This window comes from Adiantum capillus-veneris, chromosome 7 (genome assembly GCF_014529385.1).
Source record: "Adiantum capillus-veneris isolate H3 chromosome 7, ASM1452938v2, whole genome shotgun sequence".
In the NCBI taxonomy this organism is placed as follows: domain Eukaryota; kingdom Viridiplantae; phylum Streptophyta; class Polypodiopsida; order Polypodiales; family Pteridaceae; genus Adiantum; species Adiantum capillus-veneris.
In genome coordinates, this window is record NC_140937.1 from 131,214,382 (window position 1) to 131,286,470 (window position 72,089).

Below are 72,089 nucleotides of genomic sequence, written 5' to 3' on the forward strand. Positions count from 1 at the left end.
AGATAGACTATATACAGTGATGCGAACGACAAAGACGTTTCCGAGTATGAAGGAGGTGCAGCAGACAGTTCAGAGTTGTCAGATTAGCCCGAAGGATGTGGATTTTTCAGTACCAACACTGTCATTGGAATTTAATAACCGCAAAATTTTAGATGTACTATTGGATGGTGGATCAGGGGTCAACATCTTTTCGGAATCGGAAATTTTAAGGATGCAAGATGTCAGGTTGGAACCAGCTCCATTTCAAGTGCGTATGGATGATCAGAGAAGAGTTCAACCAGTGGGGATGTGAAGGGAGCAAGGAATTATTATTCATGGATTGCAATTTATGGTAAACTTTGTAGTTATCAAGATGAAGGATTCAAAAAATACCTATTCTATGTTGTTGGGGAGGCCATGGTTTCACACGGCTAAGCTGAAAGAGGATTGGGGAAAGAATGAAGTGATGGTTAAGAAAGGAAAGAGAGAAGTCACATTACCAATGGGGCCGAAGAAGGAATTGTAAGAAGAGACGAAGCCAATGTTGGCACAAGCAATTAACATGTCTGAAGGATTGGAGGATGATGAAGAAGCATATTTCCTAGCAGCCAATCCAACAATTGTTCCCGTATTTGAGGAATCTGTGAGAAAAAACTCTAAGAGGAATCTGTGATTGAGGATTCAGAATTGGAGCGAAAGGAGGCAATTTAGAGAGCGAAATCTCTTTATGATAAGATGATACAAAAAGTTTCTAGAGTAAAGGAGGATGATTTATAGGATTTGAATTTGGGAACGAAGGATCATCCGAAGATGGTAAGAGTTAGTGTTCATTTGGAAGAAGGCTTCAAGGAGGATTTGAAGGAATTACTGTTGGAATATATTGATGTCTTTGCATAGGATTATTCTGATTTGAAAGGCATGGATCCTCAAGTGTATAAGCATCATATAAATTTGAAAATGGATGCTGTTCTAGTGATTCAACAAAGATACAAGATGAATCCAAATTGCCAAGCAGGTGAAGGAGGAATTGGATAAATTGCTGAATGGAGGGTTTATAGTATGAGTGGATCAGGCGGAATGGTTGTCACCAATTGTAGTGGTACCCAAGAAGTCGGGGAAGTTAAGGGTTTGTGTGGATTACAGAAAATTGAATGCAGCAACAGTTGCAGATCCATTTCCATTGCCTTTTATTGATTTAGTTCTGGATGATGTAGCGGGACATGAGATGTACACTTTCCTTGACGGATTTTCAGGGTACAATCAAATACCAATGGTTGAGGAGGATATTGAAAAAACTGCTTTTATCATAGAATGGGGAGCTTTTGCATATACAGTGATGAGCTTTGGATTGAAGAATGGACCACCCTCATTTTTGAAGGCAGCTTTTAAAACCTTTGAGCCACATTTGACAGACTTCATGAGGATTTTTATGGATGATTTTTCAGTTTTGGGGAAAAAATTCAGGCATCTGGAATAATTGAGGAAGTGTTTTGAAAGATGTAGGATGTTTTGGATGTCACTTAATCCTCAGAAGTGTGCAATAGCAGTACAAAAGGGAAAATTATTGGGACATATCATCTCTCAAGAGGGAATGTCGATTGATGGGGACAAAACTAGCGCCATTCAGAAAGCTGTAGCTCCGGAAAATATGAAGGTAGTGATGCGGTTTGTTGGACAGATCAAATGGCATGGAAGGTATTTACGGTATTTGGCAGATGCGAGTGCACCACTTAGTCCTTTGACTAAGAAGGAAGTGGAATTTGTTTGGGGAGAAGCTCAAGAGAAGGCTTTTCAGATTATCAGAAGATGTTGGTAGTGACGGGACCAAAGCGAACCCCGAACCCCGACGGCCTCTAAAACACCGGGGACCGAATGGCGCGCCTCGAGCCTGTCATGGTAAAGCAAACAGGGGGCACCACCTAGCTTCAGTGGCTAGGACGCAAACAACACACCACCATAACAAAGTTTTCATCCAAGAGAGATGGATGCTTGGGAGTAATGATGAAGAGGAAAGGGAATGAGATCAAGTGAGAGAGAGAGAGGCAGAGAGAGAGAGTGAGGGAGGGGGTATAGCGGCTTAGTACTTAGGCACCACAAAAGGATGGCGAATCCGCACACCCTTCACACATACACAAGCTCACTCCAAAACACATGACTAGGTGGCGATTCCGCACACCTCACATGGGCAAAACATTGCAAGAAAACATACTCACAAAACCTCAAGCTTTATTTAGAGAATAAGGCGATGAAATGGGGAGCATAGGGTAGGGGAATGAGAAGGGAGAGAGTGGTAGAGCACATGGTGGATAGGTGGGAGTTGATGGCGAAGACTCGCATGAGGATTATGGCCATCATCCTTCATTTAGTTGCCCTTCATCTTCCATAGCCAAGGGTGTAGAGGTCATGCTCAAGACAAGCATGGTGATTGCGGTGATGGTGATGGTGTGTGTGTGTGTGTGTGCACTAGGCACACACAGTGCATAGTGTGTTCTTTGGTGATGTTGTGTGTGTGTTTAGTGTGATGGTGACCCCTCTTTATATAGGGGAGGAGGGGGGAGAAATTCTAGAATTTAGAAATGAAGAATCATTATATATATAGGCCATGTGACTGTGGGCCCCACTTGTCTGGCTGTGTGTATATGTGTCAGAACAGCAGTCTCATGAGAGAGAGACTAAGAGAGAGAGATGGGTTGATGAAAAAAAGTGAGAGGTGACATGGAGAATAAACTAATTACAAGAGGGGAGTGTGTTCAGAGGTGAATCTGTGTGCAGATGTGTGTGAACACAAGAAAAATTAGGTAACCACCGGGTGGGGATGGGTCTGTGGGGAGGTTATTTAGCTACAAGACAAGAGACATGGTGCCCTTTAGAGAGAGAGGGGGGTATTTGGGTCATGGGATATGATAGGAGAGAGAAAGAGGGGGTGGGGTATACTATTTTGGAAGATAGGGTAAGTTGCATGTGAGTTAGGGTGCATTATTGGTGAGTTATAATGCATTATTGGTGAGAGGTGGGGTAGCTTGAGGGGAGAGAGAAAGGAGAAAGGACAAGGGGAAGAGAGAGGGGGTTGACCTTTTGAGTGGAGGAGAGGAAAAGGGACACCCGGCGGGGCAACAGTGAAGAAAAAGGAGGCAAGGTGGGGATGGGCTACCCCGCAGGCATGAGGTGGCCTATTTTACCTTTCTTATATATTTACATAATCATACTTTATTTTTTTCTTACTTTTTCCAATGCCTTTTATCACTCCCTCCATAAGAGGGGGTTTTCATGGGGTGGGGACGAGAGAAGAGGGGTATGGGAGCTTGGCTTGTGAAAAGCCCCCATCAGTAGTTTCACCTATACTTCAACCACCAAATTGGGAATTTCCTTTTCATGTGTATGTTGATGCTTCCGACATGGCAGTAGGAGCTGTTTTAATGCAGGAGAAGATTAAGGGATGGTTCAGATCAGTTTATTATGCTAGTAGAATGTTGAGAGCACCGAAGAAGAATTACACAGTTACGAAAAGGGAAGCTTTGGGAATGATTTTGGCTTTGGAAAAGTTCCGACATTATCTGTTAGGGAACAAAGTGGTTTTTCATGTGGATCATCAGGCTTTATTGTTTCTGGTGAAGAAGCCAAAATTGGAAGGCAGATTAGCAAGGTGGATGCTCATGTTGCAAGAATTTGATTATATAGTTGTTCATACTCCAGGAACTCAACATGCAGTGGTGGATTACCCCAGCAGATTGGAACATAAGGAGGAATTACCAAGAGTATCGGATAAATTTCCTGATGCGGATTTGTTCCTGATGCTGATTTCATAGCCTAGTAGAATGACTTTACTCTCCCCAATGTGGCATTTATCCACATTTAATTACCCACCTAGGCTCTGCAACCTGGCCAAACCTTCAGTTACCTTTTCTAAATGTGAAATACGGGAGCTATATATACAAAAATCATCAATGAACACTCTTATGGATGTTCCAAGGAACGGTTGAAAAACATATGGACATATCTTTGGAATGTGGCAGGTGCATTTGTGAGACCAAATGGCATAACCCTGTATGCAAAACAACCCCATGGCATGATAAAAGTGAGTTATCGCACCCTATCAAATCACTCAAACACTGTGGTTACCCTCACCCTTTCACTGTATATAGGTGCGTGTGAGTTAGGGGACTTTTCCCATATCTCCTTACTGAAATAAAAAACCCTCAATTAGCTAGTCATTGGGCTAGTTGAGCCAAATATATATATATATATATATATATATATAATATAAGTATATTATGGCCCATGCGTATGTAAATATTTCTTTGTATATAGGGCCTAAAATAAAGATTTTTTCATAATTATTTTGGTATTTATTTAAATATTTCTACCTAGGTCTGTGTTATTTATGCTCTGTACATTGCCTCACCATTACCACAATTTTTCTTACCATTTTTCACACTCTTTATTCCATATAGAAATATTTTTATGTAAGATTCTCTTATATTTGGTGTAACTCCACCCCAAAAAAAATCCAAAAAAACTAGTTTTATTTATGTGTATATTTTTTCACTATTGTGATTTTTCCCTTCCTACATCTATTTTGTTTTTTTTCTAAAAAATTAGAACACCAAAAATATTTATCTTTTTATGGTAGCCTCATAATGAGAGAGATTTCTTTTGACCCCTTTATATTTTTTCCACTTATATTATTTATATTTGACATGTACATATTTTTTAGACCCCTCAATATTTGATTTTCTTAGTTGTACTATTCACTTATATCATGATCTCAACAATATCTTCAATTATAGACCTACCAAATAAGGTCAAGGGTAGGTGACATGCATACATGCACTATGGAGGGCTCACTCTTGGAGGTATTCAAAAGAATCATCCAAAGAAGGACCCCACAAGGACTTTGTGCAGTGGAAAAAAACAGTCGGTTTTGCTGAATTTTTAAAGTTCACTTGCTCTCCGAATTTGAAAAGGTGATACCAACAAAAGTTGTAGCTCGTGGGCTGAACTTTTGCCTCAAATTTTTTCATATTTTTTTGAGCTACGAGCTATGATTTTATTAGTGGACCCCAATTTTCCCATGCTATGCAGCCACACTCTCTCTTCCACTTTATCATTTTTCTCTTTCACACACACACTTCTCCACTCATCATCCCCACCTCTCTCACCACTCCTCTCTGCACCCTACTCACCTTCTCCTCAACCTTGAAGAATAAGAGAAACCATGGTGAACTCATACCTCTCACACACAATTCCATTCCAAAATTGACCACCTAGTTTCATTTTTCCTCTTCCAAATTACCCATATTTATCAAAAAAACCACAAAATTCATCCTCTTCTCTTAAAAGACAGCATCATGGTGGTTGATTACTCAGCTTCAATTACCTTGTCTCTCAAGGAAGGTCAAGAGTGGAGAAAAAATGTACCGTCAAAGCTAGTGGACCGTCAACAAGCGTCAAAATTGGCCCTACTCAAGACACTTGGAGCATCAACCTTGTAAGAAATCCACCTTTTCTTACCTCTTAAGAGTTTTTCTTCCTTATTTGTATCCTACATGGATACTCCCATTGTAAATATCCAATTCCATTTGTAAATTAATACTAACTCTACTAACACTAACCCACTATGAAAAGTCCTATCACCTCCATTTCTCTCCTCTCTCTTTCCCCACCAACTTCTTGATAATTCCAAGCAAAAGAAATTAGGTAAATTGCTGAAAATCTAACCCAACCATGGTTAGAGGAGTAACCCTAGCCTTCAAAATTGCTATAAAAGGAGGGTGTAGCTAGCACAAAAAAGGGAGAAGAAAGAGCACTATGCTATAGCTTGAGAAGCCAAGCTCAACCTCTTGAGAAGGAGCTCTTGAGTGGAATCTCATTGGCATTAGGCATATGTATGTGTTGTATTAGGGGTGATTAGCAAGGGAACTCTATGCCATTGTAAGAGAGAGTGATCATTAAATTGAGAGTAGGAAATCTATCATTCTCCTACTAGTGTAAGCCCAACATTTGCTCAATCAAGGAGGGTGAATTTGGACTAAGCATGGATACCTTGTCTTCCTTCCAACGTGAAGTCATGGACAATAATGATGTGTAAGTGTCTTGGTGTTTTATTTAAGTTCTTGATAGCTTGTCTCCGGGTATTGTTATCAATTTAGCCATAAATCCCACATGCTGTAAGAGGGCGACATGGTGGAGAGGACTCCCCTGGCCTTAAGACAGTGATTGGGGTGGATTTTTTCTTGTGATGTGTTGTGGTGTAATTTACTCAGGCTATGTTGAACAAATACTAATCTCACTTTGATTGGTCATGACAGATTTGTAAGAAGGCATTAGTGCAACAAGAACCCCCTTCCTCCTTCTCTCTCTTTCTTACATATATATATTTATGTTTGCTTGATCATTAACGATACACTTCAAAGCAGCCCGAGCACCATCTCTCTCTCTCTCTCGTGTTTTAGTGTGTGAGAGTGTTCCATTGGTGTTAGGGTTAGTGTAAATTCCTTGCTTGTTTGTGGGTTGCTCTAACGATTCTCCTCTTTTGCGTCCTAGTTCGCTCTTAAACTAGGTGGTGCCCCTTGTGTAGTTGGGATTTGGCTGGGGATTTGTTGTTTTGGTTTGTGTTGTGTTGTGCCCCAGCCCCATTCAGCAGCACGGGAGCCTTGAAGGGTGTCTAGAGGTTGCTCTTCTTTTTGCCCGCCCCGGACCGCTTCAATATCCCATGACCAAAATATCCACCTCTCTCTCTAAAGGGCGCCATGTCTCTTGTCTTGTAGCTAAATAACCTCCCCCACACTCACACACACACTCAGTTTCACTGAAAAAGGTGCCCACAGACCCATCCCCACCCGGTGGTTAGCTGATTTTTCTTGTGTTCACACACACCTTCACACAGATTCACCTCTGAACACACTCCCCTCTCTCCCCTCTTGTAATTACTTTATTCTCCATGTCACCTCTCACTTTTTTCCATTCACCCATCTCTCTCTCTTAGTCTCTCTCATGAGACTGCTATTCTGGCACATATACACACAGCCAGATAAGTGGGGTACACAGTCACATGGCCTATGTAGATAATGATTTCTTCATTTCTAAATTCTAGAATTTCTCCCCCCTCCTCCCCTATATAAAGAGGGGTCACCATCACACTAAACACACACACAACATCACCAAAGAATACACTATGCACTGTGTGTGCCTAGTGCAGACACACACATCCACACCATCACCATCACCGCAATCACCATGCTCGTCTTGAGCATGACCTCTACACCCTTGGGCTATGGAAGATGAAGGGTAGCTAAATGAAGGATGATGGCCATAACCCTCGTGCGAGTCTTCGCCATCAACTTCCACCTATCCGCCATGTGCTCTACCACTCTCTCCCTTCTCATTCCCCTACCCTATGCTCCCCATTTCATCGTCTTATTCTCTAAATAAAGCTTGAGGTTTTGTGAGTATGTTTTCTTGCAATGTTTTGCCCATGTGAGGTGTGCGGAATCGCCACCTAGTCTTGTTTTTGGAGTGAGATTGTGTATGTGTGAAGGGTGTGTGGATTCTCCATCCTTCTGTGGTGCCTAAGTACTAAGCCGCTATACCCCCTCCCTCACTCTCTCTCTCTCTCTCTCTCTCTCTCTCTCTCACTTGATCTCATTTCCCTTCCTCTTCATCATTACTCCCAAGCATCCATCTCTCTTGGATGAAAAATTTGTTATGGTGGTGTGTTGTTTGCGTCCTAGCCGCTGAAGCTATGTGGTGCCCCCTGTTTGCTTTACCATGACAGGCTCGAGGCGCTCCATTTGGTCCCCGGTGTTTTAGAGGCCGTCGGGGGTGCGGGGTTTGCTTTGCTACCCGTCATTTGGTGCCCCCACTGAGGATCAAACTCAAGACCTTCACTTTACAAGACTGAAACCCCTAAACTATTGTGAATGGATGAATGGCTAGCAGGATTTGCTAACTGGACGACAGAAGAAGAAGATCTCCAAGAACAACTAGACGAACTCCGCATCTCCATTGAAGCTCGAGTGCCAGGCGTAACAGTAATCGATCTGGAGTGGGAGAGTCAACCAACACGCCAAACCCAGTGGATATACATAGGCCGAGTGCCAAGAAGAAGAAGGAGAAGGTCGAAACCATGTCCGCAACCTACAACCAACCCACAACAACAAAATGGAAGGAGATCTGCACAATAGAGAATTTACACTATTCTACTTTGAGAATCGGGTAACTCAAGTCACCGAGGTAATTATCACAGTCAGTTTTCAAGTCGCACATGATGCTGCAGCACAGATAACGGAAGCATTGGCTCACACTCTCACTAGAGAAACTAGGGATCTACTGAGTTTGTTTCAGGAAAGAACACCACCCTCTCCCACAAGCTTGGACAGTGACTAAGCACCTCTAAGCTTCACATGAATCAGTACAACCTACCTCAAGACAGATCACACGTACCAACACGTGTACGCTCAATCAAGGTAATACTGGACTTGAAGGCTCACTACCAGCACGTCATTGACACCATGCTGGGTGGGGAGCGGTTTTTTGAGGTTCTTGCATCAGATCAACCATTTGTCTTACCTTTGGTACAAGGCAATGTACCGTTTGGAGTTTTAATTTATGTCCTAGTATAAGAGGGTATACACGCCTCCTTGTAAAGAAGAAAAAACTTTTGCAAGTTAAGCAGTGTGTCTTTCTAGCTCTCTCTCAGTAATCATGGCAAGTGTAGCATTTCCAACATTTAAAGGAAAGAAGGGGGAGGATTTGGTAACAGACTTCCTAGACGACTTTGAAGTAGCATGTGTAGTGAGCAACAAAGATATGGATGAATCTCGGGTTAGAATCTTTAAGCATCTTATGAGGCTAGAAGCTAGATCATGGTACAATGCACTTCCACAAGCAACCAAGGATGACTGGGAACCCGTAAAAACCGCTTTTAAGAGGTGCTTTGGGGGAGGTACCACTTCAGAAAAGTTGTGGGACAAGTTGAGAGACTTGAAGCAGGAGGGTCTTTTAGAATATGCCACCTATGAGTCCAAATTTGTGGATTTGTTGGAACGGTGGGTTGAGTCACTGGCAAGGGGGGAAGTTGCACCCGATTTCCTAAAAAAATATTGGTTCACTCATGGCTTATGGCTGCTTCTCAAGGAGAAGGTAAAAGGTAGAATCCCGGCTACGTACGAGTTAGCCGTTGAGATTGCTCGCCTTAAGGACAAGAAGCTGTGAATGAAAGCCAAAGAAACCGAGTCAACAGAAGCAGGAACATCGCGTCGACCAGCAACTACGACAACCACCAGCTCTTGGGGTAAGAGATGACCAACAAGATATGTTGGCCCATATTACTGACCATCTGCAGAATTTTTCTATCCACTTAATACAGCAGGGGAGGAGTCAAGAAAGAGATCAAGACCCTGGAAGAGCACGACAAAAAAACAGGGAGTATCATTTCTACAACTGCGGAGAAGACGGTCACGGTACGTACTACTGTCCCAAACCACGACAAAACTATAATAGAGAAGGTAGGAGGAACCATTTGTCACCCCTTAGAGAAAGAACACCCCCACCTCGAGCACCAGCCCCACCAACACAAATTCTACGTCCAGCCCAGACACCACTACAAGCATCCATTCCACCTCTTCCACCAGCCCCACCACCTGATCACCCTGTAAACATCATAAGGCTAGAAGAGAAAGGAAAAGCCGTAGTAGTGGATCCACCCAGAGCTAAGGAGAGTGACAAGGGTAAGGAGAAGGTAACCTTTTTAGAACCACTTGAAGCCATGACTGTGAAAAGATCTAGGAGGGAGAACGCTACACAATCAGATGATGAGAGAAGCATGAGAGGAGAAACTAGCAAGAGGCCATCAAGGCCACGACGGAAATTGGGCATCACTGACTTCCAGCTAGGGGAAAGTTCTAAGCCCTATGATCTAACATTGGATGTGGCAAAACAAGGACCGAAGATTACATGGCCATAGCTGCTACATCTTGTACCTAAAGTAAGGCAACAATGGTCTAAAATGGTAAGTACAAGACGCTCCAAAACAAAGGTAGTCGGAGCAATTTCGGGACAACATGGATGACATCCTTCCAATTGTTGACGTAAACATAAAAGGAAAGAGGGTTGGAAACACCTACATTGATGGAGGTTCACAAATCTGTGTAATGAGCGAAGCTATGATGCTTCGATTAGGGCTCGAGGTTGACAGGCCTTCTCCATGCAAGGCAAAGATGGCAAACAACGCAAAAGTAAAGTGTGTGGGTGTGGTAAGTGCTGTGAAAATAAAAGCTTTCAACACGGAGGTAGAGGTAGATGTTTTTGTAATGCCTACTAAGGGGGAGGGCTATCCACTAATCTTGGGAAGGCCATGGTTGATGACCATGAAGGCAAAACAGGACTGGGGTACTGGCCTTCTACGCATGACCGGTAAGAAAGGGGAGACAATCTACTACGACATGAGGATTGGCAAGCAGAAGCAAATGAATCTGGAAACATCGGCAGATGAAACCACTAGCGAATCTTCCAGTTCTGAGGGGGAGACCACATCCACCGACGAAAGTGACAGTTCCATTGATGTGATGGGTTTCATTATGAAGGATCCACAAAGCGTAAGCACAACTGATCCATCACCAAAAGGGCAACCCAATGAAGAGGAGAGAAAATCACTTGGTCTAGGAGGAAGTAGGTTGAAGGGTATGTTGTCTACGGAATTAACACTTGAGGAGAAAGATAGTTTTTTGCAAATGTTGATGGGATTTCCTAACGTGTTCATTGACAACTATGAAAGAATCACATGCATTACAGTGGTGGAACATCATATTAAGCTGAAGGAAGGGGTAAAACCAGTTGTGCAAAAGCTACGACGATTGGGGGTCATACAAGAAAAGGCACTCTTGGCCGAGGTAAGGAAACTGCTGGAGGCGGGATTCATCTATCCTGTAGAAAACTTAGAATGGGTGTCACCCGTAGTGGTGATGCCTAAAAAGAATGGTAAGTGGAGGGTCTGTGTTGACTACAAACCGCTAAATGCAGCTACAAAGAGAGACCGCTTTCCTCTCCCTTTCTTGGATGAAATTCTGAATGAAGTAGCGGGTTTTGAATGCTATAGCGTCTGTGATGGTTATTCTGGATACTTTCAAATACGCATAGCCTTGGAAGATCAGCTAAAAACCACTTTTATCACGCCATGGGGTTGTTTTGCATACAGGGTTATGCCATTTGGTCTCACAAATGCACCTGCCACATTCCAAAGATATGTCACATATGTTTTTCAACCGTTCTTTGGAACATCCATAAGAGTGTTCATTGATGATTTTTGTATATATAGCTCCCGTATTTCACATTTAGAAAAGGTAACTGAAGGTTTGGCCAGGTTGCAGAGCCTAGGTGGGCAATTAAATGTGGATAAATGCCACATTGGGGAGAGTAAAGTCATTCTACTAGGCTATTAAATTTCAGCATCAGGAACAAATCCGCATCAAGAAATTTATCCGATACTCCTGGTAATTCCTCCTTATGTTCCAATCTGCTGGGGTAATCCACCACTGCATGCTGAGTTCCTGGAGTATGAACAACTATATAATCAAATTCTTGCAACATGAGCGTCCACCTTGCTAATCCGCCTTCCAATTTTGGCTTCTTCACCAGAAACAATAAAGCCTGATGATCCACATGAAAAACCACTTTGTTCCCTAACAGATAATGTCGGAATTTTTCCAAAGCAAAAATCATTCCCAAAGCTTCCCTTTTCGTAACTGTGTAATTCTTCTTCGGTGCTCTCAACATTCTACTAGCATAATAAACTGGTCTGAACCATCCCTTAATCTTCTCCTGCATTAAAACAGCTCCTACTGCCATGTCGGAAGCATCAACATACACATGAAAAGGAAATTCCCAATTTGGTGGTTGAAGTATAGGTGAAACTACTGATGGGGGCTTTTCACAAGCCAAGCTCCCATACCCCTCTTCTCTCGTCCCCACCCCATGAAAACCCCCTCTTATGGGGGGAGTGATAAAAGGCATTGGAAAAAGTAAGAAAAAAATAAAGTATGATTATGTAAATATATAAGAAAGGTAAAATAGGCCACCTCATGCCTGCGGGGTAGCCCATCCCCACCTTGCCTCCTTTTTCTTCACTGTTGCCCCGCCGGGTGTCCCTTTTCCTCTCCTCCACTCAGAAGGTCAACCCCCTCTCTCTTCCCCTTGTCCTTTCTCCTTTCTCTCTCCCCTCAAGCTACCCCACCTCTCACCAATAATTCATTATAACTCACCAATTATGCACCCTAACTCACATGCAACTTACCCTATCTTCCAAAATAGTATACCCCACCCCCTCTTTCTCTCTCCTATCATATCCCATGACCCAAATACCCCCCTCTCTCTCTAAAGTGCGCCATGTCTCTTGTCTTGTAGCTAAATAACCTCCCCCACACTCACACACACTCAGTTTCAATGAAAAAGGTACCCACAGACCCATCCCCACCCGGTGGTTACCTGATTTTTCTTGTGTTCACACACATCTGCACACAGATTCACCTCTGAACACACTCCCCTCTTGTAATTAGTTTATTCTCCATGTCACCTCTCACTTTTTTTCATCAACCCATCTCTCTCTCCTAGTCTCTCTCTCATGAGACTGCTGTTCTGGCACATATACACACAGCCAGACAAGTGGGGCCCACAGTCACATGGCCTATGTAAATAATGATTTCTTCATTTCTAAATTCTAGAATTTCTCCCCCCTCCTCCCCTATATAAAGAGGGGTCACCATCACACTAAACACACACACAACATCACCAAAGAACACACTATGCACTGTGTGTGCCTAGTGCGCACACACACACACACACACACACACACCATCACCATCACCGCAATCACCATGCTTGTCTTGAGCATGACCTCTACACCCTTGGCTATGGAAGATGAAGGGCAACTAAATGAAGGATGATGGCCATAATCCTCGTGCGAGTCTTCGCCATCAACTCCCACCTATCCGCCATGTGCTCTACCACTCTCTCCCTTCTCATTCCCCTACCCTATGCTCCCCATTTCATCGCCTTATTCTCTAAATAAAGCTTGAGGTTTTGTGAGTATGTTTTCTTGCAATGTTTTGTCCATGTGAGGTGTGCGGAATCGCCACCTAGTCGTGTGTTTTGGAGTGAGCTTGTGTATGTGTGAAGGGTGTGCGGATTCGCCATCCTTTTGTGGTGCCTTAGTACTAAGCCGCTATACCCCCTCCCTCACTCTCTCTCTCTCTCTCTCTCTCTCTCACTTGATCTCATTCCCTTTCCTCTTCATCATTACTCCCAAGCATCCATCTCTCTTGAATGAAAACTTTGTTATGGTGGTGTGTTGTTTCCGTCCTAGCCGCTGAATCTAGGTGGTGCCCCCTGTTTGCTTTACCATGACAGGCTCGAGGCGCGCCATTCGGTCCCCGGTGTTTTAGAGGCCGTCGGGGTTCGGGGTTCGCTTTGGTCCCGTCATTTGGTGCCCCCACTGAGGATCTTTTCATGAAACCCTTCAGTTTACAAGACTAAAACCCCTAAACTATTGTGAATGGATAAATGGCTAGCAGGATTTGCTAATTGGACGACAGAAGAAGAATAGCTCCAAGCACAACTAGACGAACTCCGCATCTCCATCGAAGCTCAAGTGCCAGGCGTAACGGTAATCGATTTGCAGTGGGAGAGGCAACCAACACGCCAAACCCAGTGGATATACATAGGCCAAGTGCCAAGAAGAAGAAGGAGAAGGTCGAAACCATGTCCGCAACCTACAACCAACCCACAACAACAAAATGGAAGGAGCTCTACACAATAGAGAATCAACACTATTCTACTTTAAGAATCGGGTAACTCAAGTCACCGAGGTAATTATCACAGTCAATTTTCAAGTCGCACCTGATGCTGCAGCATAGATAATGGAATCATTGGCTCACACTCTCACTAGAGAAACTAGGGATCTACTGAGTTTGTTTCAGGAAAGAACACCACCCTCTCCCACAAGCTTGGACAGTGACTAAGCACCTCTAAGCTTCACATGAATCAGTACAACCTACCTCAAGACAGATCACACATACCAACACGTGTACGCTCAATCAAGGTAATACTGGATTTGAAGGCTCACTACCAGCACGTCATTGACACCATGCTGGGGGGGGAGCGATTTTTTGAGGTTCTGGCATCAGATCAACCATCTGTCCTACCTTTGGTACAAGGCAATGTACCGTTTGAAGTTCTAATCTATGTCCTAGTATAAGATGGTATACATGCCTCCTTGTAAAGAAGAAAAAAACTTTTGCAAGTTAAGCAGTGTGTCTTTCTAGCTCTCTCTCAGTAATCATGGCAAGTGTAGCATTTCCAACATTTAAAGGAAAGAAGGGGGAGGATTTGGTAACAGACTTCCTAGATGACTTTGAAGTAGCATGTGTAGTGAGCAACAAAGATACGGATGAATCCCGGGTTAGAATCTTTAAGCATCTCATGAAGCTAGAAGCTAGATCATGGTACAATGCACTTCCACAAGCAACCAAGGATGACTGGGAACCCTTAAAAACCGCTTTTAAAAGGCGCTTTGGGGGAGGTACCACTTCAGAAAAGTTATGGGACAAGTTGAGAGACTTGAAGCAGGAGGGTCTTTTAGAATATGCCACCTATGAGTCCAAATTTTTTGATTTGTGGGAACGGTGGGTTGAGTCACTTGCTAGGGGGGAAGCTGCACCCCATTTCCTAAAAAAAGATCGGTTCACGCATGGCTTATGGCCGCTTCTCAAGAAGAAGGTGAAAGGTAGATTCTCGGCTACGTACGAGTTAGCTGTTGAGATTGCTCGCCTTAAAGACAAGAAGCTGCGAATGAAAGCCAAAGAAACCGAGTCAAGAGAATCAGGAACATCGCGTCGACCAGCAACTATGACAACCACCATTCCACCACCACCACCGGCTCTTGGGGTAAGAGATGACCAACAAGATATGTTGGCCCATATTACTGACCAACTGCAAAATTTTTCTGTCCACTTAATACAACAAGGGAGGAGTCAAGAAAGAGATCAAGACCCTGGAAGAGCACGACGACTAAACAGGGAGTATCAACTGCGGAGAAGACGGTCACGGTATGTACTACTGTCCCAAACCACGACAAAACTATAATAGAGGAGGTAGGAGGAACCAATTGTCACCCCCTAGAGAAAGAACACCCCCACCCCGAGCACCACCCCCACCAACACAAATTCTACGTCCACCCCAGACACCACTACAAGCATCCATCCCACCTCTTCCACCAGCCCCACCACCTGATCGCCCTGTAAACATCATAAGGCTAGAAGAGAAAGGAAAAGCCGTAGTAGTGGATCCACCCAGAGCAAAGGAGAGGGACAAGGGTAAGGAGAAGGTAACCTTTATAGAACCACTTGAAGCCATGACTGTGAAAAGAGCTAGGAGGGAGAAAGCTACACAATCAGATGATGAGAGAAGCATGAGAGGAGAAACTAGCAAGAGGCCATCCAGGCCACGACGGAAATTGGGCATCACCGAATTCCAGCTAGGGGAAAGTTCTAAGCCCTATGATCTAACATTGGATGTGACAGAGCAAGGACCGAAGATTACATGGCCACAGCTGCTACATCTTGCACCAAAAGTAAGGTGACAATGGTCTAAAATGGTAAGTACAAGACGCTCCAAAACAAAGGTAGCCGGAGCAATTTCGGGATGCAACATGGATGACATCCTTCCGATTGTCGACGTAAACATAGAAGGAAAGAGGGTTGGAAACACCTACATTGATGGAGGTGCACAAATCTGTGTAATGAGTGAAGCTATGATGCTTCGATTAGGGCTCGAGGTTGACATGCCTTCTCCATGCAAGGCAAAGATGGCAAACAACGCAAAAGTAAAGTGTGTGGGTGTGGTAAGTGCCGTGAAAATAAAAGCTTTCAACACTGAGGTAGAGGTAGATGTTATTGTAATGCCTACTAAGGGGGAGGGCTATCCACTAATTTTGGGAAGGACATGGTTGATGGCCATGAAAGCAAAACAGGACTGGGGTACTGGCCTTCTACGCATGACCGGTAAGAAAGGGGAGACAATCTACTACGACATGAGGATTGGCAAGCAGAAGCAAATGAATCTGGAAACATCGGCAGATGAAACCACTAGCGAATCTTCCAGTTCTGAGGAGGAGACCACACCCACCAACGAAAGTGACAGTTCCATTGATGTGATGGGTATCATTATGAAGGATCCACAAAGGGTAAGCACAACTGGTGATCCATCACCAAAAGGGCAACCCAATGAAGAGGAGAGCAAATCACCTGGCCTAGGAGGAAGTAGGTTGAAGGGTATGTTGTCTACGGAATTAACACTTGAGGAGAAAGATAGTTTTTTGCAAAAGTTGATGGGATTTCCTAACCTATTCATTGACAACTATGAAAGAATCACAGGCATTACAGTGGTGGAACATCATATTAAGCTGAAGGAAGGGGTAAAACCAGTTGTGCAAAAGCTACGACGATTGGGGGTCATACAAGAAAAGGCACTCTTGGCCGAGGTAAGGAAACTGCTGGAGGCGGGATTCATCTATCCTGTAGAAAACTCAGAATGGGTGTCACCCGTAGTGGTGACGCCTAAAAAGAATGGTAAGTGGAGGGTCTGTGTTGACTACAAACCACTAAATGCAGCTACAAAGAGAGACCGCTTTCCTCTCCCTTTCTTGGATGAAATTCTGAATGAAGTAGCGGGTTTTGAATGCTATAGCGTCTGTGATGGTTATTCTGGATACTTTCAAATACGCATAGCCTTGGAAGATCAGCTAAAAACCACTTTTATCACGCCATGGGGTTGTTTTGCATACAGGGTTATGCCATTTGGTCTCACAAATGCACCTGCCACATTCCAAAGATATGTCACATATGTTTTTCAACCGTTCTTTGGAACATCCATAAGAGTGTTCATTGATGATTTTTGTATATATAGCTCCCGTATTTCACATTTAGAAAAGGTAACTGAAGGTTTGGCCAGGTTGCAGAGCCTAGGTGGGCAATTAAATGTGGATAAATGCCACATTGGGGAGAGTAAAGTCATTCTACTAGGCTATGAAATTTCAGCAAAAGGTATCAACGCCGACCCAAGTAAGGTGTCTGCACTCATAGCCCTACCTTCACCAACGACCGCACTTCAACTGGTCTCTTTTCTACAGAAGGTGAGGTACTTAAGTAGATTCATACATCTACTATCACAACTTGTTCTACCACTGCAACAACTCACTCAAAGATCAACTTTCACTTGGGACGAGGAAAGCGAACATCACTACAACAAGGTAAAGGAGGTCTTAGCCACTCTGCCAACTATCTCACCACCTAAGTGGGATGAAAAATTCTATGTCACCTCAAGTGTTGGTGATGACTCATTGGGGGCTGTGCTACTCCAAAAGGATACGACGACATCTTTCATGAGGCCAATCTACTTCTCTAGTCAAATGATGACAGCAGGAGAGAAAGGTTTCACCCATGTGGAACACTTAGTCCTAGCTCTTAGATTTGCAACTACAAAGTTTAGGTCATATTTGCTGCCTAAGCAATTTGTGATTCTAACCACAGATGAAATATTTCCCTATGTTGTACAACACATGGATGTGTCTGCTAGAATTACTAAATGGCTAGTTCGTCTGCAAGAGTTTGACTACACGGTACAGGTAGAAAGCACGACAAGGGCAAGTTTGGGGGGACTCATGACCTACCAAGTCTTTGAAAGGAAGGAGAAGCAATCTAAGGAAGGAGAAGTCCGATTACCTCCAGTACCACCTATGGTAGAAGGAGCATACTCTCTCTACTTTGATGGAGCCTACAAGCGAGCGTCCGACAAAGCAGCTGCAGGCATAGTGGTCTTTGATGACAAAGGGACAAAGGTATTTTCGTTGGGCCAATTGTTAGATTCACATTCTAACAATGAAGCTGAGTATGCAGCACTAACCAAGGGTCTACAATGGTGCGTCTCGCAAGGTGTACAACACCTTAATGTATTTGGGGATGCTCTACTTCTGGTAAGGCAAGTAAATGGAGCATGGACATGCAAGAATTCTAGTTTAAGGACTCACTTAAGTGGTGTAAAAACCTTGTTGGGTAAGTTTGAAGAAGTTCAAATACACCATATCCCAAGGGCTCAAAACCAAGAAGCAGATGCCCTAGCAAGTGAAAGACTACAGGAAGTGGTGGTTGGAGCAATAAAACTAAAGCTCCCTCTATTTCAAGGCAGTGATGCCTTGCCTGACATCATGCATTTTTTGGAAACAGGGGAATGCCCATCAGATTTAACAAAGGGACAGAAGCAATGGCTGACGCGGAAGGCCACAAGGTATCAACTCATCAATGATGGTTTGTACTGTAAGGGTAAGGACCAAATACTCAGGAAGGTCCCTCTCTCTCACGAAATCACGGGAGTAATTGCTAGTTGTCATGACGGGGTTTGTGGTGGTCACTTTGCCCTAGACATAACAAGTAGGAAAATCTTGCAGGCAGGCTTCATATGGCCTAGCCTCAACCGTGATGTACACCACTGGTGCAAAACATGTAAGTTGTGTCAAAAGGCCGGCACTAGGTCACTTATGCCTGAACCACAGACACCTATTCTCTCATATGGCCCATTTGAAAAATGGGGTATCGATGCCATTGGGCCATTACCTAGGGCCAACTCAGGAAAATTCTACATTATCATGGGGGTCGACTACATGACTAGATGGGCAGAGGCTACAGCCACCACTAGAATCACAGCGGTAGAGGTAGCTAAATTTATCTACGAGCACATATGCTGTAGGTTTGGCACACCTTTAGAGATCATCTCTGATAGAGGGCCAGGTTTCAGAGCAGACTTGGTAGGAGAATTAATGCAGAAACTGGGCATTACAAGGAGGCACTCTTCACCATATTACCCTCAATGTAATGGCCTAGTTGAAAAGGTAAATGGAATGGTTTCTAAAATTATTACCAAGCAGGTAAAAAATCATCCCGGAGTCTGGGATAAGTATCTACTACCAGCTTTATGGGCCTACAGAACTTCATTTCGTACATCCTTGGGATTCACACCGTATCATCTAGTATTTGGTAAGGAAGCAATCTTGCCCATTGAAGTGCAACTACAAAGTCTCAGAGTAATGGCAAGCCAACTTCAACAGCCCAACATGCATTTGAGAGATCACATCATCAACTTGGAAAGACTGAAGCTAGACAGAGAAGAAGCAATAAATTATTATGCAGCACAAGCAGAGCATAGACGGCTTAGCTTTAACGAGCATCTCCGGAAAAAAGAATTGAAGAAAGGAATGTTGGTGCTCCGCTACGACAATCGCTTCGACACGCGCAAGGATAAGAAACTCTTGCTCCGATGGGAAGGCCCTTTCATCATCAGGAAAAAGTATGCCAATGGAAGCTACCAGCTTATGGAGGTTGATGGAAAACTTCATAAAACCAGGGTAAATGATTGGCGACTTAAACCTTATTTTCTTCGATTTGACCAGGCTCCACCAATTGACATTCCAGATGAGGACACACCATCAGCCGCCACCTCCGACGATAATGATCAAACAGATGAGCTAGAGACATGAATGCCTCTAGCCAAAAGGGGAGGGCTAATGATGGGGGCTTTTCACAAGCCAAGCTCCCATACCCCTCTTCTCTCGTCCCCACCCCATGAAAACCCCCTCTTATGGAGGGAGTGATAAAAGGCATTGGAAAAAGTAAGAAAAAAATAAAGTATGATTATGTAAATATATAAGAAAGGTAAAATAGGCCACCTCATGCCTGCGGGGTAGCCCATCCCCACCTTGCCTCCTTTTTCTTCACTGTTGCCCGGCCGGGTGTCCCTTTTCCTCTCCTCCACTCAAAAGGTCAACCCCCTCTCTCTTCCCCTTGTCCTTTCTCCTTTCTCTCTCCCCTCAAGCTACCCCACCTCTCACCAATAATGCATTATAACTCACCAATAATGCACCCTAACTCACATGCAACTTACCCTATCTTCCAAAATAGTATACCCCACCCCCTCTTTCTCTCTCCTATCATATCCCATGACCCAAATACCCCCCCCTCTCTCTAAAGGGCACCATGTCTCTTGTCTTGTAGCTAAATAATCTCCCCCACACTCACACACACTCAGTTTCACTGAAAAAGGTACCCACAGACCCATCCTCACCCGGTGGTTACCTGATTTTTCTTGTGTTCACACACATCTGCACACAGATTCACCTCTGAACACACTCCCCTCTTGTAATTAGTTTATTCTCCATGTCACCTCTCACTTTTTTTCATCAACCCATCTCTCTCTCCTAGTCTCTCTCTCATGAGACTGCTGTTCTGGCACATATACACACAGCCAGACAAGTGGGGCCCACAGTCACATGGCCTATGTAAATAATGATTTCTTCATTTCTAAATTCTAGAATTTCTCCCCCCTCCTCCTCTATATAAAGAGGGGTCACCATCACACTAAACACACACACAACATCACCAAAGAACACACTATGCACTGTGTGTGCCTAGTGCACACACACACACACACACACCATCACCATCACCGCAATCACCATGCTTGTCTTGAGCATGACCTCTACACCCTTGGCTATGGAAGATGAAGGGCAACTAAATGAAGGATGATGGCCATAATCCTCGTGCGAGTCTTTGCCATCAACTCCCACCTATCCGCCATGTGCTCTACCACTCTCTCCCTTCTCATTCCCCTACCCTATGCTCCCCATTTCATCGCCTTATTCTCTAAATAAAGCTTGAGGTTTTGTGAGTATGTTTTCTTGCAATGTTTTGCCCATGTGAGGTGTGCGGAATCGCCACCTAGTCGTGTGTTTTGGAGTGAGCTTGTGTATGTGTGAAGGGTGTGCGGATTCGCCATCGTTTTGTGGTGCCTAAGTACTAAGCCGCTATACCCCCTCCCTCACTCTCTCTCTCTCCCTCTCTCTCTCTCTCTCTCTCTCTCTCTCACTTGATCTCATTCCCTTTCCTCTTAATCATTACTCCCAAGCATCCATCTCTCTTGGATGAAAACTTTGTTATGGTGGTGTGTTGTTTGCGTCCTAGCCGCTGAAGCTAGGTGGTGCCCCCTGTTTGCTTTACCATGACAGGCTCGAGGCGCGCCATTCGGTCCCCGGTGTTTTAGAGGCCGTCGGGGTTCGGGGTTCGCTTTGGTCCCGTCACTACCAACATCTTCTTGATAATATGAAAAGTCTTCTCTTGAGCTTCTCCCCAAACAAATTCCACTTCCTTCTTAGTCAAAGGACTAAGTGGTGCACTCGCATCTGCCAAATACCGTAAATACCTTCCATGCCATTTGATCTGTCCAACAAACCGCATCACTGCCTTCATATTTTCTGGAGCTACAGCTTTCTGAATGGCGCTAATTTTGTCCCCAATCAATTGACATTCCCTTTTGAGAGATGATATGTCCCAATAGTTTTCCCTTTTGTACTGCTATTGCACACTTCTGAGGATTAAGTGACATCCAAAACATCCTACATCTTTCAAAACACTTCCTCAATTATTCCAGATGCCTGACTTTTTTCCGCAAAACTGAAAAATTATCCATAAAAATCCTCATGAAATCTGTCAAATGTGGCTCAAAGGTTTTAAAAGCTGCCTTCAAAAATGAGGGTGGTCCATTCTTCAATCCAAAGCTCATCACTGTATATGCAAAAGCTCCCCATTCTGTGATAAAAGTAATTTTTTCAATATCCTCCTCAACCATTGGTATTTGATTGTACCCTGAAAATCCGTCAAGGAAAGTGTACATCTCATGTCCCGCTACATCATCCAGAACTAAATCAATAAAAGGCAATGGAAATGGATCTGCAACTGTTGCTGCATTCAATTTTCTGTAATCCACACAAACCCTTAACTTCCCCGACTTCTTGGGTACCACTACAATTGGTGACAACCATTCCGCCTGATCCACTCATACTATAAACCCTCCATTTAGCAATTTATCCAATTCCTCCTTCACCTGCTTGGCAATTTGGATTCATCTTGTATCTTTGTTGAATCACTAGAACAACATCCATTTTCAAATTTATATGATGCTTATACACTTGAGGATCCATGCCTTTCAAATCAGAATAATCCTATGCAAAGACATCAATATATTCCAACAGTAATTCCTTCAAATCCTCCTTGAAGCCTTCTTCCAAATGAACACTAACTCTTACCATCTTCGGATGATCCTTCGTTCCCAAATTCAAATCCTATAAATCATCCTCCTTTACTCTAGAAACTTTCTGTATCATCTTATCATACAGAGCTTTCGCTCTCTAAATTGCCTCCTTTCGCTCCAATTCTGAATCCTCAATCACAGATTCCTCTTAGAGTTTTTTCTCTTCTAAATTTTCCTGTTCCACAACATCTGTATTCCCCTGCAACTGATCAATTCCCAAACTGTTCTCTTTTTCTACATATTTGTCAATGATCCGCTCCACATCTACCTCAAATACGGGAACAATTGTTGGATTGGCTGCTGGGAAATATGCTTCTTCATCATCCTCCAATCCTTCAGACATGTTAATTGCTTGTGCCAACATTGGCTTCGTCTCTTCTTACAATTCCTTCTTCGGCCCCATTGGTAATGTGACTTCTCTCTTTCCTTTCTTAACCATCACTTCATTCTTTCCCCAATCCTCTTTCAGCTTAGCCGTGCGAAACCATGGCCTCCCCAACAACATAGAATAGGTATTTTTTGAATCCTTCATCTTGATAACTACAAAGTTTACCATAAATTGCAATCCATGAATAATAATTCCTTCCTCCCTTCACATCCCCACTGGTTGAACTCTGCTCTGATCATCCATACGCACTTGAAATGGAGCTGGTTCCAACCTGACATCTTGCATCCTTAAAATTTCCGATTCCGAAAGGATGTTGACCCCTGATCCACCATCCAATAGTACATCTAAAATTTTGCGGTTATTAAATTCTAATGACAGTGTTGGTACTGAAAAATCCACATCCTTCGGGCTAATCTGACAACTCTGAACTGTCTGCTGCACCTCCTTCATACTCGGAAACGTCTTTGTCCTTCGCATCACTGTATATAGTCTATCTCTGAAAATTGGAACTAATGACAATAACTGATCCAAGGTAAAGTGTATGGAGGAATTAGTTAACTCTTCAAACAAAGCATCCATCCTATCTCTTTCCTTCTCCTCCTTTTTTACTCCTTTCTCTTTCGATTTAAGCTTGCTCTGCTATTGATCGTTTTCCATCAAATCCTCAGCTACTTCATCCCGAATCTCCTTCTGCTCCTCCCAATCCAGTGGAGGTTTCAACCTTGCTTTGGACCTTGTTGTCACCAATACATCCACCTCCTCTTGTAAACATTTAGAAAAATCACATTCCCGCTGACATCCATAGCGACTTCATTCACCCCTTGATCCTGAAATGATTCTACTACTATCAAACTACTTCCAGGCTCTTTCTTTGCTTCAGCTGACTGTACTGGTGGTGCTGGCAACTGTGGCACTGACCCTCTTGGCTGTTGCTGATTCCCCCCTTCATAATTCCAAACCGGCTGATTCCATCCTTGTGGTTGTGGCTGCGGTCGGGGGTTCGGAATTCGCTTTGCTACCCGTCACTGGAATGACACCTTTCAAATTGGTCTTTGGGATTGAAGCTGTGGTGCCAATGGAATATGTAATTCCAAGTTTGAGATTGTTAGCTCAGCATAATTTAAGTCCGAAGGAATCAATTCCTTATAGACAAAAAGAACTGCTTAAATTGGAAGAGGATAGAATTCAGAGTGCCTATTTGGTGGAAATTGGGCAGAAGAGGAGACAAGCATGGATGTCTAGGCAGGTGAAATTCAAAATTTTTCAGAAAGGGGATTGGGTGATGTTATACAATTCTAAATTGGGACCGCATCCAGGTAAGCTGAAGTTGAGATATTTGGCCTTATCAGATTGAATCAGAACAGGGTGAAGGAACATTTTTGTTGAAAGATGTCTTTGGAACAAAGATTGTGAAACCAGTGAATGGATTCAGATTGAATAAATTTTATGGGAAAGTGCCCGAGGTTCCCAAGTGGATGGTCAATAGGGCTGAGGATATTGGCAGTAAACTGTTGACAGTTGGTGTTCTGGGAGTTGCAGTGGAATGTTTAGAGGTAGAATTGCCAATTTGTTCTAGCAATTCAAAATTTGTCAAGGGTTTTGGGATTCGGAATTCGGATTGCGGAACGAAAATCGGAAATCCGATTATCAGATTTGAAGTCTTGAAAGTGGAAAGTTGCAGGAATGGAATTGGAAAAGTAGGTACAGAGGTACTAATAAGTGGGGGTACTCATTTTAAGGCGAGAAATTTGCTTAGTGCTAATGTGACTCACTTAAGGAAGAATAATTTTTTAGCGAATCCTGCATGGCGTGCCCAAATCGAGGAGAATTTTTATCATCATAAGAGTAAGGTGGTGAGAGGAGGTGAGGATCACATCCAAGTGTGTGAGGGTTGCAGTTTAGTGAGTGTTAAGTCGGGTGAGAAGGGCGATATGTTTTCTCAGAATATTTAGGGAAAACTCATGGCGGGTATGCAAGAGGATGCAACAGAAGTGATGCCGCATACCAGGTCCATGAAGACGGTGATGTAGGAGTTGTTTAAAGCGAGGCAACAGGAAGAGCCAATCGAGGTGGAAAGCGATGAGGCAAAATCTTTAAGTGATAAGGGTAGCGTGGAGATGGCGGTGGCAACGTTTGACCCTGATGAAGCGGAAACCCAGGTATGGCTCAAGCGTATCGGTCTGTATAAATTTGCATGTCTACCATGGGATACATGGGCAGAAAATGAATTTGCCAAGCAGCAGTGGAGTATGATAAAGGAAAGTGATGGAATGATTACTGCGGATGTGCATTTGACACCAAAGTTGGTGTCCAAAGTCTTCAAGGTTCCCTGTCTAGCTGATGGATTCTCAGATGAAAGGGCAATTCAAAAATCCGGTAGGGACAAATGCATATTACATGGTGAAGAATGCGGGTGGAAACAGAGCGTCAAATTTGTTTTGGTATTTGGAAAAAGTGTGTATCCTCCAGAAGACTGCCTACATGTCCAAGGAGGCTTTTGCTCCTTTGTTTCAGGCGGAGAGAGGCATTAAGGTGGATTGGGAATCAGTTCTATATGATCGGATGCAGTTAACTGGAAAAAGAGATCGACGTCGGACACCAGCAGTGGGTAGAGTAGCACCTTATTTGGCTGCAATTTTTGAGTATGTTCTGAAGGTTCCAACAGTAGCAACAGGTTTGAAGAAACTAGTGGTAGATGTGGTTAAAGAAGAGGGAATATCATATGGAAGTAAGAGAAGGAAATTGTGTTGGGTTCTCCAACAGTTGAGAAAGGTAAATCACCTTTCAAAGTGTCTTGGAAGGGTTTGGAAGAATTGGAATCAAAGCCGAACATTTTCACAATGGAATCAGAATCAAAGAAACCAGAGTCCAAGGGCAAGAAAATAACGCTGTTCATGAAAGGAATGGGTGGACCTGTGGAGAAGACTGCTATGGAAAGTTTCAAAGTAAAAGTCGGGAGCAGTGACAGTTATTTGCATAAGGGAATTTTTTCTGTGGAAGAAGCAGCTAGCAGTTTGACTCAACTGAATGAGTTTATGAAGAATCAAGATGCAGCTTTGAGGGTGATGGAAACTGAGAAAATGGAGCATAAATGCAGTGCTATCCCAGAGTGGGAAATGCAAAAAGTTCGGATGCAGTTGTTTCAGGAAAGATCGGACAAGGAAAGACTGCAGGAGGAAGTGAGACGGATTACAACAGCAGCTATGATGAGAAATGCTGAAGTTCTAAGTGTACCTGAAGAATTTACTAAGTGGGCAGACGGATTAAAAGCTGCAGTGGATGACCAATTCAAAGAAATGGAAGATAAAGTGGCTGAAGTGACCACTGAGAATATTTTTCTCATCAATAGATTGACTCCGTTGATAGATATGGAGAAAGCCGCATTGCAGAACCAGGGAATGACAGGTATTTGGTTGTAGATTCGGATGCGGATGTTCTTAAGCAAGAAGTGCTGGAGTATACCCAAGAGATGTGGAATAAAGCTACAAGGCTTTGGAGGGAACAGATGGAGGTGTCGACGGGGACAGATTCAAAAAATGGTTTCAATTGGCAGGAAAAGAAAGTGTAAGGAGGGAGAATGAGGAATTGAAGGTGGAAAATGAGAAATTAATGGCAGAGATTCAGGAGTTGAAGGAAAAGGGTAAAGAGATTGAAGTGAATGCAGAGGCAGTGAGTAAGTGGACAGCAGAGCTGAGCAATGATGTTATGGGACCAGATCGGATTGTAGCAGCAGGAGTGGAATTTGAGGTGGAAAAGGAAGTGGAAGCTGAGGCGGAAAAGAAGGTGGATTCGGATGTTGCAGCAGAAAAGGAAGATACAGAAGGAGATGCTGGGGAGCAGATTGTTTGATCAAGGGATTGTGGGTCCAGGTCAGCAGCCTGTGGCTCTAGCCACCGGGCTGTGCCAGGTGTTAAGCCTAGGAATTTTGGGATGTTTTACTTAATGAAACTTGGAATGTGAACCTTTGTACTTTTGGGATTCCAAAGGTGTCTTGGGAAAGGGCGTTGCCCATTTAGTCTTATCAAACTATGTAACTGATGTTCAGTATCTTCTTGGGAATGTGAAGACGAAAGTCATGGCGGATTTTATCTAATGTCAGTTTTTGTGTTATATTCCAGTTCTAGTTCCATTATGATTTCTGTGCTTTGTCTATTCTGAATGTCTGTACCTTAAACAAGCTTGATCAACAGGGTCGAGCCTTCGACTTTCATAGGCTATGGCGTGCCCTTCTTGGAGCAAAACAACTCCAAGGCAATCACCACAAGCGTAAAATTGGACCTCACATGGCTTTGAGAGATTCAATAGTGTAAGCACATGTTGAGAGATAAGCTTTTATTTAAGCTTTTCGAAAGCATTGTTCTCCTTGGTAGACCATGTATACCTAATGTTTTTCTTTGTTAGGTCATGTAATGGTCCCGCGATTTGTGAGAACTTTTCTATGAAGCGTCTAGAGTATGCACACATACCTATATTAGTTCATGAAGATTCCTTGGTTTAGGCCATCCTTTTATTAGCTCTAACTTTGATGGCTTCATTTGGATGCCATCTTGAGAGATAATGTGACCTAAATACTGAATCTCTTGTAAGAAAAACTCACTTTTCTTTTGATTAACATAAAGTTTATTCTCTTTTAAGACTTTAAATATTACTTGGAGGGGTTGCTTGTGTTCGTGTAATGAATTAGAGTAGATGATGTTATCATCAAAGAACACTCCATTTTAGGTTCGTGAGGCCTGAATAGCTTCTCCATCAAGCGGCTGAATGTGGCTGGTGCATTGGTCAATCCAAAAGGCATGACAATATATTTGTAAAGACCAAACATAGTAGGAAATGCGGTCTTTACAATGTCTTGAGTATTCTTATTTGATGATAGCCACTTTTTAGGTCAATCCTACTGAAGTAGGTCAATCCTTGTAGCTTATCAAATAGGTCTTCTACCCGTGGAACGGGAAACCTATTCTTGATAGTGATCCTATTTAGTGCTCTATAGTTAACACACATACAATATGTGCCGTCTTTCTTTTGCACTAATAACATGGGTGAGCAAAATGGAGATGAGCTAGGCCTAACCATGCCCTTCTCAACTAACTCATGCACTTGCCGCATAATCTCCTCTTGTTGAGCTTGAGAAACTATATAAGGAGGTTTATTAGGTGGTGAACTTCCATGAAGAAGTTCAATTGCATGGTCATCATTGCCTTGTTTAGGAGGTAGTTCAAAAGGGATGTCGTCAAAGACATTTTGAAACCCCTTGAGAAAATTGGATAACTCTAATTCCTTGTGATTGTTTATATTTTCTTTTGCTAAAGCATTAGGTTCATTTTGAGAATCTTTAACGAAAATCACTAAATTAGATCTCTTTATTGACTTATTGAAAGCTTGCGAGTGTACAATGGGTATGGTGTTACCCATGTCCTTAGCATCTATGTACATATCTTTTTCCCTGTACTTAAAGTAGATTTTCCTTTCAAGGAATTTAACATTGGCAGCCATGCGATCAAACCATGGTGCCCCTAGAATCACATCCTCATGCTTGAGAGGAGAGATAAAGAAGTCCTCTTTGTGCACATAGTGATAGCCGACTTTCAGAAATCAAAGAAAAAAAAAAAGAAAAAAAACTCATTTCACCCCCCCCCACTCTCAGTACCTCCCCACCGTAGCTTATTTCTCCCCCCCCCGCCCCCCCCCCCCCACCCTACGAGCATCAGATAAAACCCTCTCTCTCTCTCTCTCTCTCTCTCTCTCTCTCTCTCTCTCTCTCTCTCCCATTTTCCCTACATACCCCTTCCCTAATATCTCTCTCTCCCAATTTACCCTCCCCAGCCAGGTAGAGGCTCTGAAAAAATTCCCCGACCTCTCTCCCGTGCTCCCTCTATGTGAGCCGCATGGAAACCCCCCCCCCCCCCCCCCCCCCCCCCCCCCCCCCCTTCCGCTCTCCGTATTCTTACACTCGCACCCTCACCCTTACATTCCCCCTCACATTACCCCCCCCCTACCACTTTTCCCCACCTCCCTTTGGCCCGCTAATATTCCTTCCCCGACCCCTCCTCCTCTCCCCCACCCACTCGCCTCACCCTCCCTCGGCCTCCTCCCCCCCCCCCCCCCCCCCCCCCGCCCTTGGCCCGTGGAAATATTCCTTCACTCCCCCCCCAATTGACTTATTTTCCCCCCCTCGTCCTCAAGCTCCCATGCAAGACAACCCCCCCCCTCTCCCACTCACCCACACATCTCCCATACCCCACAATCACCCCCCCCCCCCCCCCCCCTCACCCTCTCCCTCACTCTCTCTCTCTCTCTCTCTCTCATCCCAAATCATCACCCCCTCCCTCTCCATCACACTCTCCCTCTCAAAGCTCCGTGCGGACTCTCTCTCTCTCTCTCTCTCTCTCTCTCTCTCTCTCTCTCTCTCTCTCTCTCTCTCTCTGTGCTCAGGACACGCACACAAGGAATCCACTCTCCCTCTCCCTCTCACGGGCAGGGCCTCGCACACCATACCCACACACCCACAATAGGAATTGAGTACACCTTGTGGGCATCTGGCCTAGGGAGCTGACATGTGTCCCTCATCCCCTTTGTGTAAAGGGAGCTTGTGTGTGTGTGTGTGTGTGTGTGTGTGTGGCCTTCTCTCTCATCCCCTACTTGCTAGGCTCGCCCCCTCCTATGTAGGGATATTCAAAGAATTTTTTGGTCACACACAAAGCATCCAATTTCCCTAGGGTGACCTTTGGACACAACCTTTGAATTTTGGAACCTTAGCATTTTGGAAGTCTTAATGGGCTGAACCTTAGGGTCTTTTTAGCCCATTGTTTCACATGGCTATTTTGCAGATGGCCCCCCCTTTGGATCCCTATTTTCCCTCCTTTGGATCCCTACTGTGGCCGGTCTGCTATTTAACCAATATTCTAGCTTTTTCTCCCCTGGCACTTCCCCATATTAAATGATCAGTTTAACATGAGAAAATCATTTAGTAGAATTAGATATTGATTATTATTACATTACCTCTCTCTTGAAATCATAGTCGTCCTCGACTATGGTGTAGAGAAGATAAAGCATATTCATGAGTCCTTTTCTAAGCGGGTAGAGGATCCCTATGTTACCCTACGACATCATTCCACAATGGATGATTAGTCCATTTGGCGCTTGAGAGCCTGAGGCTGCCGCAAGCATGTCTGCACATTAGTCCTATCAGTCTTCCACAGTAGAGTGACAAGCTCTACTTGGTGTTTGGGAGATGTTGTCTCCGCAAACTTGATCTAAGCATGCATACTACTTCATTTTTGTGCACAATAAAGAAAAAGAGAGTCTTATAAGACAAAAAACTTTGTTCATTTTTAAAATTTTGTACATTTGCTTACTCTTGGGAAGCATTGTAAGCATTGACAAGGTTTAGGTTATCCTTTAATTGTATGCCTTGCATCCATCTAGCATCTTCAAAAGGATAATTCTTAATCTTAATAAGATATCGTTGGATAGTCTTACCACCTCTTAATACCTTGTCTTCATGTTGGAGAATGGACTCGGGCTGCAGCTGTTGGAATTAGGGTTGCAGAGAAACACACACAGCTTGGAGAAGACGAAGGAAGCTCAAGGTACACAATAGAAAGTGTATTCCTTAGTGTGCAATGGAAAGATAGATAGCCCTAGAGTGATGGGCGTATATACAATGCACGGGGGAAAAAACCTCCTAAAGAGGGAAAAAATGCCCCGGCAGTCCTAGTGTGTTCACACACATCACTACCACATGTATATGGTAACAAATCCCCCCTGGAGTGATGCGGTGAACGAGAGCTGGCACATGAGTAAAGGGAAGTGCCATGCTCTGAGGACAGGATCAGTCCACAAAGGGGAGTAAGCCCAAAGCTTTGCGGAAAGCTTCAAGCTTCTCACGAGACAATGCCTTTGTGAAAAGATCTGCAAGGTTGTCCTGTGTTGGCACATAAGCCAAGCTGATCTCTCCTGCTGAGAGCCTCTCCCTGACATAGTGGTAATGCACCTCAATGTGCTTTGTGCGAGCATGAAAAACTGGGTTCCTCGCAACTGCCAATGCGCTCTGACTGTCAGTGTAGATAGTGTTGGCAGTGTCCTGTCCAACACCCAAGTCAGCCATAAGGCGTCTGAGCCATACACACTCAACCGTAGCTGTGAAGACTGCCCTGTACTCAGCCTCACAACTCAAAGTGGCCACAGTAGGTTGCTTCTTGCTCAACCATGATATACATGAACTGCCAAGCATGAAACAAAAACCACTTGTGGACACTCGCGTGTCAAAACAACCAGCCCAATCTGAGTCCGAAAAAGCATGTAAGTCTGGCGGCAATGATCCCCCCTTGGGATAAAACAAGCCAAGATGTAAAGTACCACTAAGGTAGCGGAAAATCCTCTTGACAGCCTGCCAATGCTTAGACCCTGGGCTATGCATAAATCTGCTGACCTGCGAGACTGCAAACTGAATATCTGGCCTCGTGTTGCATACATAAATGAGGCAGCCAACAGCAGTTTGGTAAAGAGTGACATCAGCAGGATCGCCAGCATCATGTAGACTCAACTTCAAACCTGTTTCCATGGGAGTGGCAATAGGTTTGCAATCCTCAAGTCCAAACTTACATAGCAATGTCTCTATGTAACTTTTCTGACACAAGGCAATACCACCATCACACTGCTTAAACTGTATACCCAAGTAATGATGCAACAGCCCCAAATCTTTCATCTTGAAAGTAGCATTCAAATCAGCCTTAAATTCAGCAATATGTCTCTCATTTGGTCCAGTGATCAGCAAATCATCAACATAAAGAACCACAATGAGAAATACATCATCCTCACGCTTTACATACAATGTGCTTTCTGTTGGACTGTTACGAAAGCCTCGTTTAACCAAATGAGTGTCAGCTTTCTCATACCAAGCACGAGGAGATTGCTTCAACCCATACAAAGCCTTCTTACATTTGCACACTTTGTCCTCTTGTCCTTTTATGACAAAACCGCGAGGCTGCGTTACATAAACTTCCTCAAATATGTCACCATTCAAGAAAGCAGTAACAATGTCTGATTGATGTACATCCCAACCAAAATGAGCTGCCAATGCACATAGAAAACGCACAGTAGTCATACGACAAGTGGGAGCAAAAGTCTCTTCATAATCTATGCCTTTTTGTTGTGCATAACCCTTTGCAACAAGTCGAGCCTTATGGCGATCGATCTCACCATCCGGCTTGCGTTTCAACTTGTAAACCCACTTCGTACCAATGGCCTTTTTGCCAGGAGGCAAATCACATAAAGTCCATGTGTCATTCTCTATAAGTGCATCATATCTGATTTCATGGCAGCAATCCAATTTTCTGAATTCTGTGCTTCATCAAAAGACAGAGGCTCCTCAACATCATGTAAACTAGACACAGCCAAAGCATAACAATCTGATGCATAAGATGCATGGCGAGAGCCTGAACGAGTACGACTAGATAAAGGTGCATCCAATTTACTGTCACGCAAAGTGTGCACCAGCCATTTTGGCATACCTCTAGCCTGCTCATTTTCAGCCCTTTCCTCATCAAGTACATCATGTACATCTGCATCAGTAATAGGCTGTTCTAAAACATTTTCAGAAACCCCCATAGGCTGTACATTTGCCTCATTGGAACTTACATTCGTATTTCCACCACTGAAAAGAGGCAACAAAGTGTCATAAATGTCATGTGAGCTTACATTACTGTCTCTAGTACATGACAGCAAGGGTTGAACAGAATCTTCCACAAACACTACATCCCGTGAAACCAAAATACGTTTTGTTTGCGGATGATACAACCTGTAACCTTTGCTTTCAGCACTATAACCAACAAAAATACATTTGACAGCCTTATCATCCAATTTTCTGCGCTGCACTTGTGGCACCAAAGCATATGCCAAACAGCCAAAAACACGCATGTGCTCAATAGAAGGTTTTCTATCATGCCATGCTTCATATGGAGTAATAGACTGCAAAGCTTTCGTAGGACACCTGTTAAGTACATAAGTGGCACACATGATGGCCTCAAGCCAAAAAGAATGCGGCAAAGCTTGACTTTTGACCATACATCGTGCCATTTCCGTTAGTGACCTGTTTTTCCTCTCAGCAACACCATTTTGCTGAGGTGTATAAGGCACTGTACATTGGTGTTTTATCCCACGACTAGCCAGAAATGCATTAAATTCATGAGACATATACTCCCCCCCTCGATCGGAACGGAGGGTGCCCATAGTACATTTTGAGACATTTTCAGCCATAGCCAAAAATTGTTTGAAGCACATAAAAACTTCGGACTTCGCTTTAAGCGGAAATACCCACGCATGCCTGGAGTAATCATCAATGAAAGTCACGAAGTACAGGTAATTGCCCAAGGACGGAGTTTGCATGGGCCCACAAACGTCACTATGCACAAGCTGCAACCTGCATGTGGCCCTAACTGAACCATCCTTTGGAAACTTAGAACGCTGCATTTTACCCAGAATACAGCCTTCACAAACATGTTTGATAGGTGCTTCAAGAGGCGGCAAAGAAGCAACCATATCAGATTTCTGCAAACGCAGCAAACTGGCAAAATTCAGATGACCAAAACGTGCATGCCAAAGTTTTGCATCTGAAATAGCCCTTGAATCTGCAACAGCATTTGCAAAATTTTGTCCACACTTGTCATACAAAGTGAGCTTATACAGCCCACGGCACAAAAGCCCAGATGCAACAATTTCATCACCAAAACTGAGATCATGAACTGTACATCTGTCATCCACAAATTTGACTACAAGTCCAAGTCTAGCAAGTGCGGATACAGACAAGAGATTCTTCTTGATCCCAGGTACATAAAGTGCATCAACAAGTGTGAAGGAACTGCCATTAGCAGCAGTGAGCACAATCTTTCCAACTCCCTGAACTGGATAAGAGGCGTTGTTGGCACAAGTGACTGAATTCCCATGAGGGACAGACTCGAGAGAGGTAAACAATTCACGATGTGAGGTAATGTGCTTTGTAGCACCACTGTCGAAATACCACACATGTGAATCTGCAGCAACTGACAAGCATGCATCATGGACAGCAGGATTGTAAGTGCACTCTGCGCTAAAAGCCCATTCTGCATCAACATCAGCATCACAATCTCCTTTCACAGAAGACTCAACAATGGCTGCATTTGTAGTGGAACCAGCATTTGCAGTGGAACCACCCTCTTTCTTCTTAGCCTCTTTGGCCTTCAACTTAGGACACGACTTGATCAAGTGATCATTGGCTTTACAATAATGGCAACGCATCTTCTTTTTGCCCTTATCACCAGAATTGCCAGACGAAGTGCTGCCAGCAGAAGCATTAGGAACAGAATTTTTGCCACTCGCAGCAGAACCATAAGAAGTGGCTGCATTACTGTTACCACCCTTTCTTTGAGAAGCAATAAAAGCCTGTTCAACTGCACGCTGCCTAGTCCTGTTTTTTCTAGAAAGTGACTCTTGCAACAGCAATGTGCATAATGCATCAAACTTGACAACTTCAGGATTTCCTTGGGTCATCAGTCTCCAAGTACTAGCAAAAGTCTGGTAGGAATCTGGTAAGGCATCAAGAACAGTCTGCACAAGGGAACTGTCAGAAATGACTTCACCTGCAGAAATGAGTTGCTCATTGATATCCTTGACACTAGCAAGGAAAGTGTCCATATCATCTTCCTCATGCATAATCTTCGACTCTAGCTCTTTACGCAGCAAAGCAATTTTAGCCTCATTGCGGCTTGCATAAAGACTTGCTAGAATATCCCAAGCCTGTTTTGCAGATTTTGCTGAACGGATGTGAGGAATAATGGTGCGCTTCACAGACAACGCAATCAATGCATGAGCCTGCGCATCCTTAACATCCCAACGAGCTTGTTCTGCTGTAGGCAAAACAACTCTAACAGCTGCAATCCTTGCAGCAAGACCTGCAACATCCTCAACATCGCCTACATCTTCAGAACCAGGACGTACATCAATGCCCTGCACAATGTTCCAGACACCTTTTGACACAAGAACATGTTGCATCATATAAGCCCACATAGGGTAGTTGTCCCCATCCAACCTGTCCTCAGCAGCAAACATCTTGAACACATCTGTGTTGTTGTTGTCAGCCATGGTAAATGCTGCACCTGATGTGAAAACTGCCCGAAAATAGGAGAAATGGAGCGGGAACAACTTGTGCTATATAGCACAAACCGTAGAAGACTATAAGGCACCTGTTATGCAGAAAACGGCACTGACAGAAAATCTGCACAAAATGACGAAATAGCCTGTGCAGTACTGCCCGTAGTGGAAACGGAGGCCGAAATGAGCCCAAATCAAAATTCTGAGCAAAGCTCACTGAAATCGGAGAAAGTGAGCAGGCGTGTGCTGGAGCAGCTGGCGACTAAGCCCGGGAGGACGTGACCTGCTCTGATACCAATTGTTGGAATTAGGGTTGCAGAGAAACACACACAGCTTGGAGAAGACGAAGGAAGCTCAAGGTACACAATAGAAAGTGTATTCCTTAGTGTGCAATGGAAAGATAGATAGCCCTAGAGTGATGGGCGTATATACAATGCACGGGGGAAAAAACCTCCTAAAGAGGGAAAAAATGCCCCGGCAGTCCTAGTGTGTTCACACACATCACTACCACATGTATATGGTAACAGCAGCACCTCCTCTTGGTCCTCGATCTCCGGTGGGTCTTCAATAGTAGGTTCTTGAGGTGGTTCTCCTTTGTAAGGCTTTAATAGGCTCACATTGAAAGCATTGTGTATGAGCCAATGATTGGGCAACTTGAGTTGATAGGCCATCTCATTGATTGGCCTAAGAATCTGGAAGGGACCATAGTACCTTTTTGCTAGTTTAGCATAGTACTTTTGGTGCCCCATAGGATTCTTGCCCGTCATGTGCCTTAATCGACGAGCCTTGGGAAACTTTAACAAGACCCAATCGTTTTCTTTAAAGGCTTGGGCTCTTCTGTGCTTATCAGCAGCAGCCTTTTGCCTTTGCTGTGAGATAGAGATAGCATCCTTAATCTTTTGAAAAGATTCTTGTAGGTCTCGGCTATACTCATCTGCAACGAAGATCTTCCCATGTACTTTAAGTAGCAAGGGGCTTTTTGATCTTCCCTCGATTACCTCAAAAGGTGCTTTTGCCATGGAAGTATGTACAATGTTATTGTAAGCATACTCCACTAAGGGTAAGTACTTCTCCCATTGGGATCTTTGATTTACTTCCGTTACATAGGCTTTTAGTAGATCGAGAATTGTTAGGTTAGCTATTTCACTTTGGCCATCCGTTTGTGCATGATAGGCCGAAGAGAAGGTTAGCCTTGTCCCTAAATTCTCAAAGAGACCCTTCCAGAAATTACTAGTCATTCTAGGATCTCTATCCGACACTATGGACATTGGCAAGCCATGGTACTTGAAAATATGTGAAATGAAGAGGGTTGCCATTTGATGGGCTTTGATAGTCTTTTTGACAGGTATAAAATGAGCTTGTTTACTGAACCTGTCTACTATCGTCCATATTCCCGTATTCCCATGGATAGACTTAGGCAATCCAAAGATAAAATCCATGGATATGCTCTCCCATGGTGAATTAGGGATTGGCAAGGGTTGAAGCAGTCCAAGTTGCTTCCCTCTATCAAATTTTGTCTTTTGGAAAACCACACATTTAGAAACATACTCTTGTATGTTCACTTTCATGGTAGGCCAATAGAAATATGTTTCAATTCCCTTTAAGGTAAAGTGAATCCCTCTATGCCCTGCATACGGTGGATCATGAGATTCATACGATAACCATCTTTTAAAGTAAATGGTTCTTCTTTTTTCCCTCATGCAAGGGCTGAAATCACATCTCTAAAATCGGGATCAATAGCGTACTCATCTATCATTGAAGATAGATCATTGTGAGTTGCTATGGAAACCGCATTCACTCTTGGCCGTCTTGAGAGTGCATCAGATACTTGATTATGCTTGCCAGCAATGTGAGCAATATGAAAATGAAATTGCGAAAGGAAATTTGCCCACCTCATTTGTTTGTCGGGAGAGCTTGGTCTGCGTCATGAAGTACTTAAGACTTTGGTGATCCGTTCGCCGAATGAAAGGAGTCCCCAATAAATAGTGCTTCCATGAGTCTAAGGCATGTAGAACTGCAAGGAGTTCCTTTTCGTATATGCCTAGAGCTTGCTCAGCAGGGTCGAGCCTTCGACTCTCATAGCCTATGGCGTGCCCTTCTTGGAGCAAAACAGCTCCAAGGCAATCACCACAAGCATTACATTGGACCTCAAATGGTTTTGAGAGATCCGGTAGTGTAAGCACAGGTTGAGAGGTAAGATTTTCTTTAGACTTTTCAAAAGCATTGTTCTCCTCAGCAGACCATGTGTACCTAACGCTTTTCTTTGTTAGGTCATGTAATGGTCCCGTAATGTGTGAGAACTTTTCTATGAAGCGTCTATAGTATGCACACATACCTATAAAGCTTCTTAGTTCATGAAGATTCCTTGGTTTAGGCCATCCTTTTATTACCTCTAACTTTGATGGATCCATTTGGATGCCATCTTGAGAGATGATATGACCTAAATACTGAATCTCTTGCAAGAAAAAAATCACTTTTCTTTCGATTAGCATAAAGTTTATTCTCTCTCAAAACATGAAATAGTACCTGGAGGTGTTGCTTGTGTTTGTCTAATGAATTAGAGTAGATGATAATATCATCAAAGAACACTCCAGTGAAGGTTCGATGAGGCCTGAAAAGCTTCTCCATCAAGCGGTTGAATGTGGATGGTGCATTGGTCAAGCCAAAAGGCATGACAATGTATTCGTAAAGACCAAATGTGGTGCGAAATGCGGTCTTCACAATGTCTTGATCAACTATCCTTATTTGATGATAGACTTTTTTTAGGTCAATCCTCCTGAAGTAGGTCGGTCCTTGTAGCTTATCAAATAGGTCTTCTACCCGTGGAACGGGAAACCTATTCTTGATAGTGATCCTATTTAGTGCTCTATAGTCGACACACATACGATATGTGCCGTCTTTCTTTTCCACTAATAGCACAGGTGAGAAAAATGGAGATGAGCTAGGCCTAACCATGCCCTTCTCAACTAACTCATGCACTTGCCACATAATCTCCTCTTGTTGAGCTTGAGAATCTTTATAAGGAGGTTTGTTAGGCGGTGAACTTCGTGGAAGAAGTTCAATTGCATGGTCATCATTACCTCGTTTAGAAGGTAGCTCACAAGGGATGTCGTCAATAAAAACATCTTGAAACCCCTTGAGAAAATTGGATAACTCTAATTCCTTTTGGTTGCTTTTATTTTCTTTTGTTAAAGCATTAGGTTCATTTTGAGAATCTTCAACAAAAATCATGTTTTTCCCTGAACTTAAAGGAGATTCTCCTTTCAAGAAATTTAACATCGGCAGCTAGGCGGTCAAACCATGGTGCCCCTAGGATTACATCCTCACGCTTGAGAGGAGAGATAAAGAAGTCCTCTTTGTCCACATAGCCTTGGACATGAAGCCTCAATTTCCCGATTAAGGGAGTGACTGAAGCTTCTTGCCCCTTGAAGGCACTGTCTGCGGGTAGGACATCTCCCATCTCGTAGGATTGTATGCCTAGCTTGGTGGCCAACTGTCTAGATATAAAATTGTGAGCAGAACCAGGGTCCAAAGAGAATAAAAGCATCATGTTCTCTTACCTTTCCCCAAGCATGGCATAGAGGAGATCCTTTGTGATGAGTTTGGTGAGTCTCCTCCTCTTGGATTTCAACCAAGGAAGCTCTAGGAGGATCTTGACGGTTGTTCTTTTGGGGACAAGCACGGTACGCATGCCCTTGTTCACCGCACTTGAAACACCGGTTATCCTTGCGATAACGCTCAAGATCTTCAAGAGAGAGTTTGTTCTTACCTTTGTAAACTCCCTTCTCTTTAGCTTTGTTGGAGTTGCCGTTAGGAGACTTTTGGACATTGTCCCTTCCCTTAGGCTCATTGGAACCCTTGTTTTCCGGGGGCTTATTATTTCTTTTAGCCCCCGTTTGGAAATTGATTCGTGAGGCCACCATAGTATGGTGTATTAACGCCGATATGGTACGTGGCCTTTGGGAGTTGACATGCTACGCCATTTCTTTGGTTAAGCCCGCACAAAATTGTTGCTTTTGCTCTTCAAAATCCAACTTTTTAAAGACAATGGCTTTGAGCTGTAGGTCCCAAAACTTGTCTACATATTTGTGGATGGATTCATAGGGAGAGAGCTTTAAGCTTCGCCATTCGGTGAGTACTTTGTCTTTGGCATCGGTGGCCAAAAACTGCTTCATAATGGAAGCTCTTAAAATTTTCCGTGTTCGTGGAGCTTCACCGTTGGCTCGTAGGCTAGACCACCATTGCCTGGCGGACTTTTGAAAGTGCATAGATACATGGCGTAGCTTAGAGGACTCCGTGAAGCCCTCATCTCCAAACGCCGCATCAAATTGCTGGAAAAAGGCCAAGACTTTGTCCGTAGCACCAAAGGTGCCATCATAGGTAAGGAAAGAGATGCTCTTCCTTCCCTCTTTGAACTTCTTCAGCTTGGATGACGTCTTCCATGCGGCATAGGATTTCCTATTGCCTCTTCTTTTTGATGGTTCAAAGGTTGCACCATCATTTTCTTCAGAGGTGAATAATTTGAAGAAGGTGGAGAAGAGGGTGACCTCTTTCTCGCCTTTTTCCTGTCTTGATCTTCGTCGTCTTTACCATCACTTTCATAAGAGGAAGAGGATGAAGAATATGGAGAAGAGGGTGTCCTCTTTCTCGCCTTTTTCTTCTCTTGCTTTTTATCATCCCACTTTGAATTATGGCGTGGAGAAGAGTGTGATGGTCTTCTCCGCTTTGGTGGTGATGGTGAGCGTTTAGCCCGCCGTCTTCGTGGAGCCATCTCCGCCGAGGTGGCGGGAGACTCACTTATTTCTCGTTCCTTCGGTGGAGGCTCTTGATTTCTCCTTTGGGAAGGAGATGCATCATCAAGAAGTAAATTATTGAGCCCTTCGTATGGATTCTCTTCTTCTTCCCGAATGGGAGAGAGACCTCTTTTGGGAGTCTCACACGGAGGCTTCCTAGGTGTTCTCTCGTCATGGTGATGAGCTTGGAGAATCCCGTGAGCACGGAGATGCCGTTGCACTTCACTTTGGAGAGATGGATTGCCCATGGCTTGTTGAAGCCTAGAAACAAGATAGTTAACAAGCATCGGAGCATCATTAGTAGCTTGCTCATTGGCAAAATCAAAGTTATCAACATTAATTTCACTCTCTGTACTATTGTCAGCCATTCTAACAACTTGTAGGTGTACTTTGGCACTTCAAGCCCTAGTTGCTACTCCTCTTTACCCCTTTAGAAAAAGCACTCAAGCTACTGTACCCATGGCTCGAATACCATTGATTGCAAGGAATAGAAGAGAGGGTCTTTCAACACCAAAACAACACCGGCTCCTGTCAAGCTTCTAATAGCTCCATAGGATTCCACTATTAAGACGATAGCTCTCGACGATGATGCCCCGTTAACTACACAAAGGCAGGCGCACTGCAAGGCTGAAAAATCCCTATTCTACTTACTCACAGGCAATTAATAATACCAACCATTTATAGCTAGCTTGAGGACCTCCCTTCTTGAGCAAGAAAAGAGAAACCTTGTGCTCTGATACCCATGTAATATTTAATGGCCTCATAACTTGTGGGTAGCGGAAATTAGCATGAACATAGTGGGCATTTCATTAGAATAGAGTCCTAATGAGAATTACAAGAGTGCTTGGGTGGAGAGAGCAACAAAAAAGCATAACACCTACTTAGATAGCATCAACAATACTTTCAAAAGAGAGAGAAATTAAGCTATTGACAACAGTTGAGGACCGGATTTTCATGGAGCCGTTCCCCCCTCCAAAAGGCTTTGTATTATGGTTTCTCCCATCAAGAGAGACATTGTACAATACAATTCTTTGTGTTCCTTCAAGACTAGCTAGTGCAATGAAGATGAAAGCTTCATGCACTAAGCAAAACACTTAGTAAACACAACTTTAATTATCCCCATTCTCAGACCCAAGACCTCACACACCTTCGAAGATGGTGAGAGCTAGCAGGGTATGAGAGTAGATTGAGAGGAAGAAGGAGTATCTTACGAGAAAGATGTACATCTCCTCACATAATCACTCATATTAGCATAGCTTAGCTTAGTAATTAGCTTGGTAGAGGAGATAAGCATGCATTGAATCTTGGCTCTTGGTTGGATTTGCATCCACATGCCAAGAGTGTGGCGATGTAGGCTTCTATCTCACAAGCTTGGTGTAGGTGATGAGCTCTCCATTAAAGCTTGGGAAGAGATAGTCTTCTCTTTCTTCACACATGAGATTGTGTGAGTGTGTGTGTGATAATGCCTTGAGAAAATCAGCCCCCTCTCTCTCTCTTGGGTGAGCCCTCTTGCTATTTGCTCTTGCAGGCTCCCCATTGGACCTACCCAAGTCAAGCCAATGGCTATTAAGCAGCATAAGTGATAGCCTTCTGACATGTGTCCCCCTTTCCCCTTTTGTGAGAGCTTAATCAATTAAACTTAATTGATTTAAATGAATTAAATCCCCATTGGACCTTTCCCCATTCTGACCAATAGGAATTAAGTCGCCCATTTGGCTGCTCAATTCCTATTGGACCCCTTCACGGGCTGTCCAATAATCATCCAAAAGACTTAATTTTCATTGGTTCTTTTTATTAAGTGTCTTTAAATTAATTAAACTAGATTTACTCTAGCCTAATTCTGATTGGTCCACCTCTAAGGCCATCCAATAGGAATTGGGTACACCTTGTGGGCATCTGGCCTAGGGAGCTGACATGTGTCCCTCATTCCCTTTGTGTAAAGGGAGCTTGTATGTGTGTGTGTGTGTGGACTTCTCTCTCATCCCCTACTTGCTAGGCTCGCCCCCTCCTATGTAGGGATATTCAAAGACTTTTTTGGTCACACACAAAGCATCCAATTTCCCTAGGGTTGACCTTTGGACACAACCTTTGAATTTTGGAACCTTAGCATTTTGGAAGTCTTAATGGCCTGAACCTTAGGGTCTTTTTAGCCCATTGTTTCACATGGCTATTTTGCAGGTGGCCCCCCATTTGGATCCCTATTTTCCCTCCTTTGGATCCCTACTGTGGCCGGTCTTCTAGCTTAACCAATATTCTAGCTTTTTCTCCCCTGGCACTTCCCCATATTAAATGATCAGTTTAACATGAGAAAATCATTTAGGAGAATTAGATATTGATTATTATGATAGCAGTCTGCAGCAGTATCACACACACACCCACCCACCCATTTCACCCATTCACTGTGCGCAGCCGTCCGCCGCAGTCCACGCGCACACACACACACACACGCCCTCACGGGTAGCGCAATCCGCAATACACAAATACACACACACCCTACCTACATGCACACACACACACACACACACACACACACACACACACACACACACACACACACACACACACACACTCTACTTCTATTCTACCCCCCCCCCCCCCCCCCCCATCCGCCTGCCGCAGAAAAACAAGCCGCTGACCAACTGCCGCCAAAAAAAAAAAAACTATATATACATTATATATATATAGCCCCCCTTCCCACGCACGTTTTCACACACACATGCCTAAAAAAAACACACACACTCGTCCTCATGCACGAATACACACACACACACACACACACACACACACACACACACACACACACATATACGCACCGCACCGCAAATACGAAGAAAATGGCTACGACATCAACAAACAAAAGAAGAAGGATCCAAAGCACGCGCCGCCAATAACAAAAAGAGAAAATGCGCCGAAGGCATGCCCCAGCCGACTCCGAAAAGAAGTACGCTCGACACCGACGCACCGGCAACACGCCATTCACCGGCAACACGCAACCACGACGCCATCCCAGTAATTTATAGGTTATTTTCATCATTATCTGCAGTTTTCACCCGAGCCATTGTAAATTTCCATTCTTTGTAAATATCCTCTCTCTAGGTGGCGGTCACAAAGGCCCACCTAGAGATTCCCCTCTTTTAATAACCTCCCCAAAACAAAGCAAGGGTCAACCACACTGGACCCACCACTTGCTTTGTCTCCCCGATTTAAATTACCCTAACCACACTAGGATGCCCATAATCCAAGCAGCCAACACCTATAAATTGGCACTGAGAGGTCACTATCGGGGGGGGGGGGGGGGGACAATTCATGAGGAACCAAGCATTTGGTAGAGTGTAGTAGGAAGGATTGACACTATCACCATCACGGGGAGGGGGTTTGTGTGTTGGGTTTGCCTTGGGAATTGCACCATGCGAAGGGAACCACATCCATCTCTCGACTCTAATGGTCGATGCACACACGTATGCACGCTCTTGGTGGTGAGTATTCACAATCATTGAGCCGCCTTAGAGAACGCACCAAGTAGGTTGCACCACCTCCTCCCCCTACCTCTCTACCACCACAACATTACGCCTTGTAAATATTGCAGAAATAATTCGCCCTCACACCCCCGAGGGTTTTCATCATTTGCAAGTATTCTCTCTCTCTCTCTCTCTCCCTCTCTCTCTCTCTCTCTCTCTCTCTCTCTCTCTCTCTCTCTCTCTCTCTCTCTCTCTCTCTCTCTCTCTCTCTCTCTCTCTCTCGGTGTGTAGGCTTGCGGTGTTCATATCATTGTGGGGTTTGCGTCCTAGCCGCTCAAGGCTAGGTGGTGCCCCCTGTTCGCTTTACCGTGGCAAGCTCGAGGCGTGCCATTCGACCCCCGGCGTTTTAGAGGCCGTCGGGGTTTGGGGTTCGCTTTGCGTCTGTCATTTGGTGCCCACACTGAGGATCAAACTCAGGACCTTCAGTTTACAATGCTAAAAGTGACGCCCACTATCAATCATGGACGAGTGGCTGAAGGAATTTTCTAACTGGAGGACAGAAGAAGAGGAGACGAAGGAGGCACTAGCCGCCTTCATTGAGGTGCTACTGCCAGGCTGTAGTGTCATCAGCGTTCAAGAGGTAAATTCTCTATCTCATGTCGCTCGTTCTAACTATAAATTGAAAGCATCAGGTGGGAGATTGGTGAAGTGCCATCACTGTTGTCAACCAAGGCACACGGTCGGTGAGTGCCAGCAACGAAGGCAACGGAAGGGATGAAGTCATCTACATCGACATTCATCGCAAAGAAGTCATTCACGTCAAGGAAGGGAAGCAAACGGTGAGGCCTCTTTTCCCTAAAGAAACTGTAGACAAAGATATCACTCCAAAGTGGCCTAAGGGGGTTGCTTGAGCCAAGGGCAAGGAGAAGATAGGCTAGCCTAGAAACACATGACCCCGAAGGGAGAGGCATCTGGCCAAGCAAGTGCTTCAAGCTCAGAGAGCCGGGTTGTACCCACTTTGTCAAAGAAGAAGTCATCCGAAGCTAAGCGGCGGAAGGTCGCCTACCAATTTGCATGACGCATGCGAGTGCTACCAATCCACTTCGACAATCCAGAAGAAGAAGTGGTGAGAAGATTCCCATGTCCTAGGGAAGAGTGGTTCGGCTACTGCTCTCGCTGTTTTGGGAAGCGAGTGGAGGACCTTCCTCCTCTCCCTGTACAACTTATCTTGAAGAAGCTCTCTACCACGGGAGAGACCCAGTGGGTTGAAGATGAGCTGCAGCTGAATGGAGTAGAATTCATGCAACACGCCGATTACAAAAATTACCTACAATTGCTGTTGGCCAAAAGGCTGGGAGTGGTCAGACGCGTCGCCATCACCCCGTACGTGCTGAGCAACGAAGGAAAGGTAGAGCCCATGAAAGGCGAGGACCTCTTGTGGATGTGCCGACTCATCAACACTGGCACGGTAAGAGCATAAGTAAGTATTCCACCCTCTGTGCATGATGGAAAACGGGCCGACGACATTCCCGTTCAGATTCCTGCAGCATATGCATGCGAATATCTATGTAGATAGGAAAGTCTTCTACCAACAGAAGATCGTTTATCTATTTGGTGCGGCGGTACTAGGAGAAATCCTCAATTCCCCGAACCCTATCATTCTCCCCATATTAGATTACCATCATTCCTTTAATGTATCTATTTTTATCCTGTTTTAACCTATCCATTCATCCCTGTAAAAAGCCGCTATGAGCCGCTACTGTTGATGTAAAAAAAAAAGAGAAAAGAAAAAAAAGAAAAAAAAAGGTTTGTAATTTCCCGAGTCACCACCATGGCAAGTGTTTCTTTCCCCACGTTCAGTGGAAAGAAGGGAGAGGATCTCACCACCGACTTTTTGGATGATTTCGACATTGCTTGTGTCGTCTCCAACAAGATGACGATGCTTCACGACTTAGAATTTTTCCTCTACTGATGAAAGTAGAGGCCAAGTCCTGGTATAATGCATTGCCCCAGGCTACCAAGAATGCATGGGATGTGTTAAGGGATGCTTTTGTAAAGAGGTTTGGTGGAGGCACAACCTCGGAGAAGCTATGGTAGCTACTACTGACAGAATTAAAGCAGGGAGGCTTGCTAGAGTATGCCACCTATGAGTCAAAGTTTGTGGACTTATGGGAGAGCTGGGTTGCCATACTGGAGGAAGGCAAAGGAGCGCCTAATTTCCTAAAGAAGGACCGTTTCATTGCCGCTTAGAGAGAAGGTGAAGGGAAGGTTTCCTGCAACATATGAGTTGGCAGTCGAAGTAGCCCGCCTTAAAGACAAGAAGCTGCACATGCAAGCAAGAGTAAACGAGTCAGAGGAAACAAGCTCGACCCGACCAACCCCAGTGGCTGCAACAGCCAATCATTGAGTCCAACCACAGGAGGCATCAGAAGAACAACAAGACCTGCTGAGTCGCATCACCACCTAACTAGAGAGTTTATCTGTGCATCTGGTGCAGCAAGGGCATGCATCTGGCAGAAACCTAGAACAAGGAAGGGGACAACGAAGGCAGAACCCAGAGTACCACTGTTACAACTGCGGGGAAGACGACCATGGAATGTACTACTGTCCACACCTGAGGAGGCAGAATTTCAATAGAGGGGTGGACATAATCAGATCTCTCTGCCAAGAGCAAGACCACCACCACCTAGGCAGCCAGGACCAATTCCACCCGTCCAAATCCTGCGACCACCTGTACAACAGCAACCACCACCACAACCTCTCATTCCGCCACTACCCCCACCACCTGCTGTGAACCAAGCAGTGAGTGTTATTAGCTTAGAGGCTAAAGGGAAGGTGAAGGTAGAAGAGTCAGCTCGAGAGAAGCACAAAGGAAAAGCGAAGCTAGAAGAAGTGGATGCTATGGGAGTGAAGCGTGCGAGGCACGAGGAGGCATCTCAAAAAGAAGAGAAGATGAAAGGGAAGGCCGAGTCTAGCAAGCAAGCAGCTAAACCGCCGCGGAAGATAGACATCCTGGACTTCTCACTAGGTGAGGATGCACAACCCTATGACTTAGTTCAGGATGTGTTAATGCAAAGCCCGAAGATAACTTGGCCCCAATTACTCCACCTTGCACCAAGAATGAGGAGGCAATGGACGAAAATGGTAAGTACTAGGAAATCAAGACCACGGATAGCTGGGGCTATCTCTGGGAGGGATCTTGACGACATCCTGCCAACCATGGACGCTCACATCAAAGGGCAGTGGATTTCAAATGTCTACATAGATGGTGGCGCACAAATATGCGTCATGAGTGAAAAGATGATGCACCATCTAGGTCTAGAGGTAAGTAGGCCGGCACGAGCCAAGATGGAAAACAATGTAAGAGTAAAATGCGTAGGCATTGTAAATGCGGTCAAAGTAAAAGCATTCAATACAGAAGTGGAGGTAGACATCTTTGTCATGCCACACAAAGAGGAGGGCTACCCCATCATTCTTGGAAGGCCTTGGCTTATGGCTATGGAAGCTAAATAAGACTGGAGCACCGGGATGATCCAGATGAAGGATGCCAAAGGGAAGTCCATATTTTATGACATGAGGACTGGAAAGCAGCGCAATATGATCTTGGAGGCTTCAGAAGACGAGTCCACCAGCGACTACTCGTCTACCTCAGGAGAAGACACAACCACCACCGACGGGAGTGACAATAGCATCGAAGTAATGGGATTCATTCTTAAAACCCAAGACAGATTAGCACAATCTGAAGCAACCTCGGCAAACCAAGAGGGAATACCAGGTATATAGTCATTGGAGGATGCAGGTAAGCTACAAAAAATGCTCTCAAATGAGTTAACCAATGAAGAAAGGAAGGAATACGTCTCCATGTTAGGTAACTTCACTACTTTGTTCATTGATGGCTATGATAAAATCATAGGAATTACAGTAGTGCAACACCACATAAAGCTCAAGGAAGGCAGTAAACCCGTAGTACAAAAGCTAAGAAGACTTGGAGTAATCCAACAAGAGGCATTGCTTAAAGAAGTAAGAAGTTTGCTACAAGCAGGTTTCATCCACCATGTCGAAGACTCAGAATGGTCTCCCCAGTAGTAGTCACAAAAAAAAAAAAATGGTAAGTGGAGAGTATCTGTGGATTACAAACCTCTCAATGCAGCCACGAAGAGAGACCACTTTCCCCTCCCATTCCAGGATGAAATACTCAATGAAGTGGCAGGTCACGAACGCTACACAGTATGCGATGGCTACTCATGATACTTCCATATTAGCATTGCGGAGGAGGATCATAAGAAGACAACCTTCATCGCCCCTTGGGGATGTTTTTCCTACAGAGTGATGCTGTTTGGCCTCACTAACGCCCCAGCCACATTTCAACGCTATGTGACTTTTGTTTTCCAGCCTTACTTTGGAGCATCAATACGGGTTTTCATGATTTTTGCATCTATAGCTCACGAGCCTTCATTTAAGCAAAGTCTATGATGGCTTAACCAGGCTGCAAACCTTGGGTGGCCAACTCAACGTGGACAAGTGTCACATTGGTGAGAGCAAAGTCACTCTCCTTGGTCATGTAATTTCAACAAAAGGAATCGAGGCTGACCCTAGCAAGATTAAGGCTCTGGTATCTTTATCATCACCCACCACCGCCAAGCAGCTGGTTTCTTTCCTTCAGAAGGTAAGATACTTAAGCAGGTTCATTCACCTGCTATCTCAAGTGGTCCTTCCCCTACAACAACTCACCCAAAGGGATGTTTTCTCATGGAGTGAAGAGAATGAGCAACAGTTTACTGAAGTGAATCAAGTCCTAGCTAAGCTTCCCACTATTTCACCTCCTAAGTGGGACGAGCCATTTTATGTGAACCCTAGTGTGGGAAATGATACACTGGGAGCAGTGCTAATAAAAAAGGATCCCAAAACTTCTTTCATGCACCCTATTTACTTCTCTAGTCGAGTCATGACCCCATCAGAAAAAGGATTCACCGAAGTAGAACACATGGTTCTGGCACTAATGTTTGCTACCACAAAGTTCCGCTCCTATTTTCTGCCTAGACCATTTGTAATCCTGACAATGGAAGAGGTTTTCCCATATGTAATGCGACCCATGGATGTATCATCTAGGATCTCAAAGTGGTTAATTAGACTACAAGAGTTTGACTACACCATGCAAGTAGAAAACTCCACCAGGGCTAGTTTAGCGGGAATTCTCACTCATCGCCATTATGAGAAGAAGCCGAAGGTCAACACGGAAGCAAAGGAAGGAACATGATATAAAGAAAGTCCTAAGCTAGAGAGAGCTCGCTCTCTTTTCTTTGACGGAGCATAAAAGAGAACAATGGATCAGTCTGCAGCAGGCATGGTCATCTTCAATGAACAGCAAGAAAGAGTATTCTCCATGGGGCAGTTATTACACTCCCACTCCAACAATGAAGCAGAATATGCAGCCCTAATACTTGGGTTGGAACAATGTATTTCACAAAGAATTCAGCGCTTGAATGTGTTCGGCGACGCTTTGCTTTTGATAAGGCAAATAAATGGCACCTGTGAGTGCAAAAATCAGGTTTTACTCGGTCAACTTCGCCAAGTTAAGGACCTTCTGAAGAAGTTTGAAGCAGTGAGGCTCTTCCATGTCCCCAGAGCAGAAAGTCAAGAGGCAGATGCACTAGCTAAAGAAAGAATACAAGATGTTCCAGTAGGAGCAATCAAATTAAAACTACCCCTCTTCCAAGGTAGTGATGCTATGCATGATATCATAGCTTTCTAGATACAAGAGAATGTCCAGTAGGACACACCAAAGGCCAAAAACAATGGCTGGTAAGGAAGGCTACTAGGTACTACCTTATAGACGACCACTTGTATTGTAAGGGCAAAGATCAAATTCTCAGGCGGGTGCCAACCTCCAGTGAAATCACAAAGGTAATTTCAAGTTGCCATGATGGCATCTACGGCGGTCATTTTGCTCTAGATATCACCAGTAGGAAGATTCTAGAGGCAGGATAATTTTGGCCTAGTTTGAACAGAGATGTACACCATGGGTGTAAAACATGTAAGGCTTGTCAAGTGGCCAGTGATCGCACGTTAACCTACGAGCCAAAAACCCCTATCATTTCATACGGTCCTTTTGAGAAATGGGGAGTAGATGCAATCCGTCGCTTACCAAGGGCCCAATCAGGTAAACTGTACATCATAGTGGGTGTAGACTACATGACGCGATGGGCAGAAGCAATGGCCACCACCCGCATTACAGCCCAAGAGGTGGCAAAGTTCATTTTTGAGCATATTGTTTGCCGTTTCGGCACTCCTCTTCAGATAATATCAGATAGAGGACCAGGATTCACAGGTGATTTGGTGGGAGAACTGATGAAGAAGTTAGGCATCACACGCCGGCATTCCACACCATACTACCCACAATGCAATGGTTTGGTAGAGAAGGTAAATGGAATGATTTGCAAAATCATCACAAAACAGGTGAAAAACCACACAGGAGACTGGGATAAACATCTCATAGCAGCTCTTTGGGCCTACAGAACAACGTTACGAACATCACTAGGTTTCACTCCTTTCCATCTAGTTTATGGGAAGGAGGAAATTCTACCCATTGAGGTACAAATAGCCAGCTTATGAGTCTTGGCTAGCCAGACACACCGTCCAATTGTAAACCTCCGAAACCACATCTTGGATCTAGAGAGACTCCAACTGGATAGGGAAGAAGCAATCAATCACTATGCAGCACAGGTAGAACGACGCCGACTTACTTTCAAGCAAGGGCTTAAAGAGAAAGGACTGGAAAAAGGAATGTTAGTACTACAATACGACAACAGATCTGACACTAGGAAGGACAAGAAATTTCAACCTAGATGGGAAGGGCCATTCATCATCAAGAAGCGCTACGACAACGGCAGCTATAAGCTGATGGAAGCAGATGGGAGAATTCACAAGACTAGAGTCAATGGATGGAGACTGAAAATGTATTTTCTTAGGATAGACCCAGAATTCGTGCTAGACATTCCAGAAGAGGGAGAACCCTCTAACTCTACAGCTGAAGAAGCAGAAGAAGGGCTAGAAGCATGAATGCCTCTAGCCAAAAGGGAGAGGGCTTATGATAGCCGACTTTTAGAAATAAAAGAAAAAAAAAGAAAAAAAACTCATTTCACCCCCCCCACTCTCAGTACCTCCCCACCGTAGCTTATTTTTTCCCCCCCCCGCCCTACGGGCATCAGATAAAACCCCCTCTCTCTCTCTCTCTCTCTCTCTCTCTCTCTCTCTCTCTGTCTCTCTCTTTCTCTCTCCCATTTTCCCTACATACCCCTTCCCTAATATCTCTCTCTCCCAATTTACCCTCCCCGGCCAGGCAAGAGGCTCTGAAAAAATTCCTGACCCCTCTCCCGTGTTCCCTATGTGTGAGCCGCATGGAAACCCCCCCCCCCCCCCCCCCCCCCCCCCCCCCCCCCCCCTTCCGCTCTCCATATTCTTACACTCACTCCCTCACCCTTACATTCCCCCTCACATTACCCCCCCCCCCCCCCCCCCTCTACCACTTTTCCCCACCTCCCTTTGGCCCGCTAATATTCCTTCCCCGACCCCTCCTCCCTCTCCGCCACCCGCTCGCCTCACCCTCCCTCGGCCTCATCCCCCCCCTCCCCCCCCCTTGGCCCGCGGATATATTCCTTCACTCCCCCCCCCATTGACTTATCTCCCCCCCCCCCTCGTCCTCAAGCTCCCATGCAAGACAACCCCCCCCTCTCCCTCTCACCCACACATCTCCCATACCCCACAATCACACCCCCCCCCCCCCCCTCACCCTCTCCCTCACACACACACACACACTCTCTCTCTCTCTCTCCTCTCTCTCTCTCTCTCTCTCTCTCTCTCTCTCATCCCAAATCATCACCCCCTCCCTCTCCCTCACACTCTCCCTCTCAAAGCTCCGCGCGGACTCTCTCTCTCTCTCTCTCTCTCTCTCTCTCTCTCTCTCTCTCTCTCTCTCTCTCTCTCTCTCTCTCTCTCTCTCTCTCTCTCTCTCTCATCCGGGCGCTCAGGCCACACAAGCAAGGAATCCACTCTCCCTCTCCCTCTCATTGGCAGCGCCTCGCACACCATACCCACACACCCACAATCACCCCCCCCCCTCTCCCCCTCTCTCCCCTCGCGCTGTGCGCAGCAGTTTGCAGCAGGAATCCACTCTCCCTCTCATGGGCAGTTCCTCGCACACCATACCCACACATCCACAATCACCCCCCCCCCCCCCCCCCCCCCCCCCTCTCCCCTCTCTCCCCTCGCGCTGTGCGCAGCAGTATCACACACACACCCACCCATTTCACCCATTCACTGTGCACAGCTGTCCGCAGTCCACGCACACACACACACACGCCCTCACGGGCGGCACAGTCCGCAATACACAAATACACACACACACACAAACACACACACCCTACCTACATGCACACAAACACACACACACACACACTCTACCTCTATTCTACCCCCCCCCCCCCCCCATCCGCCTTGCGCACAAAAACAGGCCGCCGGCCAACCGCCAGAAAAAAGAAAACTATATATACATTATATATATAGCCCCCCTTCCCACGCACATTTTCGCACACACATGCCTATACAAAACACACACACACGCCCTCATGCACGAATATATATACACACACACATGCATATATGCACTGCACCGCAAATACGAAGAAAATGGCTACGACATCAACAAACAAAAGAAGAAGGATCCAAAGCACGCGCCGCCAACAACAAAAAGAGAAAATGCATCGAAGGCATGCCCCGGCCGACTCCGAAAAGAAGTACGCTCGAAACCGACGCACTGGCAACACGCCATTCGCCGGTAACACGCAACCACGATGCCATCCCAGTAATTTATAGGTTATTTTCATCATTATCTACAGTTTTCACCCGAGCCATTGTAAATTTCCATTCTTTGTAAGTATCCTCTCTCTAGGTGATGGTCACAAAGGCGCACCACCTAGAGATTCCCCTCTTTTAATAACCTCCCCAAAACAAAGCAAGGGTCAACCACACCGGGCCCACCACTTGCTTTGTCTCCCCAATTAAGATTAACCTAACCACACTGGGATTACCATAATCCAAGTAGCCAACACCTATAAATTGGCACTGAGAGGTCACTATCGGGGGGGGACAATTCATGAGGAACCAAGAATTTGGTAGAGTGTGGTAGGAAGGATTGACACTATCACCATCATGGGGAGGGGGCTTGTGTGTTGGGTTTGCCTTGGGAATTGCACCATGCGAAGGGAACCACATCCATCTCTCGACTCCAATGGTCGATGCACACACGTATACACGCTCTTGGTGGTGAGTATTCACAATCATTGAGCCGCCTTAGAGAACGCACCAAGTAGGTTGCACCACCTCCTCCCCCTACCTCTCTACCACCACGGCATGCCACCTTGTAAATATTGTAGAAATAATTCGCCCTCACACCCCCGAGGGTTTTCATCATTTGCAAGTATTCTCTCTCTCTCTCTCTCCTTTCTCTCTCTCTCTCTCTCTCTCTCTCTCTCTCTCTCTCTCTCTCTCTCTCTCTCTCTCTCTCTCTCTCTCTCTCTCTCTCTCTCTCTCGGTGTGTAGGCTTGCGGTGTTCATATCATCGTGGGTTTTCGTCGTAGCCGCTCGAAGCTAGGTGGTGCCCCTTGTTCGCTTTAGCGTGGCAGGCTCGAGGCGCACCATTCGGCCCCCGGCATTTTAGAGGCCGTCGGGGTTCAGGGTCCGCTTTGCGTCGGTCAATATCTTTGGACATGGAGCCTCAATTTTGCGATTAAAGGAGTGATTGAAGCTTCTTACCCCTTGGAAGCACCATCTGCGGGTAGGACATATCCCATCTCATAGGCTTTTTAGAATCCACCTTCTGTCTTCAAGCTTGCTCTTTTGCAATCGCTCTTAAGATCCTTTGAAACTTCAATTGTGTAACATCCTGGTTCTTGGGCTTTGCGTATGTGATCTCTAGTTTGCTGGTATGTCACCGCTTCCTCTTATCTGGATCCTTCTTCCATGTTTGCTTTAAATCGTTTGAGGTGGAGCATAAAGTGTTCCACATTGATTCATTACTTGAGCACTAGTCCCAACATTCTCCTTTTGGATGAATGGATAGATAGCCTCCTACTCTAGTTGCTCCCTACGATCAATCATCATCTTGACTTCATATGGCATCAAAGAATTCTAGGTCTTTTTATCAGCATCATACGTAGTCTTCCTTCTCCTGGTGAGCCAAGCTCTGGCCAAGTTATGACAGACTAGTGTGATATGGATCCAACCATCATAAATATCAGCCATCTCTCAAAATTGTGGTTCAGAGGCTATTTTTTTGGCCAATTTCTTTTCTAGAATCTTCAATCCATTGATAGAGAGTTGAAGTAGCTCATTGGTGTCTTTGATCAATGTACTAATCTGGCTCTTCCACTGCATCATCATACCTGAAAACTTGACCAGATTATCCTTCAGCTTTGAGACAATCATTTTTTGCTCAGCCTCATTCAAAGCATTCTTCAATGCCACCCGGACCACCTTAATTTGTTTAGACCACACCCTGATCTGGTCGACTATGTTGATTTATCATTGTTGATAATCTAGTTAATTGTATTTATGATACAAGGTAGAGTAAAATCTGGGAAGTTTCTCATATTGCATAGGTAGGGCATACATGAGGTTTGGGGAGTTGGGAACTCACTCTATGAAGCTCAAAATAATTTGGTTCTCTTGCATCAACATCTTTCATAAAATTTTGACTACATAAAATTGACTTTTTAAAGCTGTCTCCTATTCCTTGGAGACTCGTCCTTATTTTGGGTCCCTTATTGTTGGATGCATTATTTTTTAGCAGCATCTTCAATTTTTTATCCAAGATTCTCGTAGAAAATCTGCATTTTAGTGAGTAGTGCTTGTATCTCCAATCTAAATTCCTTCATACATTGGTATGAAGGTCTATTTCTTAGAAGCATCTCTAGTTGTAGCCCCAAGCTTTGAACATTCATGGTGGTAAGATTTTGTGCTTGAGGGTTGACCATCACCTCATTAGGAGTGAGTACATATTCATGCACTTGTGCTAGCAGCACATATAAATAGTATTGGGGTGAGGTGAAATCTTGCAAGTGGTCTGCTCATGGAAGATAATCATCTTTCATTGAGCAGTCATCCTTCTAGCATCCACATACAACATCTAAATCTCTCTAGATACGAGTATGCATCGTCATCATGAAGGAACTTTTGAATCTAAAGAGCCTTCTCCCCCCTTAAGATTTAGACTTAAACACTCAGTGGAGTAGTCAAGGTCTATTTATAATTATAATAAACCATTACTACCTTGCCCTTGTTTACCCTAATAGCATCTCAGGATCATTGTTGCCTATTTTCCCCTTGTTGCGTTTATTGGTGAGTTTGACCAAATTTATTTTGGTCTGTCTATTACTGGATCTGATCTATAGACTGACTGCCAATCCCCCTAGCCTCCTATGTGCCGCCACCAATGTGTAGCTCTGGAGGAGGTTGGTCATCATCATCATCATCCCTCCGATTGATTGTCCCATCTCCATCATCCTTGTCTTGATCTGGTTCCTCATCATCGTCCTCATCATCATCCACATTGTGAGTGAGATGCCTGATTCACTAGTGTGGTTGTGAAGACCTTAGCTCTCTTCCATGTCTACCTTAATAGTACTTAAAAAATCATGACAGGGTTCGAAGTTATGTTCCCCTCTTGATGTGATATGTCTAGCAAAGATTGGTATATGTACTTATCCAAAACAAATTTCTTTAAGATGGCATGCACATTATTTAAACAACTCAACTCGGTTGTTTTTTTATTAATCAACACCCTCTGAGCATTGTTAGCTCATATTAGCATAGCTTAGCTTAGTAATTAGCATGGTAGAGGAGATGAGCATGCATTGAAGCTAGGATCTTGGTTGGATTTGCATCACAAAGCCAAGAGTTGTTGGTGTAGGCCTCCCTTCTCACAAGCTTGGAGTAGGTGGTAAGATTTCCATTAAATCTTGAGAAGGAGAGAGAGTCTTCTTTACTTCACACATGAGATTGTGTGAGTGTGTGTGTGTGATAATGCCTTGCAAAAATCAGCCCCCCCCCCCCCTCTCTCTCTCTCTCTTGGGCGAGCCCCCTTGCTATTTGCTCTTGCTGTCCTCCCATTGGACCTCCCTAGAGCTAGCTAATGACAATTAAGCAACATAAGTGATAGCCTTCTGACACGTGTCCCCCTTTCCCCTTTTGTGAGAGATTAAGGTAATTTAATAATTGAACTAAACTCTCATTGGAACCCTTTTCCTCCTGGCCAATAGGAATCAGGCAAGCCATTGGGCTGTTGAATGCTCATTGGACCACTTGGGAGACTGTCCAATAGTCTTCTAGAGGACTTAATTCTCATTGGTTCTTTTATAAGTGTTTTTTAATTAATTAAACTAGATATACTCTAGCCTAATTCTCATTGGTCCACCTCCAAGGCCATCCAATAGGAATTGGGTACACCTTGTGGGCATCAGGGCTAGGGAGCTGACATGTGTCCCTCATTCCCTTTGTGTAAAGGGAGCCTCTGTGTGTGTGTGTGTGTGTGTGTGTGTGTGTGTGTGTGTGTGTGTGTGTGTGTGTGTGTGTGACTTTCTCTCTCATCCCCTACTCCCAAGGCTCGCCCCCTCCTATGTAGGGATTTGTAAAGACTTTTTGGGTCACACACAAAGCATCCAATTCCCCTAGGGTTGACCTTTGGACACAACCTTTGAATTTTGGAACCTTAGCATTTTGGAAGTATTAATGGGCTGAACCTTAGGGTCTTTTTAGCCCATTGTTGCTCATGGATCTTTTGCAGATGGCCCCCCCTTATGGATCCCTATTTTCCCTCCTTTGGATCCCTACAGTGGCCGGTCTGCTAGCTTAACTTATTTTCTAGGTTTTTCTCCCTTGGCACTTCCCCACATTAAATGATCAGTTTAATATGAGAAAATCATTTAGGAGAATTAGATATTGATTATTATGACATTACCTCTCTCTTGAAATCATAGTCATCCTCGACTATGGTGTAGAGAAGATAAAGCATATTCATGAGTCCTTTTCTTAGCAGGTAGAGGATCCCTATGCTACCCTACGACATCATTCCACAATGGATGACTAGTCCATTTGGAGCTTGAGAGCCTGAGGCTGCCGCAAACATGTCTGCGCAGTAGTCCTATCAGTCTTTCATAGTAGAGTGACAAGCTCTACTTGGTGTTTGGGAGACGTCATCTCCACAAACTTGATCTAAGCATACATACTATTTCATTTTTGTGCACAATAAAGAAAAAGAGAGTCTTATAGGACAAAAAATGCTTTGTTCATTTTTAACATTTTGTACATTTGCTTACTCTTGGGAAGCATTGTAAGCATTGACAAGGTTTAGGTTATCCTTTAATTGTATGCCTTGCATCTATCTAGCATCTTCAAAAGGATAATTCTTAAACTTAATAAGATATCGTCGGATAGTCTTACCGCCTCTTAGTACCTTGTCTTCATGTCAGAGAATGGACTCGCGCTGCAACACCTCCTCTTGGTCCTCGATCTCCGGTGGGTCTTCAATAGTTGGTTCTTGAGGTGGCTCTCCTTTGTAAGGATTTAATAGGCTCACATGGAAAGCATTGTGTATGAGCCAATGATTGGGCAACTTGAGTTGATAGGCCATCTCATTGATTGGCCTAAGAATCTGGAAGGGACCATAATACCTTTTTGCTAGTTTAGCATAGTACTACTTTTGGTGGCCCGTAGGATTCTTCCCCATCGTGTGCCTTAATCGAGCCTTGGGAAACTTCAATAAGACCCAATCATTTTCTTTAAAGGCTTGGGCTCTTCTGTGCTTATCAGCAGCAGCCTTTTGCCTTTGCTGTGAGATAGAGATAACATCCTTAATCTTTTGAAAAGATTCTTGTAGGTCTCGGCTATACTCATCTACAGCGAAGATCTTCCCATGTACCTTAAGTAGCAAGGGACTTTTTGATCTCCCGTCAATTACCTCGAAAGGTGCTTTTCCCGTGGAAGTATGTACAGTGTTATTGTAAGCATACTCCACTAAGGGTAAGTACTTCTCCCATCGGGATCTTTGGTCTACTTCCGTTACATAGGCTTTTAGTAGATCGAGAATGGTTAGGTTAGCTATTTCACTTTGGCCATCCGTTTGTGCATGATAGGCCGAAGAGAAGTTTAGCCTTGTCCCTAAATTCTCAAAGAGACCCTTTTAGAAATTACTGGTCATTCTAGGATCTCTATCCGACACTATGGACATTGGCAAGCCATGGTACTTGAAAATTTGTGAAATGAAGAGGGTTGCCATTTGATGGGCTTTGATAGTCTTTTTGACAGGTATAAAATGAGCTTTTTTACTGAACCTGTCTACTATCATCCATATTCCCGTATTCCCATGGATAGACTTAGGCAATCCAAAGATAAAATCGATGGATATGCTCTCCCATAGTGAATTAGGGATTGGCAAGGGTTGAAGCAATCCAAGTTGCTTCCCTCTATCAAATTTTGTCTTTTGGCATACCACACATTTAGAAACATACTCTTGGATGTTCACTTTCATGGTAGGCCAATAGAAATATGTTTCAACTCCCTTTAAGGTAGACTGAATCCCTCTATGCCCCGCATAAGGTGGAGCATGAGATTCATACATTACTTTCTCACGTAGTGAGTTAGTAACACATAGTCTATTGCCGTAGACAAGATAACCATCTTGTAAAGTAAATGGTTCTTCTTTCTTCCCTAATGGAAAGATAGATAGCCCTAGAGTGATGGGCGTATATACAATGCACGGGGGAAAAAACCTCCTAAAGAGGGAAAAAATGCCCCGGCAGTCCTAGTGTGTTCACACACATCACTACCACATGTATATGGTAACAGCAGCACCTCCTCTTGGTCCTCGATCTCCGGTGGGTCTTCAATAGTAGGTTCTTGAGGTGGCTCTCCTTTGTAAGGCTTTAATAGGCTCACATTGAAAGCATTGTGTATGAGCCAATGATTGGGCAACTTGAGTTGATAGGCCATCTCATTGATTGGCCTAAGAATCTGGAAGGGACCATAGTACCTTTTTGCTAGTTTAGCATAGTACTTTTGGTGCCCCATAGGATTCTTGCCCGTCATGTGCCTTAATCGACGAGCCTTGGGAAACTTTAACAAGACCCAATCGTTTTCTTTAAAGGCTTGGGCTCTTCTGTGCTTATCAGCAGCAGCCTTTTGCCTTTGCTGTGAGATAGAGATAGCATCCTTAATCTTTTGAAAAGATTCTTGTAGGTCTCGGCTATACTCATCTGCAACGAAGATCTTCCCATGTACTTTAAGTAGCAAGGGGCTTTTTGATCTTCCCTCGATTACCTCAAAAGGTGCTTTTGCCATGGAAGTATGTACAATGTTATTGTAAGCATACTCCACTAAGGGTAAGTACTTCTCCCATTGGGATCTTTGATTTACTTCCGTTACATAGGCTTTTAGTAGATCGAGAATTGTTAGGTTAGCTATTTCACTTTGGCCATCCGTTTGTGCATGATAGGCCGAAGAGAAGGTTAGCCTTGTCCCTAAATTCTCAAAGAGACCCTTCCAGAAATTACTAGTCATTCTAGGATCTCTATCCGACACTATGGACATTGGCAAGCCATGGTACTTGAAAATATGTGAAATGAAGAGGGTTGCCATTTGATGGGCTTTGATAGTCTTTTTGACAGGTATAAAATGAGCTTGTTTACTGAACCTGTCTACTATCGTCCATATTCCCGTATTCCCATGGATAGACTTAGGCAATCCAAAGATAAAATCCATGGATATGCTCTCCCATGGTGAATTAGGGATTGGCAAGGGTTGAAGCAGTCCAAGTTGCTTCCCTCTATCAAATTTTGTCTTTTGGAAAACCACACATTTAGAAACATACTCTTGTATGTTCACTTTCATGGTAGGCCAATAGAAATATGTTTCAATTCCCTTTAAGGTAAAGTGAATCCCTCTATGCCCTGCATACGGTGGATCATGAGATTCATACGATAACCATCTTTTAAAGTAAATGGTTCTTCTTTTTTCCCTCATGCAAGGGCTGAAATCACATCTCTAAAATCGGGATCAATAGCGTACTCATCTATCATTGAAGATAGATCATTGTGAGTTGCTATGGAAACCGCATTCACTCTTGGCCGTCTTGAGAGTGCATCAGATACTTGATTATGCTTGCCAGCAATGTGAGCAATATGAAAATGAAATTGCGAAAGGAAATTTGCCCACCTCATTTGTTTGTCGGGAGAGCTTGGTCTGCGTCATGAAGTACTTAAGACTTTGGTGATCCGTTCGCCGAATGAAAGGAGTCCCCAATAAATAGTGCTTCCATGAGTCTAAGGCATGTAGAACTGCAAGGAGTTCCTTTTCGTATATGCCTAGAGCTTGCTCAGCAGGGTCGAGCCTTCGACTCTCATAGCCTATGGCGTGCCCTTCTTGGAGCAAAACAGCTCCAAGGCAATCACCACAAGCATCAAATTGGACCTTAAATGGATTTGAGAGATCCATTTGAGAGATAAGCTTTTCTTTAAGCTTTTCGAAAGCATTGGTCTCCTTAGCGGACCATGTATACCTAACGCTTTTCTTTGTTAGGTCATGTAATGGTCCCGCAATTTGTGAGAACTTTTCTATGAAGCGTCTATAGTATGCACACATACCTATAAAGCTTCTTAGTTCATGAAGATTCCTTGGTTTAGGCCATCCTTTTATCACCTCCAACTTTGATGGATCCATTTGGATGCCATCTTGAGAGATAATGTGACCTAAATACTGAATCTCTTGCAAGAAAAATTCACATTTCTTTCGATTAACATAAAGTTTATTCTCTCTTAAAACTTGAAATATTACCTGGAAGCGTTGCTTGTGTTCGTCTAATGAATTAGAGTAGATGATAATATCATCAAAGACACTGCAGTGAAGGTTCGATGAGGCCTGAACAGCTTCTCCATCAAGCGGTTGAATGTGGATGGTGCATTGGTCAAGCCAAAAGGCATGACAATGTATTCGTAAAGACCAAATGTGGTGCGAAATGCGGTCTTTACAATGTCTTGATCAACTATCCTTATTCGATGATAGCCGCCTTTTAGGTCAATCCTATTGAAGTAGGTCGATCCTTGTAGCTTATCAAATAGGTCTTCTACCCGTGGAACGAGAAACCTATTCCACATAGTGATCCTATTTAGTGCTCTATAGTTGACACACATACGATATGTGCCGTCTTTCTTTTCCACTAATAGCACACGTGAGCAAAATGGAGATGAGCTAGGCCTAACCATGCCCTTCTCAACTAACTCATGCACTTGCCACATAATCTCCTCTTGTTGAGCTTGAGAAACTCTATAAGGAGGTTTGTTAGGCGGTGAACTTCCTGGAAGAAGTTCAATTGCATGGTCATCATTACCTCGTTTAGGAGGTAGCTCACAAGGGATGTCGTCAATAAAAACATCTTGAAACCCCCTGAGAAAATTGGATAACTCTGATTCCTTGTGGTTGCTTTTATTTTCTTTTGCTAAAGCATTAGATTGATTTTGAGAATCTTTAACAAAAATCATGTACACGGAAATAGAGCTCTTTATTGACTTGTTGAAAGCTGGTGTATGTACAATGGGGATAGTGTTACCCATCTCCTTAGCATCTATATACATGTCTTTTTCCCTGAACTTAAAAGAGATTCTCCTTTCAGGAAATTTAACATTGGCAGCCAGGCGGTCAAACCATGGTGCCCCTAGGATTACATCCTCATGCTTGAGAGGAGAGATAAAGAAGTCCTCTTTGTCCACATAGCCTTGGACATGAAGCGTCAATTTACCGATTAAGGGAGTGACTGAAGCTTCTTGCCCCTTGAAGGCACTGTCTGCGGGTAGGACATCTCCCATCTCGTATGCTTGTATGCCTAGCTTGGTGGCCAACTCTATAGATATAAAATTGTGAGTAGAACCAGGGTCAAAGAGAATAAAAGCATCATGTTCTCTTACCTTTCCCCAAGCACGGCATAGAGGAGATCCTTTTTGGTGAGTTTGGTGAGTCTCCTCCTCTTGGATTTCAACCAAGGAAGCTCTAGAAGGATCTTGGTGGTTGTTCTTTTGGGGACAAGCGCAGTACGCATGCCCTTGTTCGCCGCACTTGAAACACCGGTTATCCTTGCGATAATGCTCAAGCTCTTCAGGAGAGGGTTTGTTTTTACCTTTGTAAACTCCCTTCTATTTAGCTTTGTGGAGTTGCCCTTAGGAGACTTTTGGACATTGTCCTTCCCCTTAGGCTTGTTGGAACCCTTGTTTTTCGTGGGCTTATTATTTCTTTTAGCCTCCGTTTGGAAATTGATTCGAGAGGCCACCATAGTATGGTGTATTACCGCCGATATGGTACGTGGCCTTTGAGAGTTGACATACTCCACCATTTATTCGGTTAAGCCCGCACAAAATTGTTGCTTTTGCTCTCCAAAATCCAACTTTTTGAAGATAGTGGCTTTGAGTTGTAGGTCCCAAAACTTGTGTACATATTTGTGGATGGATTCATAGGGAGAGAGCTTTAAGCTTCGCCATTCGGTGAGTACTTTGTCTTTGGCATCGGTGGCCAAAAACTGCTTCATAATGAAACCCCTTAAGCTTTCCATGTTTGTGGAGCTTCACCGTTGGCTCGTAGACTAGACCACCATTGCCTGGCGGACTTTTGAAAGTGCATAGCTACATGGCGTAGCTTAGAGGACTCCGTGAAGTGTTAGGAAATAAGACGTAGCTAAATAGATAATTGAGTAGATTACTTAATGGAGTGAGACAGATTTGCATACATGAGATTATCAAGTAGAGAGAGAAAGAGAGAGTACACACGATATACGTGGTTCACCCAATGTGGGCTACCTCCACGGGAAAGTAGCCACTCAATGGCTTTAGTACTTCAAAACAAGAAGTAGTTTACAAAGGGATTATACCGTTAATGGAGCTCCCGCCTCACTTCACTCTCACCACCTCACACTCACCTTGTTGCATCAGCTTCACACTCTGAAATGTGTGTAGAAATGGCCTCCTTTTATAGGCCAAAAGGGCTGCCCTCTCTCATGAGAGGCAGCCATGTGTAGCTGCCCTTGTGTAGATAAGTCCAAATCGGACCCTCCAATCCGCCCATGTGTGGCCGACTTTGAGAAGACAAGTCCGCTTTTGAATTCGGCCACCGGCCATTGACTTCCGACCACCGGCCACCGGCCAACCAATCGGTTGTTTTCCGACCACTTTTTGGCCGCCGTCCGGCCATAATATTCCAGTGAAAAGGAATATTCTGGCGAGGGAAAAAAAAGTCTCGGGGGCTTCTGCCCCCGAGGCCCCTAAAGTTGCCCCTGATTTTTGGCCGTGAAACTTTTGGTTTCCAGCGAGTGATTTTCCTTCATGCACGATGGCTTCTCCTCATAATGGGGGCCTTACAAATGTGCGCTTTTACCACAGAAAATTACAAAGGATAAATCAGGCTCCATACTTAACAATGCCCGCATCTCCAAATGTCGCATCGAACTGTTGGATAAAGGCCAAGACTTTGTCCGTAGCACCAAAGGTGCCATCATAGGTAAGGAAAGAGATGCTCTTCCCTCCCTCTTTGAAATTCTTCAGCTTGGATGACCTCTTCCATGCGGCATAGGATTTCCTATGGCCTCTTCTTTTTGATGGTTCAAAGGTTGCACCATCACTTTCTTCAGAAGGTGAAGAATTTGAAGAAGGTGGAGAAGAGGGTGACCTCTTTCTCGCCTTTTTCTTGTCTTGATCTTCATCATCTTCACCGTCACTTTCATAAGAGGAAGAGGATGAAGAAGATGGAGAAGGGGGTGTCCTCTTTCTCGCCTTTTTCTTCTCTTGCTTTTTATCATCCCTCTTTGAATTATGGTGTGGGGAAGAGTGTGATGGTCTTCTCCGCTTTGGTGGTGATGGAGAGCGTTTAGCCCGCCGTCTTCGTGGAGCCATCTCCGCCGAGGTGGCGGGAGACTCACTTCTTTCTCGTTCCTTTGGTGGAGGCTCTTGAGTTCTCCTTTGGGAAGGAGATGCATCATCAAGAAGTAAATTATTGAGCCCTTCATATGGATTCTCTTCTTCTTCCCGAATTGGAGAGAGACCTCTTTTGGGAGTCTCACAAGGAGGCTTCCTAGGTGTTCTCTCGTCATGGTGATGAGCTTGGAGAATCCCGTGAGCACGGAGGTGCCGTTGCACTTCACTTTGGAGAGATGGATTTCCCATGGCTTGTTGAAGCCTAGAAACAAGATAGTTAACAAGCATCGGAGCATCATTAGTAGCTTGCTCATTGGCAAAATCAAAGTTATCAACATTAATTTCACTCTCTGTACTATTGTCAGCCATTCTAACAACTTTTAGGTGTAAACTTTTTAGGTGTACTTTGGAACTTCAAGCCCTAGTTGCTACTCCTCTTTACCCCTTTAGAAAAAGCACTCAAGCTACTGTACCCGTGGCTCGAATACCATTAATTGCAAGGAATAGAAGAGAGGGTCTTTCAACACCAAAACAACACCGGCTCCTGTCAAGCTTCTTATAGCTCAATAGTGGTTAAGCCCATAGGACTCCACTATTAAGACCATAGCTCTCGACGGTGATGCCCCGTTAACTGCACGAAGGCAGGCGCACTGCAAGGCTGAAAAATCCCTATTCTACTCACTCACAGGAAATTAATAATACCAACCATTTATAGCTAGCTTGAGGACCTCCCTTCTTGAGCAAGAAAAGAGAAACCTTGTGCTCTGATACCAATGTAACATTTAATGGCCTAAAAACTTGTGTGTAGCGGGAATTAACATGAACATAGTGGGCATTTCATTAGAATAGATTCCTAATGAGAATTACAAGAGTGCTTGGGTGGAGAGAGCAACAAAAAGCATAACACCTAGTTAGGTAGCATGAACAATACTTTCAAAAGAGAGAGAAATTAAGCTATTGACAACAGTTGAGGACCGGATTTGCATGGAGCCGGTCCCCCCTCCAAAAGGCTTTGTATTATGGTTTCTCGCATCAAGAGAGACATTGTACAATACAATTCTTTGTGTTCCTTCAAGACTAGCTAGTGCAATGAAGATGAAAGCTTCATGCATTAAGCAAAACACTTAGCAAACACAACTTAAATTATCCCCGGTCTCAGACCCAAGACCTCACACACCTTCGAAGATGGTGAGAGCTAGTAGGGTATGAGAGTAGATTGAGAGGAAGAAGGAGTATCTTACGAGAAAGATGTACATCTCCTCACATAATCACTCATATTATCATAGCTTAGCTTAGTAATTAGCATGGTAGAGGAGATGAGCATGCATTGAAGCTTGGCTCTTGGTTGGATTTGCATCACAAAGCCAAGAGTTGTTGGTGTAGGTCTCCCTTTTCACAAGCTTGGAGTAGGTGGTAAGCTTTCCATTAAAGCTTGAGAAGGAGAGAGAGTCTAGTTTACTTCACACATGAGACTGTGTGAGTGTGTGTGTGATAATGCCTTGAAAAAATCAGCCCCCCCTCTCTCTTTCTCTCTCTCTTGGGCGAGCCCCCTTGCTATTTGCTCTTGCTGTCCTCCCATTGGACCTTCCTAGAGCTAGCCAATGACAATTAAGCAGCATAAGTGATAGCCTTCTGACACGTGTCCCCCTTTACCCTTTTGTGAGAGGTTAAGGTAATTTAATAATTGAACTAAACTCTCATTGGACCCCTTTTCCTCTTGGCCAATAGGAATCAGGCAAGCCATTGGGCTGCTGAATGCTCATTGGACCACTTGGGAGACTGTCCAATAGTCTTCTAGAGGACTTAATTCTCATTGGTTCTTTTATAAGTGTTTTTTAATTAATTAAACTTGATTTACTCTAGCCTAATTCTCATTGGTCCACCTCCAAGGCCATCCAATAGGAATTGGGTACACCTTGTGGGCATCAGGGCTAGGGAGCTGACATGTGTCCCTCATTCCCTTTGTGTAAAGGGAGCCTGTGTGTGTGTGTGTGTGTGACTTTCTCTCTCATCCCCTACTCCCAAGGCTCGCCCCCTCCTCTGTAGGGATTTGTAAAGACTTTTTGGGTCACACACAAAGCATCCAATTCCCCTAGGGTTGACCTTTGGACACAACCTTTGAATTTTGGAACCTTAGCATTTTGGAAGTATTAATGGGCTGAACCTTAGGGTATTTTTAGCCCATTGTTGCACATGGCTCTTTTGCAGATGGCCCCCCCTTTTGGATCCGTATTTTCCCTACGTTGGATCCCTACAGTGGGTGGTCTGCTAGCTTAACCAATATTCTAGGTTTTTCTCCCCTGGCACTTCTCCACATTAGATGATCAGTTTAATATGAGAAAATAATGTAGGAGAATTAGATATTGATAATTATGACAAGATGTTTGTACTTTTCTTATTGAACTTTCAATTTAAGCACAAGGTCTTTGATTTTTCCTATCTTATCTTTTAAAGCTCATCCTTCTGCATGATCAATGTATGAGTGCTGGATGGAGCCATGTGCTTCCATCATCTATTCGTGATCTCATTCATTATTGTATTCCACCATGTCTAAATGGTGGATACACAACCATATGTTATGGTATCCCTATCTGCATGATCAATTTTAAATGTTATGATAGGGTTTTGGTAAGGCACAGGTAACTTTTTAGATGTGTTGATTACCGGGCTGCCTTCCAATGCTGTCTTTTGCAAAACCTATAGCCTGGGTTTCTCTGATGGAGGAACTTATTATAATAAATTTCTCAAATGTACTAGCTTCACCAGGTTCCTTTACTATTTCTCATGTTTTGTATTTGTTGATGCCACTTGGCTTGTTAAAACACTATTTTGAAGATTCATAAAGTGGTGAGATGTCCTGTCTCGCAAATGCATACTGTTCATTAAAAAAAATTGGGGGTAGGGGGTTCTGCCCCGATTGCTTACTGTTGTTGGATTTTTTGATGTTACTAGCTGTCTACATAGTGCTGTTTCCTCTAACATGATACAGGTCGCGCAATGTTAAACTGGCTCTCCCAAAATGGATTACCATATCAAGAAGTTTTTTTGGCTAATAAATCATGATGGTAAAAATGTATTACTCCTTGGTTTGAGAACCCATGTGTTAACATTGTTTTTGAGAAAACCTGCTGTATAACGATAACTTTGGTGCATGATGATGCCTGTTAAAACTCTGCCAATAAATCTCTACACTGCTTGTATACGTTGTTTTGATGGGGTGCTACATTACACCTTTTTGGCATTCACAAATTAGGGTATAGTTTATGAAAATAGCCCCAAAGGCCGACTGTTCTTTATGCTTCATGTCTCGACCTTTGTTCTGGCTGAATACTGCCTTTGTATTAGGGGATTGCCACTTGGTATGCTAATCAATAAGGCACAATATTTTTTTGAAACTAAGAGGAGTGTAATTAGTATATTTTTCCCATTTGGCATACAAGCTTAGGGAGGTTGGATTCCATAAACCCTAAATGAGCATATACTATTCAAAGTCTATCCTAATAACAGAAACAAGTTTGATACTCTTAAACTATTAATGGAATTTTTTAGATATCTAAAGTTTTTTGTTACTTTATGGCTTTATGTACTTAAAAAAGCAAGAGGAAGTGGAGCTTGGATAATATGGCAAAGTAAAACTCAAAAGAGTGATGAGCTCTTTTAGGGGATAAGACACTTGGATCAGTAGGAGTAGTGGCATTCTGAGATCAGAATAATATGTATGTTATTATGATGACAAGGATATTGAGAAATATAATCTTTGGGATAATAAAATGTTTTTACATAAAACCTGGAACACATGAGTACTTTGGATAGTGATTTTAAGTTAAAAAAGTTGTAAGATGGACATGGGTAACAAATGATATAGTCCATTGATACCTATGAAACACATCCAAGGCTAACGTATCTGCTGTCTTGTTTGGATGGATGCAGGTAAGGACTCTATCTTATCTTGGAAGTTTTTTTGGCTTAAAGCAATTGTCTACACATGATTACACTTACATCTACTACTGGGGAAGTACTTCAAATATCTGTATACTGGAATGAGGCTTCATCCTTATAAGCATTTTACAAAGATAATTCTAAGATTGAGTTGTTTTTGTACTTACATTACTTGCATTTTGGCGGGTTTCCACTGGCGTGAATGCATCTTGCCCGCTCCCTTGCTTACCTTGCCGCATACATTTCAAAAGCTTCCATTGCTACTCGCCATAACTTCCTCAAGGCTGGTTCTTGAGAATCGGTCAACACACACACACACACACACAATCTCTCTCTCTCTCTCTCTCTCTCTCTCTCTCTCTCTCTCTCTCTCTCTCTTTCTGGCTCAAGGACAACCGATATTGTGGCATCTCGCATGGAACAAATTACCACACACACACACACACACACACACACACACACACACACACACACACACACACACACACACACACACACACACACACACACACACACACACACACACACACACACACACACACACACACACGCATGCGTGCATAGGCATGCACGCACGCACACACATTGTAGAAGGCGAACAATGATGCTTCATCAGCCAGGAAACCCTTGACAATCGAAGGAGCTTTGATTCATATTCAATGATGGGTCTGGCCCCCTATGAAATTTGAAAGAGACAATGCCTTTGTGAAAGGGTCTGCAAGGTTGTCTTGTGTTGGCACATAAGCCAAGATGATCTCTCCTGCTGAGCCTCTCCTTGACATAGTGGTAATGCACCTCAATGTTCTTTGTGCAAGCATGAAAAACTGGGTTCCTTGCAACTACCAATGCGCTCTGACTGTCAGTGTAGATAGTGTTGGCACTGTCCTCTCTAGCACCTAAATCAGCCATAAGGTGTCTGAGCCATACACACTCAACCGTAGCTATGAAGACTGCCCTATACTCAGTCTCACAACTAGAAGTGGCCACAGGAGGTTGCTTCTTGCTCAACCATGATATGCATGAGCTTCCAAGAATGAAACAAAAACCAATTGTGGACATTCGTGCCAAAATAACTAGCCCAATCTAAGTCTAAAAAAGCATGTAAGTCTGGCGGCAATGATCCCCCCTTGGGATAAAACAAGCCAAGATGTAAAGTTCCACTCAAGTAGTGAAAAATCCTCTTAACAGCTTGCCAATGCTTAGACCCTAGGCTATGCATAAATCTGCTAACCTGTGAGACTGCAAAACTGAATATCCAGCCTCGTGTTGCATACAAAAATGAGGCATACAACAATAGTTTGGTAAAGAGTGACATTTGCACGATCACCGATATCATGAAGAATCAATTTCAAACCTGTTCCCATGGGAGTGGCAATAGGTTTGCAATCCCCAAGTCCAAACTTACATAACAATGTCTCTATGTAACTTTTTTGACACAAGGCAATACCACCATCACACTGCTTAAACTGTATACCCAAGGAATGATGCAACAACCCCAAATATTTCATCTTGAAAGTAGCATTCAAATCAGCCTTAAATTCAAAAATATTTTTCTCATTGTGGTTCTTATGTAGATGATTTGCTGATCACTGGACCAAATTTTTTAAATACACCCAAATATACGTTACACAGGGGGGGTCTCAATAGTGCACCCTCCAGTCTTTGTGGTCAAGCCGAATGTATCTGAGCACCATTTGGGTCCGAAATGACTCCATTCTACCTTAAAATTCACCATGTACTTCTGTGTATTTTTTGGATGTTGTGGGAGGTTGAAATGAGGGAGCACAAGTGAACGCTATGTGGCAATGAAATAAACCCACATGGGGTTTGTGACTCACAGTATATACAATAATGTGGCACCACCCTAATGGTATCATAAGAGGGAAGAGCCCCCTTGAAGGACCTCTGCTTCCATTGGGTTATGGTGTCACCTATGTGGCTTCATGCCTTCACATGCATGTGTGCATGTGGAGGGTGGTGTTGGCGACATTTATTGTTGACGGTGGTGGCCCTCGGTTGTATAATGTTGGATATTGCTGGAGTTAGATGTTGTAATTTCAATATTGGTAGTCCAAGGCCAACCCTTATGGGAGACCGATGTATTTAAGAGGAAGTTCCCATAGGTTCCTGGACAAAGGAATTGGAAAATTCATGGCAGTGCTAAAAACTAAACGAACATTTTTTCTTTTTTTTTTTTCTTTTTTTTGAAGTCCAAAGAGAAGAGTTATGAAGACAAGTTTTTGAAATGACTACAGAGTTTTTTCTTGATTTCAAAGTCTGTGTGAGTAAGAGGAACAAGGAAGCAATCAAAGATTCTCTCTCTCTCTCTCTCTCTCTCTCTCTCTCTCTCAAAATTGACTATTGATAATCGAGATGAGGGAGGGGATATCTACAGGATTCTACCATCTCAGGTTGGGGCAAGAGCTTTTGGGTTTTGTTTTTGTTAAGGACTGCACGTTGGTGCAACTAAAGGTGGTCGATGCTACGGGGAGTGCAATGCAAGGTTATGTGTTCTCTCAAGGGCATGTCAAAATGGTAAGGGAGCTCTGAAGGTCCAAGGGAAGGCAAAGGGAAAGAAATATGTATGCTTTATGTAATTTTCTAGGCCAAAATGCCTATCAGAGGTGGCTGGTCAAAGTGTACAAAGTGAAAAAATGGGAGTGCAAGAGGTGGCCCTCAATGATCTACAATCCCGTCCAGACGACTCCTCATCGAAGCTATAGAGGGCAAGTTATAGTGATGGTTTGAAGCTTGCAATGGTTTGCATATCCTTGCCGAATTGGGTAGTAGCAGATGGTGGATCAGGGTGAAAGTGAATGTGTGGGCCTAAAGTGCTCATCTTACGGTGCATGTTGGTCTTTTTGGATTGAAAATAGGACTTCAAACGGCCAAGATATGACCAATTGAAGTTTTATTGGGGGTGAGCTATGTGCCAGATCAATTGCCCTTATAGGTGTGCAATTTGGAGTTTTTTTGAGCTTGCTAGGGTTGCATGGACACTGGGCAGCATGAAGAGGCCACAAGAAGTTACAGGGTCTTAATTGAAGTACGAAGCGCGCAGATATACCAAGTCAAATTTGGGTGCAGCTGATGGAGGGGCAGTATCAAATGTTTTTTCTCTGTTTTCATGGCCTCGGTTTGCGATCTTGAGACGGTCAAAATGCAGCAAGGATTGGGTGATTCAGAGTCGGGGATGCAAGCTTTTGACACTGCTTTGTGCCTCGGGCATCGGACTCAGGAGCAAGCATTGGCCTAGCATGGAAATGGTGGCAAAAGAATTTTGAACTCTCAATGTTTTTTGTGAGTTTCTCAACCCTTGGAGGGTCGGACTCGTCCAAAGCTACCACGTGGTAGGTGCACAAGTCCCACATGGGGAGGCAAGACTAGAACCAATGAGCTATATACAGTGGAGCGTGAGCATTGTTTATTGTGTGCAAGAGGGAGAGAGAGAGCTTTAATGGTGCTATCTTCACCCCCCTCACACGGGCATACATGGTACTCCGCAGGTGGAATTTTTGGGCGAATTTGGGCCTACAATGGTGTGTGCTGTAGCTTTGGGAGGTGGAGGCCTTTGGCCATTGGTCCGTGACATTGATGATGTGGAAATACCACAAGGGGCGATTCACACAGCCCTAAGGGCTTATATTTTTTGAGGGAAAGGGAGCCCTTCCCACTGAGCAACGATGGCGCCATCATTGCCTTGGGAACGGGGGGCTTCCCACCTGACTTGGAGGGCAAGTTAAACCCAGGGAAAGTGGAGTTTCTCATGCAAGCTAAAGATAGACAAGTGGTCGATAAAAAAAAGGGGGGTTGCCAAATATATTGGATGCTCTATACAGGCCCAATTTTTTGCATTTTTAGGGGTCCTGGAGCAAGAGGAGGGAAAATTTGCAGAAGGAGAAAATGAGGGCTACCAAGAAGGAGTTTTTGTCGAGAGGAAGCTAAGGTTTTCCGATCAAGGTGTGTGCTGACAAATCCAAGCTACGAGAGACGTTGTGCCCCTCTGTATGAAGTGATGATGGCTATGATGCAGCCTGAAATGGAGCAAATGGTGATTGTATATGGTGTTTTTCATTGAAAAATAACCTGTCTCACTGGAAAATTTTTGTGCCGTCTCTTCTCCCTTCCCACTCTTTCTTCTTTTCTCATCAGTCCAGTGTGTGTGGTGCTGGTCTGAGTGTGTGAGCGTGTACGCCCCTCGGACCATCGGTGTGTGTGTGTGGTGCTGGTCTGAGTGTGTGAGCGTGTACGCCCCTCGGACCATCGGTGTGTGTGTGTGTGTGTGTGAGAGAGAGAGAGAGAGAGAGAGAGAGAGAGAGAGAGAGAGAGAGAGAGAGAGAGAGAGAGAGAGAGAGAGAGAGAGAGAGAGAGAGAGAGAGAGAGAGAGAGAGAGAGGTGTTGAGTTGTGGAAGTGGGAAAATTTGGGGTGATTTGTGTCTATTGATTGTGCAGAGTGGGTGTATCAATATGTGTGCAAGTGGTGTTTTGCTAGCAAAAGTGTGAAGTTTTGAAGGCGATTCTAAGTGGATTGGGGTGTTGTGATCATCTTGGGCTACAGTGATGCAAACTGTTAATCTTTCTCGGTGTGTTTGCATTCCCCCTTTCCATATCCTAGTACCCCCATTGAGGAGCATCTCATTGCTTCAAATTGAAGGTGAGTAGGATTTTGGTGATGCTGAATGTGCAATTTTTGTAGAGTAGGTGTCGCTAAGAAGATGTAGTAGGCTTTTTAATTTTCACTAGGGTTGAAGATGCAGAAACATGGCTACAAGATTATGGACTATTTTTGTTGGAGAGAAGACCGCCAAGAGAAGAAGGTACGTTTCAAGTTTTTACGCTCTTGGTTTGTGGTAAAGCAAAGATATGGTACGACAAGTTACGTGATGAAGGCGAATTGGGAAAGTTTGGAAGCAGCCTTTCAAAGCAAATTTGTGGTGGATGTGCAGTTGGATGAGGTAAAGAGAAAGATGGATGCTGAATGTGCCAAAACAGGGATCAAACATAATACGATAGCTCAAATCTATAGCTTCAAACAGAAACAAGGTGAGTCTGTTAGAGATTTTGCACTAGAATGAAGCAATACATTGCAAGATGCCCAGAACTAGAAATACCTGCAGAATGATTATTAGTATCATTGTTTCTAGAGGGACTGCTAAACAAAGAACTTCATGCTATATTGTATAGCAAGAAATATATGACCCTAAAAGAGTGTGTATCGGAT